We start from the raw sequence: 72089 nt of genomic DNA, 5'->3' as shown, positions 1-72089 counted from the left end.
CGAATTATTCGAAGAAAAAAACGAACTGAGGAAGGAAAGCATTTTTCCCCAGCCTGTAGAGTGGATCCTCTGCAAAAAGTCTGGAAGAGGTGGGACGGCAGGAGAAAAAACAACCATTTGACAGGGCAGGGATGGCTTCCTTCCTCTCCCCCTCGCCCTCTCCATCCCCCCCATCTTACCTCCTTCCCTTCCCCACAGCACCTGTATATATGTATATGTTTGTACATATTTATTACTCTATTTATTTATTTATTTATTTTACTTGTACATATCTATTCTATTTATTTTATTTTGTTAGTGTGTTTGGTTTTGTCTCCCCCTTTTAGACTGTGAGCCCACTGTTGGGTAGGGACTGTCTCTATATGTTGCCAATTTGTACTTCGCAAGCACTTAGTACAGTGCTCTGCACACAGTAATCGCTCAATAAACACGATTGATGATGATGATGATGATGGGCAGGGGCCCTAAGGCCTCTGAAGGCACGTTGCCGCAGAAAACAGGCTCACTGGAAAGGAACGGAGCGATGGGTGGATTGGCTTGGTTCTGCTTGACCGGAGCATCCCCAATGGGCTGTCACTCTCTTGGGCTCTTCTCCCAGTGTCCCAAAACCACCATTTTTTAGACTGTGAGCCACTGTTGGGTAGGGACTGTCTCTATATGTTGCCAACTTGTACTTCCCAAGCGCTTAATACAGTGCTCTGCACACAGTAAGTGCTCAATAAATACGATTGATTGATTGATTGATAGGGCCCAGGGTGCAATTTGATTCTCCAGGATCGTATCGATCATCCCCAGGGGGAGTGAGCCACTTGCTTCCCACCTGGCGCCTTCCCTCTTAATCATTCTGGCAGCCACAGAACTTCTTTTAGGTGGCCTTAGGAGAGCTTTTGGTGTGACTAGCTTGTCCCTGCCGTACGACCACCGTGGCCCCCCACTCCCTCCCTCTGCCCTACCCCCTTCCCCTCCCCACAGCACTTGTGTGTATTTGTACATATTTATTACTCTATTTTATTAATGATGTGTAAACGGCTATAATTCTATTTATCTATTGTGATATATTGACACCTGTTAGAGAAGTAGCGTGGCTAAGTGGAAGGAGCCCGAACTTGGGAGTCAGAGGTCATGGGATCTAATCCCAGCTCCACCTCTTGTCAGCTGTGTGACTTTGGGCAAGTCACTTAACTTCTCTGTGCTTGTTACCTATCTGTAAAATGGGGATTAAGAATTAAGACTGTGAGCCCAACGTGGGACAACCTGATCACCTTGTATCCCCCCAGCACTTAGAACAGTGCTTTGCCAACTTGTACTTCCCAAGCGCTTAGCACAATGCTCTGCACACAGTAAGCGCTTAATAAATACGATTGATTGATTGATTAACAAATACCGTCATTATTAATATTATTATTATTACTTGTTTTGTTGTCTGTCTCCCCCTTCTAGACTGTGAGCCCGTTGTTGAGTAAGGACCATCTCTATATGTTGCCGATTTGTAGTTCCCAAGCGCTTAGTACAGTGCTCTGCACACAGCAAGCGCTCAATAAATACGATTGAATGAATGAATGTGCATGCATCACTGTTCTGCTATAAAATGGTCCAGAGCAGTCAACTAATTCTCAGAGAGCTGGTGAGAAGCAACATGGCCAAGTGGAAAGAGCGTGGACTTAGGTGGCAGAGAACCTAGGTTCTAACCCCAACTCTGCTGCTGGCCTGCTGTGTGCCTCAGTTTCCTCATCTATAAAATGAGAATTAAATACCTGTTCTCCTTCCCCCTTCTTAAACCATAAACCCAATATGGGACACGGACTGCTTCTGGTATGATTGTACTGTATTAAGGACACATCTCCTCTCATGAGGTCTTCCCTGCTTAAACTGTCTTTTCCCCAGCTCCCTCTCCCTTCTGCATCTTCTATGCACTTGGATCTGTGTGGCCTTTGCTATTTGCCCTGCCCTCAGCCCTACAGCACTTTTGTACATAACTATGGATTAATTATATAGTGTCTGTCCCTCCCTCTAGACTGTAAGCTCATTGTGGATAGGAAAAGTGTCTACCAACTCAGCTGTACTCTCCCAAGTGCTTAGCAGAGTGCTCTGAACACAGTAAGTAGATAGAGCATGGACATGAGAGTCAGAGGGACTGGGTTCTAATCCCAACTCGGCCACTTGTCTGCTGTATGACCTTGGGTAAGTCACTTAACTTCTGTGTCTCATCTGTAAAAGGAGGATTGAGACTGTGAGGCCCAAGTGGGACAGGGGCTGTGTCCAACCCAATTTGCTTGTGTCCATCCCGGCGCTTAGTGCTGTGCCTCACCCATAGTAAGTGCTTAACAAATACCATTATTATTATTATTAATAATTTACTCAATAAATTCCATGGATTGATTTACCCCAGTGCTTAGCACACAGTAAGCACTAAATATTAATTGTACCGAGAGATGTTGAGAGGAAAAAAGTAGGGGCTAGGCAAGAGGAAATGGATTAGAGTAGAGAGGATTTGTGTGCATTTTACATAAGGTAACCATGCAAATCCACATTTTTTTTTTAAATCAGCAAGGTGTAGACTTACAGTGGACTCTAAATTCATTCATTCATTCCATTGTATTTATTGAGCGCTTACTGTGTGCAGAGCACTGTACTAAGCACTTGGGAAGTACACGTTGGCAACTTACAGAGACGGTCCCCACCCAACAACGGGCTTACAGTGTAGAAGGGGCTCACAGTCTAGAAGAGCATTTACTGTGGGCAGAGGACTGTACGAAATGCTTGGGAGAGTCGGTAGACACATTCCCTGCTCACAAGACGCTTACAGTCTAGAGGAGGAAACAGGCATTGATATAAAGAAATGAATTAGGGGTATGTACATGTGGGGTTGAGGTAAGGGTGAATAAAAGGTGTAAATATTTTGCTTAATCACCTGTTTGCTCAAGAGGTGAATTCAGTAGAGCTTTGGGTGGTGAGAGTGGTGGTCTGTCAGATGAGAATGGAGAGAGAGTTCCAGGCCCAAGGTAGGATGTGGGCAAGGGTTCAGTGGTGAGAAAGACTGGATCGAGGTTCATTGAGTAGAGTGGTGTTAGAGTAGAAAAGTGTACATTGACTCATTCATTCAATCTTATTTATTCAGCACTTACCGTGTTCAAAGTACTGTACTAAGCGCTTGCACTGCACAGGTGGCATTATAGCAGGAGATCAGCAAGGTTAGGTAGAATCAAGAAAGCTGGTTGAGAGCCCTAAAGCCAATGGTAAGGAGATGGGCAACCATTGGAGTTTTTTGAGGAATGGGGAGGTGTGGACTGAAAGTTTTTCAGGAAAATAATCATCATAATATTTATTATTAATAATAAAACGAATGATAGTTATGGTACTTGTTAAGCACTTATTATGTGCCTAGCCCCATTCTAAGCAATCAATCAATCAATCAATCGTATTTATTGAGCGCTTACTATGTGCAGAGCACTGTACTAAGCGCTAAATCCCCTGTCAGCACTCCTCTCCACCTTTACCAGCAAAGGGAGTTTGGGCTATTTAGAGCTGTCAGATATTCTTCAGAAGTGTATCCTACCAAAAGTTCGTTCAGCCGTATTTTTTGAGTGCTTACTGCATGCAGAGCACTGTACTCAAATGCTTGGGGGTGTACAATCCGACAATAATAATAATGGACACATTCCCCGCCCACAATGAGCTGACAGTGGGACTTGTTCACCAACATGAAAAAAAATTATCTGAAAATAATTTCCAGGGGCTTCTCTTCAAATCCACAGATCCTGGGCTTTATTTTAGTGTGTTGCATTTTTATATTGTATAGAATTTTTTTTCCTTACTTTAGTGTGCAGAGCAACAACTATATAGAGGTCACTAATCACTTTCTGATTGGGTGAAACTCATTAAGAGTGGCTATCGTCTACTGTATTCTCCCAAGATCTTAATATAATGCTCTGCATACAGTAAATGATCCAGAAATATTGACTGATGATTGAAGTGGCCTGTCATTTGCCCACCATGGTTTGCGCTGTGGTCACTTCGTATACTGCTTCTTCTGCAGGAATTTCCAAGTTGTTCTGGGTGTTGCTCCAGATCATAAAATTAAAATATGTTAAATTTGAAGAATGGTTTTATTTTTCCAAAGTACTTTCACATCAATGATCTCATTCCTCACAACATTCCTGTGAGGTAGGGAGAGGTTGGTATTCTAATCCCCATTTACAGATGATAACTGAGGCCCAGAGACATTCTGTAACTTGTCAAAAGTCACACAGCAGGCTATTGGCAGAGCCCAGGTCTCCTAATTCTCAGCCCCATGCTCTTTCCTCTAGATTACCCCAAAAAGTCTTTGACCAAGGGTATTTATTGGGCTCTAACTGTGTGCACAGCACTGTATTAAGCACTTGAGACAATATAGTTTAATAGTTGGTAGACATATTCCCTGACTACAGTGGGCTTGCAGTTTAGAGTAAATCCCTATTTACAGAAAAAGGAAAAGCAAACATTTGTTTCATTGTTCAGGGGTCTCTGGGGCCTTAATGTCTTTGTTCTTGGTAGTGTTATTTGCCTTAGTTTGTAAATTTAGATTGCTCATTCATTCAGTTGCATATTGAGTGCTTAAAGTGTGCAGAACACTGTACTAAGCACTTGGGAGAGAACAGTAAACAGACACATTCCCTGCCCACAATGAACATACAGTCTAGAGGGTGGGGGGACAGACATTAATGTTAAAAAAAATTACAGTTATGCGCACTAGTGCTGTGGGGCTGGGAACGGAACAGAGGGAACAAGTCAGGGTGAAGCAGAAGGGAGTAGGAGAAGACAGTCAGGGAAGACCCCCTGGAGGAGGTGTGCCTTCAATAAGGCTTTGAAGGTGGGGAGAGTAATTGTATGTTGGATTTGAGGAGGTAGGGCTTTCCAGGCCAGAGGCAGGACATGGGCGAGGGATCAGCGGCAGCGAGATGGAGGCACAGTGAGAGGTTAGTATTAGAGAAGCGAAATGTGCAGGCTGGGTTGTGGTAGGAGGGGGCAAGGTGGTAGACTGCTTTAAAGGCAATGGTGAGGAGTTTTTGTGTGATAATACAGAGGTAGATGGGCAGCCACTGGAGTTTTTTGAGGAGTGGGGGACCCGGCCTGAATGTTTTTGTAGAAAAATGAGCCACGCAGCAGAATGAAGTATATGGACTGGAGTGGGGAGACGCAGGAGGCTGGGAGGTCAAAAAGGAGGCTGGTGCAGTAATCCAGGCAGAATAGGATGAGTGATTGTATCAACGTGGTAGCAGTTTGGATGGAGAGGAAAGGGCGAATTTTAGCAGTGTTGTGAAGGTGGGACTGACAGGATTTAGTGATGGATTAACTATGTGGGTTGAATGAGAGAGAGGAGTCAAGGATAATAATAATAATAATCAATCAATCGTATTTATTGAGCGCTTACTATGTGCAGAGACATTTGTTAAGTGCTTACTATGTGCAAAGCACTGTACTAAGCTCTGGGGGGAATACAAGGTGATCAGTTTGTCCCACGTGGGGCTCACAGTCTTAATCCCCATTTTACAGATGAGGTAACTGAGGCTCAGAGAAGTTAAATGACTTGCCCAAGGTCACACAGCAGACATGTGGGGGAGCCGGGATTCGAACTCATGACCTCTGACTCCAAAGCCCGTGCTCTTTCCACTGAGCCACGCTGCAAGGATGACGCCAAGGTTACGGACTCGTGAGGCAGGAAGGATGGGGTGCTGTCTAAAGTGATGGGAAGTCAGGGGGACGACAGGGTTTGGGCAGGATGATAAGGAGTTCTGCTTTGGACATGTTAAGTTTGAGATGACGGGTGGATATCCAAGTAGAGATGACTTGAAGGCAAGAGGAAATGCGAGACTGCAGAGAGGGAGAGCAGATCAGGGCTCGAGATGTAGATTTGGGTATTATCCACCCAGAGGTGGTAGTTGAAGCCATAGGAGCAAATAATTTCTCCAAAGGAGTGGGTTTAGAGACAAGGATAGTGGCTCTTTAACCTACTTTATATTGTGTTGACTTTATGAAAGCTTTGCTTGGGAAACCCATTTTGTCTTCTGGAGAGACAGTAGAGGTGGATTAGGAAGGGACCTTATTTAGAAGGTGCAAAGTTAATTACAAGGATTTTTTTTCTCTGATTACACGTTGTGCTTTCACCATGTCAGACAATTTCCCTCTTTCCCCAAAAATAGCTTAGTTGTGGAAACAGTCTGAATAACTGAGATCTTAAAATAGACACGGCCTTCTCCAACCATCACTAGAGCAGAGATGGTTTAGCTTGTAAAAACCAGTCCAGAAAGGCAACAAGTATTTTATTTTAATCCTAGTAAACCACTATCTCCACTAGTAAAGAAAACATGCCCAATTGCCACTTCAAGGTTGTAGGATATTTAAAATTCATCATAATACTCAGACTGAGAAGAAGCCTCAAAGAGGTATAAATACCTAACCTCCAATATGAAGAAGGAACTGAAAGCAGAAACATAGTTTGAAATGACATGCTACCTCACTATTAGCATTTATTAATGCTCTCATTATGCGATGGAGACTGGCAGATGGGGAGAACAAATTGCTGTGATCTTGCAAGGTTGCTTGTTTTAATCTTAGCAAAGTTTCTTCTGTCTCAGTTTGTCTCATTCAGTCTCATTCACTTTCAAAACAATTACAGTTTAAAGAAACTCCCCCTACTTAGGTTGTGTCCAACCCAATTGATTTGTATTTACCCCAGTGCTTAGAAGGGTTTGACCCAGAGTAAGCACTTAACAAATATCTCTTTTTTTTTTCGGAAAATATTTAGCAAAAGAAGAAAAGAAAGTGAACCCTTTCATTTTCCTTCTGAGAACTAGACGTTGGTCCCAATAAAACTGGCCTTGAGTGGGCAAATGGAAATACGCCTCTTCCTTGCAGAGCAAGAAATACAGCAAAATTGCCCAACACCCCTTTGATCTTAACAGAGCACGGTGGCTGGTGATATAGCTTTTTTAATCCACAGTCTAACTGAACAGCAAGCCTTTCACTACTTATAAATAAACTGATGATATTTATACTGCTGTGACACAAAGTGGACATTTAACCCTAAGCCAAATATGATGCAATGCTTTTATAATGTCACTGCAACAAAAGAACAAGAGGGAAAAAAAAGAAAAATCTGTATTGGGATGTCAGTCAATTTACCAATAGATTTTACTGTGATATGAGGCATTAATCTTTTTTTTTCCCAAGGGGAGGAAGGTGAATTTCATTCTTATTTATATCGTATAGTGTTTCCCCTCTTTTTTCCCATCCTCTTCCTCCCCATCGTCCTCCTCTCTTTCCCCTTTTCCCTCTCCTACAGGCCACTTCTCTGATTTTCTCCCTTGTACAGACTGTTGTTGGCTTCCTGAATGCCATGTCCTTTCCACTCCCTAGTCAGTGCAGCAGGGTAAGTCCTTGTCTCATCATACATTCTCACTAGGACACCTCACACACACAAAAAATAGGTATTCTGGAGCACCTAATACAAATTTCAGGGGCAGCCTGGTGAATTTCACAAAAGTCACTCCAATTGGAAACCAAGAGGACAGAGAATAGAATATCCATTGAATCCTTCAGGAGAACAGATCTTTGAGGTTTGTTTCATGAGAAAGTGTGTCACTGCCAACTTCAGTGGACACATGAGGAGAAACAAAATCCAAATTAGCTTATTGCCTCGGTTTTGGAGCCCTAAGGAAATGACATCTGAATGAGTTTCTGGAATTTTAGTTTCTCATGTTAAAACGCTTCACGGGACACTAGAGTATTTTTTTTCTTCAGTGATTAATAAGGAGATAGGCTGGTGGGTATGAGGGCAATCCCACTTAGCACTAGGAGATGAATTAGATAACTTCTTGTGGTCCTTGATTCTCTGCTGGGTGTATATTTTGTATCTCTATAAACAATATGTATTCATATGTGCCTTACCTACAAATGCTGCACTCATATGATGGAGTACGTATACTAGAAATATTTAATCCTAACCACTGACTTGAACCTCTATTTAGAAACATCCAGCCCCCCCCCCCACCCACTTTTTATGTTCACACACCCAGCTGCAACAGCTTGTAATTAATGGAGTTTATCTTGAAGACAACTGATAATGATGTGCTCATGTTAATCATATATCCCCTGAGAAGAATGTACTGAGTGACAGGGAGAAGAGAACAGATACTTGTATCTAGCAAGAGGCTTCCCCCTGGATCTTCTGGGTTTTTTTTCTTTTGTCCTTAAAAAATACTTCATTGGCTCCATGATTTTTGCTGCTGATGTGTCTGAAAATATTAGCTTCAGCCCCTAGATTATTGTTATCAAGTGCTATCTAGTCATTTCCAATTCATAGCCACTCTATGGATATATTTTCTGCAGAATGTCTGGTCTTCTGCCATAATCCATAACCTTTCTAATGGTTCTTCTGTTATAATAATGATAATAATAATAATAATAATGGCATTTGTTAAGTGCTTACTATGTACAAAGCACTGTTCTAAGTGCTGGGGGGATGCAAGGTGATCAGGTTGTCCCACTTGGGGCTCACAGTCTTAATCCCCATTTTAAAGATGAGGTAACTGAGGCTCAGAGAAGTTAAGTGACTTGCCCAAGGTGTCACAGCAGACATGTGGCAGAGCTGGGGTTAGAGCCCATGACCTCTGGCTCCCCAGCCCGTGCTCTTTCCACTGAGTCACACTGCTTCTCTATCTATTTCTATCCATCTAGCTGCTGGTCTGCCTCTTCCATGTTTTCCCTGGACTTTTCGTAGCATTAGTGTCTTCTCCAGGGAATTAGTTCTCCTGATTATGTATCCAAAATTTGCTAACCTAAGTCAATTCATTTAGCCTTCCTAAAACAATTAATAGCACTTAAGTGATTCTGTGTGCAGAATACCATCCTGTTTCGGAAAACACAATATAATTAACTAATTCAATCGTATTTGAGTACTTACTGTATACAGAGCACTGTACTAAGTGCTTGGGAGAGTACAATAGTAAACAGACACATTCCCTGCCCACAATGGTCTTACAGTCTAGAGGGGGAGACAGACATTAAAATGAATTATGGATAGGTATGTAACTGCTGTGGGACTGAGGGTGGGGTGCATTTCAAGTGCTTGAAGGGTACAGATCCAAGGGCATAGGTGACACACAAAGGTTAGCGAGTAGGGAAAATAAGGGATTAGTCAGGGAAGACCTGAGGAAATGTGATTTTCGTGGGGATTTTGTGGGAAGAGTGGTGGTCTGATGGATATGAAGGTTGTCACGGGGTTGGGGGATAACCAAGCTCGGAGGAGGATATGGGCAAAGGGTCAGTTGTGAGATAGATGAGACTAAGGTACAGACAGTAGGTTGGTGTTAGAGGAGCAAAGTGTGCAGGCTGAGTTGTAGTAGTAAATTAGGGAGGTAAGGTAGGAGGAGGAGGCTAAGTGCCTTAAAACAATTAGTGCCTTTTCAACAATGTTTCTTTGCTAGGATTCCCATGACTGAAACTGTTTTTGTTCAAGTCTACAGGTGGGATCCTTTGACTGTCCCCTCAAATACTGGCTAATGATCTGGTGCCATTCCTATAGAGACCAATAAATTGTAAATCTCAGTAGGTATTTTGAGTAATCAAAACAGCTGCACACTGAACATCACACACCTCCTCTATCCCCCTCCCCCTTTTCCCCCAGTCGCTTCTCTCCTTCTGTTCCTCTCACTTTACAAAAATAGTGCTGCCCCTGGCCGAGATGAATGGTGAAGTTACGGGGTGAGAATATTTCCACATGGCAAACTTTGAAAGTGGAAGGGAGAGCTCAGAAGCTGGGCTGGGATGAACAGCGTCAAGGTCTTAGCTAGAAAGTCTGAGTGAGAAGATCTGTATCACTTCACAGGACTCCTACACCCACAAAAAGCCATAATCTGGTTTGGATGCATTTGGCCATTTAGGTCATGTTGCTCCCCCCACTTGGAGGCTGGAGGCCACATTCATGGACCCAGAAAGAGATGCCATGTCTCCATAGCAACCCTACTCCCACAAAGGATTAACAAAAGAGAACCCACGGGGGCTCACTCACCCCGAGTCCTTCCTTGTGTCAGGCTGGTGGCACTGAGAGCCTTCTCAACCCTGTAGAAAACCCCAAATTATCTCACGAGAAAAGCGGCTGAAAGATGTTGTGCGTCTCTCTGAAATTAGTGGGAACATTTTGCTTGGGGGAAGCAGTGTGGCTTAGTGGAAAAACCATGGGCCTGGAACTCAGAGGATCTGGGTTCTAATCTTGGCTCTGCCAATTGCTTGCTGTGTGAGCTTGGACAAATCACGTAATTTACTGTGTCTCTGTTTCCTCAACTGTAAAATGGGGATTAAATATCTGTTCTCTCTCCTACTTAAGCCTGTGAGTCCCATGTGGGACAGGGACCTAATTAACTTGTCTGACCTAATTAACTTGTACCTACCCCAGCGCTTAGAGCAGTGTTTGACAAATAGTAAGCACTTAACCAATACCATTTAAAAAAAGATGTTGGCTGGGCCCCTCAAATGTGATGACTAATGGGATCGATTCCTGGCTCTTGCTTCCATCTCCCTTGCCAAGGTCAGGGTCTACACTAGCAAATGTCTGATCAAGGAGAAACGAGCATCTGCTATTTGCCTGGTTCTAAAGGCCCGGCCCTTCTGACAAGTCTTCTCCTACTTACCCCATCCAGAATTTAGGAAATTCCCAATGGCTCATTCCCCAGATGAATTATTCTGGTCCTCATCTGGCTCTGAGCACCGGTTTACCAGCATTGTGGTTGAAGCAAACAAGGAGAGGCTCGGAACCAGTTAGGAGAGGACGGTGGCCAGAAGAGGAGGAGCTTCTGCTTCGCAAGCTCCCTGGTCTGGGATTTCACTGTAAAAATTTCTGAGTTAATCCAGTGTTGACCCCTCCCATTCTTTATCCTGCCAGCATAATCTGTGAAGTCCTCCCCTCCCAAAGTCTATTCATTCTTCTAATCACTGCCTTCACTTGCATATCTAATCTGATTAGTTTTTGGTTGGAGAAGCAGTGTGGCTTTGGAGTCAGAGGACCTGGCTTCTAATCCCAGCTCTGCAACTTGCCTGTTCTGTGACACTGGGCAAGAAATTTCACCACTCTGGGCCTCAGTTCCCTCAGCTGTAAAATGGGGATTCAATACCTCTTCTCCCTCCTAATTTGAGTGTGAGCCCCGTGTGGGACAGGGACTGTGTCCAACCTGATTACCTTGGACTAATCCCAGTGCTTAAAACAGTGCTTGAAACACAGTAAGTGCTGAACAAATACCAAAATTATCAAATAACGAAATAATAAATCACTTAAACCTCCTGTGCCTCACTTTCCTCATCTGTGAAGTGGGGATGAAATACCTGTTTTCTCTCCTACTTTGACTTTGAGTCCCATATCTTGTATCTACCTCAGGATTTAGGACAGTGCTTGGCACACAGTAAGTGCTCAACAAATACCACAGTTATTACTATTAGCTGTTGTCCCTCCTCAAGGACAGTAAGCTGCTTGAGGGCAAGCTTAGACCCTGAAAACCTCAATAAATACTGGATCACTTTTCCCAATCTGGCCTTTGTCTGTGGGGTGCTAAAAACCAACTCATCTTACTTGTCCACTAGCTGCTGGAAGTAAGAGCTGCACTGCCTGACATTCTGGTGGGAGTTGGAGAAATGGTTAGAGAGGGAATTGTGCCAAATTGAGTCTGTCCATTAAAGGGCTTGTTAGAGTTGGGATCCCAATTACAGATCTCTCCACCTTAGAGCTCTATCATGCTGCCTGTAACTCATTTGGCAGCTGTTTGCATAAGCAAATAACTTAAGGGCTTGGCCTTTGTCTTGGCAAATGGGTAGCACCCAGGAGAGTGGCTGGCACTGCCTCACTGGAGAGGCAGTGAAGGGGAAGCGGGGTAAGAAACGACTTTTCCAGTAATAAGGGCTATCAGGCTGGCAACCTAAGGCAGAGGCTCAGGGAGTAAAATTCAGTCCTAGGGGGCAGAACTCTGATAATCAGTGTAGACTTGGCTCCATCCTTAGCTTGGCTGAAGCCTTGTTAATCCATCTGGAGAAGAGAACTGTGATACTCTTTCTGTCTCCTACCTTACTGGAATTAACTTCCCCTTAGGTTGTAAGCCCCATGTCATCATCATCAATCGTATTTATTGAGCGCTTACTATGTGCAGAGCACTGTACTAAGCGCTTGGGAAGTACAAATTGGCAACATATAGAGACAGTCCCTACCCAACAGTGGGCTCACAGTCTAAAAGGGGGGACAGAGAACAAAACCAAACATACTAACAAAATAAAATAAATAGGATAGATATGTACAAGTAAAATAAATAAATAAATAAATAGAGTAATAAATATGTACAACCATATATACATATATACAGCCGCTGTGGGGAAGGGAAGGAGGTAAAATGGGGGGATGGAGAGGGGGATGAGGGGGAGAGGAAGGAAGGGGATTAGTCTGGGAAGGCCTCCTGGAGGAGGTAGACATGTGGGACAGGAACCATATCTGAACTGATCTGGCATCTGCCCCAGCTCTTAGTTCAGTGGTTGGCAAATAGTAAGTACTTAATGATTATTAAAAAGGCTGTTCTGAAACTGTATTTCATGAATAGCCAGATCCTGCTTTTTAGGATTAGTCAATCACTCAGTGCTTATTGATTACCTTCTTTGTGCAAAACACTGTACTACATACTCGGAAGAGCACAACAGAGGTCAAAGACATGACCCTATCCACAAGTATACATGTGCCCTGCTTAGATTTTAATAGACTTCCAAGACTTCATCCTAGAAACATAACAATGATGATCATAATAACTGTTGGTATTTGATAAGCGCTTACAATGTGCCAAGCAATGTCCTAAATGCTGGGATAGATACAAGATAATAAGGTCCCACATGGGGCTCACGGTCAAAGTAGGAGGGAGAACAGGTATTGAATCCCCATTTTGCCGATGAAGAAACTGAGGCACAGAGAAGTTGTGACTTTTCCAAGGTCACACAGCAGGTAAGTGGTGGATCCAGGATTAGAACCCAGGTCCTCTGACTCCCAGGACCTTGCTCTTTCCAGTAGGCTAGGCTAATTCCCCTCTGCTCTTTTCCTCTCCCTATTTTTCCAGTCAATCAGTTGATCGATGGTATTTATTGAGCATTAACTGTGTGCAGAGCACTGTATTTAGCACTTGGGAAAGTACAGTAGAGTTGGTAGACCTGATGACACTACGCTGATGACACCCAGATCTACATCTCTGCCCCTGCTCTCTCCCCCTCCCTCCAGGCTCGCATCTCCTCCTGCCTTCAGGACATCTCCATCTGGATGTCCGCCCGCCACCTAAAGCTCAACATGTCGAAGACTGAGCTCCTTGTCTTCCCTCCCAAACCTTGTCCTCTCCCTGACTTTCCCATCTCTGTTGACGGCACTACCATCCTTCCCGTCTCACAAGCCCGCAACCTTGGTGTCATCCTCGACTCCGCTCTCTCATTCACCCCTCACATCCAAGCCGTCACCAAAACCTGCCGGTCTCAGCTCCGCAACATTGCCAAGATCCGCTCTTTCCTCTCCATCCAAACCGCTACCCTGCTAATTCAAGCTCTCATCCTATCCCGTCTGGACTACTGCACTAGCCTTCTCTCTGATCTCCCATCCTCGTGTCTCTCTCCACTTCAATCCATACTTCATGCTGCTGCCCGGATTATCTTTGTCCAGAAACGCACTGGACATATCACTCCCCTCCTCAAAAACCTCCAATGGCTACCGATCAATCTGCGCATCAGGCAGAAACTCCTCACCCTGGGCTTCAAGGCTCTCCATCACCTCGCCCCCTCCTACCTCACCTCCCTTCTCTCCTTCTACTGCCCAGCCCGCACCCTCCGCTCCTCCACCACTAATCTCCTCACTGTACCTCGCTCTCGCCTGTCCCGCCATCGACCCCCGGCCCACGTCATCCCCCGGGCCTGGAATGCCCTCCCTCTGCCCATCCGCCAAGCTAGCTCTCTTCCTCCCTTCAAGGCCCTGCTGAGAGCTCACCTCCTCCAGGAGGCCTTCCCAGATTGAGCCCCTTCTTTCCTCTCCCCCTCGTCCCCCTCTCCATCCCCCCGCCTTACCGCCTTCCCCCTCCCCACAGCACCTGTATATATGTATATATGGTTGTACATATTTATTACTCTGTTTATTTATTTATTTATTTATTTATTTTACTTGTACATTTCTATCCTACTTATTTTATTTTGTTGGTATGTTTGGTTCTGTTCTCTGTCTCCCCCTTTTGGACTGTGAGCCCACTATCGGGTAGGGACTGTCTCTATGTGATGCCAATTTGTACTTCCCAAGCGCTTAGTACAGTGCTCTGCACATAGTAAGCGCTCAATAAATACGATTGATTGATTGATAGACCATTATCCTGCCTTTGAGGAGCTTGCAAAATAAATCAAAGTAAATCTTACTTGGTCAACCTTTCTTCTTGGGTCCTTACAGATAACTGCCCGCAGCTCCCCTTATTTTCTAGAGGGCCCAGGAAATCAACGGAGTACTGATTTCGGAGCAATTCAATGTATTATCGTTTCGGGTCATTGTGACCTTTAAAAACCAGGACCTTAACTCCGGCTGAGCTTGAATGGACTTTTCTGCATCAGAAGCCTTCGTCCCTGGTTCTGAGGAGGTAGCCTGGTAAATAATTTGAATTATGTTTCAGGGAAACCAGTGAAGCTGGCTAGGGCTTCCCCTCCCCAACCCTCCACAGGTCCTGGAAAGGTGGGGAGCCCAGGAGAGCTGGCTACATCCCAGTCACAAGCCACTCCAGAAATGGCTAATGTCCTTCAGGCCGTGGGCGTGGGAATACAGGAATGTGGCAAAGCCCATTCAGGCTATTCCTGTAGGAGAATCTGAGAGAACCCGTAAGAGAAGACGAAAGGTTTCAGAGGCCACAGAGAGGACTTAACTCTTGCTGAGTGGAGGGAATTATGGGCTGACCGTAAGGCTACCCTGCTTTGTAGATTTTCAAACTATTTAAATCATCAAAGACAAGATGTTTTGGTTCTAAGATCCCAGCAAAGTCATCACCCTGACATTCCCCTTTCTTCCCTAAGCTCTGTTGAGGTACTGATGGTCCCCCATCCCTGACTGTGGTGCACCCCAAAAGCAGCTCCAGGCTAATCTGCTGCAGAGAAGCAGTGGTGTGGCCTAATGGAAAGACCCCGGGCCTGGGAATCAGAGGACCTGCATTCTAATCCTGGATCCACCACTCGTCTGCTGTGTGACCTCAGGCAAGTCACTTAACTTCTCTGTGCCTCAGTTACTTCATCTGTAAAATGGGGATTAAGACTGTGAGCCACACGTGGGACAGGGAATGCCTTGTATCTACCCCAGTGCTTAGTACAAACAGTGCCTGGGACAAAGTAAGTGCTTAACAAGTGCCATAATTATTGTTGTTGTTATTATTATTATTATTATCTTTGTGCAAATAAAGATGTTTTCCTGTACAAACAGCTTTACCGATGTCCTACAGAGTATATGCTGTGGACAAAAGGTAACGATTCAAAAAATATTTGTAGAGAATTCCTCATTCATTTCATTCATTCAATCATATTTATTGAGCGCTTACACTGTGTGCAGAGCACTGTACTAAGCATTTGGGAAGTACAAGTTGGCAACATATAGAGATGGTCCCTACCCTACAGTGGGCTCACAGTCTAGAAATGAAGTGACTTGCCCAAAGTCACACAGCTGACAAGTGGCAGAGCCGGGATTTGAACCCATGACCTCTGACTCCAAAGCGCGTGCTCTCTCCACTGAGCCATGCTGCTTCTCATGTGACTGCTTATTGTTCTACTGAACTCGCCCAAGCATTCAGTACATTGCAGGAGGCCCTTGGGACGTACTCCCAGGTCAACTGGCATCAGCAGCCGGCTTGCCCGGGGAGGTGGGAGGGGGTTGGTGCCCCTGGGTCCCCCCGGCTTCCCCCCGCATCGCACGCCCGCACTCAGAGGTCAGTGATCTGGGAGAGCGGCCACAAAGGAGTTAAAAAAAACCCCAAACACCCCACCATGTTTCTAGAGGGAGCTGGCCTCTCAGTGGAAAAGGCCAAATCATTTTTTTTCCACATTCTTGGAAGCTGGCACCAGAGTCTACAGTGTAATCCATGTGGCTGGGTCAGCTCCGTATCCTTTCAGGCAAACAAAAGGCAACAGCCACTGAGGCAGCCCTTATATGTATCTGGGAGGTGAGGGGAGAGAAGGGGGCAGGGCACTGCCAATTTTAACTTGATGGGACATTGCCTTTGAATGTTATGAAGCATCATTTCTTCCATGGTCCCCCTCCCCTCCTACCTGCCCCTCAGGGCCTGGTATTCTCTTCTTTGTTCTGTCCCTGGGCAGTTGGCCAGCTGACAGGAGACATTGGCCAAAGTGGACAGGAAAAATCCAACTCGGTGCTCTGGCCTTCCAAGCACGCCATGTGTGGGAATCCTGTAAGACTCTGCCTGCTGCTGCCTCGGGAAGAGAGGAGCTTTGTGCTTGGAGGGAAACTGTAGGGGATGCCCTCCTCTATGGGGCTGAGGAAACTTTGTCACACAGTCCTGTCCTTGATTGCCGCAAAGAAGCTTTACTGAGCACTAAAACTGGTGCAATCTGGTCCTGCTGCAGGCTAAAGGGAGGCAGATCACCCCAGCATCCATCTCTTTGATGGCAGAGCTGGTGTTCATTCTGGGTCAATGCATAGATTATTTTTCTTGCTTTAAAACTTGTCCTCTGCTCTTTTAGACTGTGAGCCCACTGTTGGGTAGGGACTGTCTCTATATGTTGCCAACTTGTACTTCCCAAGCACTTAGTACAGTGCTCTGCACACAGTAAGCACTCAATAAATATGATTGATTGATTATATTTTGTTCTGGCTTCCCAGTTCCACCCACCATTCCTGTCCAGGACAGCTCTCTCATCTCTCTTACCTCACCCCTCTCTCACACTCACAAATCATTTGTGTATGAGGGTCGACATCAGTGCCAAATGGGGAGTTTCAGGAGTCCAGGTGTGGTGTTGACCTAGGGGAAAGAGTGTGGCCTGTCAGAAGACCTGGGTTCTAATCCTGGCTCTGCCAATTGCTTGCTGTTTGAGCTTGGGTAAGTCATTTAACTTCTCTGTGCCTCAGTTTCCTCAAGTGTAAAATGGGATTCAATACCTGTTCTCCCTCCTACTTAAACTGTGAGCTCCATGTGGGACAGGGACTGTGTCCAACCTGATTAACTTGTGTATGCCCCAGTGCTTAGAACAGTGCTTGACACACAGTCTGCACTTAATACAAAAATAACAATGATAATAAATTTAGGATTATAATCCTCTCTACTTCACCTTCTTTGCATTACCAAGATAAAGACAGCAAACAGACTTCCAGAGCCAGGTTATCGCTGCCCTGTTTGTGGAGTCTTCCCCAGCCATTCTCCATAGGTTTGGAATTTACCAGGCTGCCCTCTCCCATCCCACCCCCGTCCATTTCCTCCTCCACCCCTAAAGTGAACTCAGTTGGATGTTGTTATTTTCTCTGCGTACCTCATCACCCCGACCCTGACAAGCATGGAGAGTTTCCTAACAGGCTCAGAGGCCAAAATATCTGCAGAATAAACACCACCCCAGTATGGGAGCCGAGAGCAATGGTTCTTATCCCCGTCACACTGTCAGCTGCTGGAGTGGAGATTAGGTGGTTGCTGCTTATCAGCCTGACACTCTGCCACCAGCCCAGCATCCTTTCCCCTCTGCAGTCCTGGCAGCTGAAGAGGTCTGTGGCCTTAAAAGAAAAGAAAAAGACCAAATAATCAAATGAGTAATGCCCAATGGCCTTGTGTTTTCACTCAGGGGTGGAAAATGAGCACTGGCAGTCCCCCTCAGGGCTCAGTGTTAGAGGAATGCTGCTGCTGACTCCACCCGTAGTTCCCCCTGGAATATCCAGTGGCATCCAGGAATATCATCTGGAACCACGTGCTCCAGCCACCCGGAACAGCTGCGAGTCCCTTGCGCTCCCAAGCTTCATTTGGTCCGAGCCCTGCACGGTAAAGATAGAGAAGGGAAGTGGAGCTCAAGGTTTTGATTTGTTTGTTTGTTTTCCTCATGATCAGAATGAGGGACTGGTTGCAAATGGGAGGACCTGGATTTATTTGCCAATAAATGAACATTAAGTTCCCAGAGGCCTTTCACCCATGGATTGTAAATACAAAGGCCAGTAAACTTCTTCCTGAGGGTAAAACAGGCACTCTGGGAGGAGAGAGGGGTGTGGCCCTCCATCTGCAGACTGCCATTTGGGGTGGGTTTGCTGCAGAATGCAGCAGTGACATCAGAGACTGATGCTAATTGTCCATTCCCCCCAAGCCTCATTCATGACCCTGGAGTGACCTACTGATAGTGAAGGTCTAACTGGGTCTCTACTTTTGATTTCCCCCAAATCACCAATTCCAAGGATGAGCAACCTCGAGGCAGGGCAACCTCTCCAGAACCTATCCCATCCCAGGTCGTGTCTGGCTTGGATAGGGAACCCTGGAGTCTGGGCTTCTTGTCCTTCATCTCAAGGTTTAGCCCCCTTACAGTTGATTAAATTGTAAGCTCCTTGAGGACAGGGATTGTGTTGTAGGAACTCTATTGCATTGTATTTTTCTAACCATTTAGTCCAGTGCTCTGCATACAGTAAGCATTCAATATGTACCATTGATTTATTGATTTTTTTTGGGGGGGGCTCCTTCCCCATATGATGAGCTGAGGTAGGAATTGTTTCAGATTTTGAGCCTGGGGACTGAACATTGTTTGTCCCTGAGATGGGCTTCTCCAAACTGAGGGCTAAAGAATAAGTGTGATGTAAAGTTTCTCCTACCTAAGATTACTGAAGGAAAAGGCTCTCCCTAGGGATGGAGCACTTAGTTAAAATAGGAAAATTACATTTATGCAATAGGCATCTACGAACAACGAGCCAAACCTGTGGGTGTGACAGAGATGTGCAGACTGACACGGACAGACATAGAGAAAAATACAGACAGATAAAACCAGACACAACTTAGAGCCCCTCCTCACTCTAGATGAGTGGGGAGTGGGACATAAAGGAGCACATAAGGTTGTGGGGTGGAGAAGGAACGGAAAATGGAGAGGATATAAAAATAATAATAATTATGGTACTTGTTAAGTGCTTACTATGTGCGAAGCACTGGGGCAGATACAATGTAATAATAATAATAATGGCATTTATTAAGCACTTACTATGTGCAGAGCACTGTTCTAAGCGCTGGGGAATTTACAAGGTGATCAGGTTGTCCCATGTAGGGCTCACAGTCTTAATCCCCATTTTACAGATGAGGTAACTGAGGCCCAGAGAAGTTAAGTGACTTGCCCAAAGTCACACAGCTGACGAGTGGCGGAGCCGGGATTTGAACCCATGACCTCTGACTCCAAAGCCCGGGCTCTTTCCACTGAGCCACGCTGCTTCTCTTGTAATCAAGTGGGACATAGTCCCTGTCCCACATGGGGCTCACAATCTTAATTCCCATTTTACAGGTGAGGTAAATGAGGCATAGAGAAGTGAAGTGACTTGCCCAAGTTCACACAGCAGACAGGTGGCAGAGCTGGAATTAGAACCCATGGCCTTCTGACTCCCAGCCCCATACTCCCTCCTTTAGGCCCGAATATGTAAGGGAGGGGCAAGAGCATAGCGGGAGAGGTTGGCGGGGACTTGGAAGCGAGGAATCAGAGGACAGAGGGTTGAAGAGTAAGTACAGGCACAGAGCAGGAAGGGGAGGGGAGACATAGGGAGATGGAAATAGGCACAGGGAGGAAGGAGAAACCTATACCTGATCAATCAATCAATCAATCAATCAATCGTATTTATTGAGCGCTTACTATGTGCAGAGCACTGTACTATGCGCTTGGGAAGTACAAATTGGCAACACATAGAGACCTGATCAACTCCACTGCTCTCTCTGCTGCTTCCACCGTCTCCAAAATGGCTCTCATGGCCAAAAGCAGAAACCTCTTTAGGTGCTGCTATCAGGCTTAGTCATGAACTAGTCCCACTTTTGAGTATTTGTCCTTGTCTTTTATGCTGCTTTAAGTCTCTCACCAGTCCTTTCTTTCTCCTTAAATTCTTAGATTGCGATGGGCCATGTGTATTTCCCACCTCTGGATACTTTCCCAATCAGTCAATCGTATTTATTAAGCATTGATTGTGTTCTGAGCACCTTGCTAAGTGCCTGGAAGAGTACAGTACAACAGATTTGGTAGACAGGTTCAGTGCCCTCAAGGGACTTAGAATCACAGCGCTTCAGAGGTTAGTATAGTGCGCTTCACACAGTATGTGCTTAATAAATACTATTGCTGCAACTATTACTGAAGCAGTGTGGCTCAGTGGAAAGAGCACGGGCTTTGGAGTCAGCGGTCATGGGTTCAAATCCCAGCTCCGCCACTTGTCAGCTGTGTGACTTTGGGCAAATTACTTGACTTCTCTGTGCCTCAGTTCCCTCATCTGTAAAATGGGGATTAAGTCTGTGAGCCTCACGTGGGACAACCTAATCACTTTGTATCCTCTCCAGTGCTTAGAACAGTGCTTTGCACATAGTAAGCGCTTAATAAATGCCATCATTATTATTATTACTACTACTACTACTAAGCAAAGCTGCTTGGGGGGCGGGTTGGGGGGGGGGTGCTCCTCCAGAGCCACTTCCCCAAGCCCTCTGCACCTTTTCAGGCAGGACATGTAGGGATTTAGAAAACTCTTTATAATTTGGAGCTACCAGGCATGGACTTATGAGACCAGCTGCCGGAATTTATATTTTCTCCATTAGCTGCATTTTTCTACTGAACCTGATCTAGAAGTTCTTGCCACATGTGGTGGACTCCTTCAATCTTTATTGGTTCAGAAATGACTGCTGTGACTGTGAAATCCATAAGGACCACTTGAGGAAAGATGGAAACAGAAAAAGCAGGTTCCCAATGGGGCCTCACTTGAACACAGAGACAATGGGATCTTGTCACCAGTGGTTTCATCTTTGAAGACAAGGGACTGTTAGGGACCATGAGTTTAATGTATCAGTGCTGCAGCTCCAAGGCACTGTGATTTGCCTTATTTTCAGGGAATCAGAAAATGATAAATCAACCAAACTCTGAAAGTCATTCCCTGTATTTCACTGACTAAAACATAAATGCAAAAAGCGGTCTTAGTATACTTACAGTGCCATAGGTCTTCTTTTCCCCTGCCAGGAATTTATTAGAGTTGACTACAATAAAAACAGGTCAAAATCAATAGGAAAACACATTTCTAGTGTGAATCAGAATTTAGTTTCATGAATGGAAGGTGGTTTGGGGGCTCAAAATACATCGCCCGTTTTCCCCTAGTTCAGAGCTCGTGGAGGGAAAAAAGACTTCCAGCTCCCCTTTCTGATTCAGTTCAGGGTCTAGGAGCTCCCTTCCAATGCCATCTGAGGGTCAGAAAGGGAGATCATGAGTGTAAACTGCCTCCCCACTCTGAAGTATTTGATACCTGAAGATTTTTGAATACCATTAGGGTTTGCAGTGTGAATATGTGCCTATATCACTCTATAAATAAAAACACCCTGGCAACACCAAAATATTTCTGATTATATCACCTAACATATTCAGTTCTCCAATTACTTTTTTTTTCAGAACCAAATACAAAATTTGAGTGAAAAGTAGGAAACACTTTTTGTAAGGCCTGAGAATTGGGGGCAGATATTGGTTTAAAATGCGACTAAAAGGGTCCTAAATATCTATTCTGAAATGCATTTAATCCTTGTTAAACATCTCTCTGAGTGCCAATTTGTTGTTACCTTTGTCTTGAAAAGTGCATTTAGGATGCTACCTCTCAACATGGTGTCTAGGAGAATGGGTGGCGAGTCAGTGAGACCTATTGGAGCCTGAATGGAGGCTGTTCTTTTACATTTTCTGTTACTTTTTCAAAGAGATAGATCATGCTGTTTAAATCTGCCAGAGATGACTGGATTCTTGTATGCATCTGGGTCAATTTAACAGAGGCGGAAATAATATTTGTCAAGGGGCAGGACTACCCGCAAGACTTAAGGTCACCAGTACTTGGTATCATCAAGAAGTGAATGTTTCCTGCTATTTCAAGATAGAAGTGCATGAACTGATGCCATTATTACTGCAGTGTGAGGGCTGGAGTCCTGAGGTGAATGCAGGGTTAAGTACAATTTCTATGATTGAAGCCAGAGTCTGGGTGGAAATCAGGATTAAAAGGCAGTGTGGTGGGGGCAGGGGGAGGGGGCAAGATTCTTTAGGGAATCTGTATATGTCTCCTGCCTGGTTGTCTTTGGAAAGGTAGGCACTGTTCTGCTTCAGTGAGAATCAGGAACTCCAACTCCAATCCTTGCCCCGTAAAGAAAAGATGACAGTATATCTCTGGAGTTCTGAAGAGAGATCCAAGCTTGGGAGAGAGAGACACAGATGGAAAGGGGTGGAGAGAGCACAGACAGATCCACACATCCTAGCTGGTGAAAGAAATGCCAGTTGGCTCTAGGTTTCCTCAGACTCACATCCTCCTTTCACCTGGCAGCCGGCTGCACCTGCGTAGCCAAAGGGTGAGGAGGGCACTTACTGCCAGGAAGTCTCCTCTTTCAGCCAAAGGCATGATTCACGGTGAGAAACCCTCTAAACCATCTAATTTGATTTGCCATTCATTATCAAAGTGCAGTGGCATGGTCCAGTGGAGAGAGCCCTGTGGTGGGAGTAAGAAAAGATCTAAGTTCTGGTCCCAGCTCAGGCAGGCTGGGAGATTTTGGAAAAGTCACTTAACCACTCTCTGGTTTTCCCACCTGCAAAAGTGGTCTGCCTTTTAGGAATGTTACACTAACTCCTGTGGAAGCTTTTCTTAAAATGGTATATAAGGGCTTACTCTATGTCAAGCCCTGTTCTAAGAACTGGGGTAGATACAAGTTAATCAGGCTGGACAGAGTTTCTGTCCCATATGGGGCTCAGTAAAGAGGAAGAATCCCTATTTTGTAGGTGAGGAAACTGAGGCACGGAGAAGTTAAGTGACTTGCCCAAGGTCACACAGCAGGCAAGTGGCAGAGCAGAATTACTACCCAGTTCCTCTGGCTCACAGGCCCATGCTTTGTCCTCTAGGCTGCAATGCTTAAGTTCTTTGAATTTAAGTGCTCAAAAAATCCAAGAGGGCATTATCTAGAAATCTGAAAGTAGTGAGTTGGAAAGATAATAACCAGTCCCTGCTGTGACCTCTGGACTAATAACAGAAGTCCTCTGGGGGATGAAAGGGGGTGGGAAGAATGGAGAGAGAGAGTTAGACTGTGAGGGAGAGGGAAAAAAAGAAAGTGGGGGAGGAGAGGGAGAGAGATATTCACTCTTTCCCAACTGAACCAGTGATTGAACCAGGATTCCATCTTCCAGTGCTAGGCTATAATATTCCTACCTTAGATTTATGTAGCACTTTGGCTACAGAAAGCACACAGAATTTATTATGCAGCATTATCTCTTCAGCGAATACTGAAAAAGGAAAGATTGGGCAAGGATTTGAAATGTTTGAGCTCTAAATTCAGATATGGATTCTCTATTATAATCACTGGAAAAGGTTTTAAATGAACCCATCCCTCACAGTGTAGCATCGCAAATGACTCTGGAAAGATCCCTGAACCAAGTGTCCCATTCACCGCGTGAAAGGTATACTGCAGATCAGGAAAAGGGTTCTGGGATAGTGTACCCTCCCAAGCACTTAGTACAGGGTTCTTCATACAGTAAACGCTCAATAAATATGACCGACTGGTAACTTGGGCAAGTGCCTCTTTGTTCCCTTCACCTCCACCAAGTCTTTCTCTTTCTCCACCCCACCTCCCTCCTCTCCCTTACCCCACCACCACCTCCTCCTCTCGACCTCCACCTCTCCCTCTGCTTGAATCAGAAGCACTAGGTCCTAGCCCTCAGCTGTTCCTGAGAGGGATGGAGAGCAGTGGGGGGAGTTACCGTGTAAATTTAGCTTTTGGGACAGTATGTCCCATGCCCCTCAGTTAGACCAGGCTTTCTTGCCACCTGTACCCACCTCAGACACAGGACACTAATATCTTCAACCGCGGCACACAATCTGCACGGCTCTTGCCAAATGAGCCGCAGTTCTGCTTTAAATATAAGTATTTTAAAAAAAACCTCATTCTAAGAGTGCAATCTGTCAGGACTGGAAAGGCATTATGCGGACTCAAGCACTATTTATAAGTGTTTATGATTCAAGTCATAGAATGGAACTAATTTCAGTGGGGTAGTTTTCAATGGGGTATTTTTTTAATAAGCCTTCATGAATTTTCCATCAATCCTAGCAGGCCGGAGCAGATGCTGAGCAGCCATTTTGAGCGTTAGGGAGGGTGGTGGCGAGGGGGCCAGATAACAGCACTAGGACATTCTATCAACCCAAACAGAAGGTTTTCCAGGAACTATCTAGGGGAGCATATGACCCATTGACTATGTGCTGATACTGCCCAGCCATTCTCTGGCTTCTGAACATCAGAGTCAGTTGACTTTGTTATTCAAACTATTTTCAGGATGGGTTTTTTTTTTGAACAAATGAACCCCTGCATCGGCAGGAATCGTATGGCCACAAAGACAGGAGAGCTAGGGCCGGGGCAGCGGGGAGAGGAGAGGAAGAAGAGGTTGACACGAGCTTTGCTTGGCACTTCTCCCTTTCTCTGTTGTAGGGCCATAAAAGAAAACACAGGAGAGAAAATTTTGAGCAGTTTCGCTTGCGTTTCTCCAGCACATTTATCCCGGAGGACTTGGTGGGCTTTCTAAACCTACCTTGTTTAAGCCTCAAAACACCTAGGAGAGGGAAGGGCAGACACAGAGATAGATCAGGAAAGATTGCTAAGCAGTGAAGTGGGTCAGTGCAGGACACAAGGTCAGGAGGGGACGGAGGTAGGGGAAACTTGGATTTTTGTTTCCACCCTGGACCTCCATCTTCCTCCTCCGGCAGTATGGCCCTCCCAGCTGGGTATCTCTAAGGAGAGCCTCTGTCCAGAAAGTAGCACCAAGGGCTTGAGGGAAGGCGACAGAGGGCACCTGGTGAGGGAATAATCAGGCAGCTCACTCTGCTTACTTGATGCAGAGACTGGGGGCCTCAAGTCTCCTTCAAGGCACAGTTTCACCCACAGCCTTCCCAGATCTGCTTCTAACCAGGAGAGCTGGTCTGGGGGCTTCTCAGAGGACACAATTCAACATTAGACAGTAGCAGGGAACTTACTTTTATTCCTTGAGGAAATTCATCACCCTCATATCTCCTTTCTCTTCCTCCAATGAGAATGAAGCACTTATCTACTCCTGGCACCCTGCTAGACTCTGAACAAAGAAAACAAAACAGTCACAGCCCTGATCTTTCCTTCTAGGAGCTTGGACAGCATTCACGTGGACAGCTCTAGAAGCCCTTGAACAATGCTAGACAACACTGAGCATGAATTAAATACCAGAAAAAAGATCCTGTGGAATGGGATGTAGCTTGAGTGGTGTTTAAGAGCTTACTATAGTCCAAGCACTGTGCTCAGCGATGTGGTAGACACAATCAGATCAGATGCAGTCCCTGCCCCACATGGGACTTGCTTTCTAAGGGGAAGGGAAGGAGAACAGATACTGAATCCTTATTCTAGACTGTGAGCCCGTTGTTGGGTAGGGACCGTCTCTATATGTTGCCAACTTGTACCTCCCAAGCGCTTAGTACAGTGCTCTGCGCACAGTAAGCACTCAATCAATATGATTGAATGAATTAATTCTACAGATGAGGAAACTGAGTCCCAGATAAGTGTAGTGATTTGCTTCAGCTCACCCAGCAAGCCAAGCCAGTGGCGGAGCTGGAATTAGAACCCAGGACTGCTGGCTCTCAGCTGAATGCACTTTCAACTAGGCCACACTGCTTCGCCCCGAGCTTTCGAGCCCAATCAGCTGCAGCTAGAGAATGCTGGTGGCAAGCCAGACCGTTTTCCCCAACACAGCACTCCAAGGCACCTCTTCCATCAATTCCGGATCCCTTCCAACACGGGATCCTTGTTGTAGTCACTGGAGAAAGAGAGGGCAAGGAAATTAGCTTTTTAGTAGGAAGAATATCCGTAGTTTGCTCTTCCCACCCTAGCAACCCCCTGATCTTTAGCCTACTTCTTCCCCCGCCCCCGACCAGGTGGGGTGACGCAGGGCAGAGGGTGGCCCTGATTCCCCTCCGACCGCTGCGGTGAGAGGCAGTTTGAAGCAGCCAGAAAGGGTTGGGAAATGGGTGCATGGGAGAGGCATGGCAGTGTGCTTTGCGGAGCTCTTAAAACGGGCCAGATTCCTCTCCCCAGGAAACTGTTTCCATGGTGATGCAATCATTTTTTGGAACTGTTGGATGAAACACATTATGAAGGGCAGAGGCTCTCTCAACCTCTAGTTCACAGGCTTTCCTAAAGTCCTTCTATACTGCTCAACCTGTTGCTTCTCAGTTCGTCCAGGACTACTGGGTATTTCTGCCATACTCCGTAAATGCAGCCTGTGGATCTTGGAGCCAAATCATTTTTTTTCTCCTAGCTATTTGGCTTTGATCTGGAGTGGATGGGAAATATAGATGCTTCAATCGTCTCACTTGTAGGCACAGATATCGATCTGTCCAATGCTTGCCCCCTTCTCTGCCTTTTACTTTTGAATCTATACCAAATCTGATGATTTAGGGTAAATTTCATCATTTAGACTGGTAGAAGGTTCTCATTTTCCCCAGGGGGTGACCACAAATGAAATTGAAAACAATGAAGTTCTAGTTTCTCTTTTGTAAAGAAAGGTACTGGCTCTTTTCATTTTTTTTAATCAGAGAGGGGTAAATACGTTCACAGGACAATGTCTAAACTGCTATTCTTCCTCAAAACCGAAATGAGAGATGTGAGCCTTGTAAGCTGACTTTCTGTTTTATGTACTAAAACCACAGCGGGTGGAATTCTTTTCAAAAACTGCATGCCCACAAATCCTGCTGCTGTCTCTCTGGGGATTTTAAAGTGCCATTAAAGACCAGGAGGCCATTAATTCCCTTCAGCAGCCTCAGTGTTGCTAGGCTGATAACTACACACCCTGAGGTTTCCAACAGGAAATATTCAGTCCCCACAAGTGTCTTAACAAGATAACTCACATCGGAGTGTCTAGAGTGCTGGGGATTCTAAATCCACCCCCACCCAACCAGCTCTTTATCAGGAGCAGCTGGAAGAGTTGTTTACTAACCTTGTTGACTTCCGGCAGTGTTTCCAATTTAGACGTATGAGGAGAGGGAGACACCTCTCAGGGAAGAAAAGGCCCGGTGAGATTGAATCTTGATTTGAATTTAAGAAATCTACAACTGTCCTGTCCGAGATTGGGACATTCCCTTCACATACAAAAATGAAGGCGTCTGGCATTGAGAAAAAGATGAGCATCCCTGATGAACCTGTTTATAAATTGTTTCCCTCTAGATTGTACGATCCTTGTGGGGAGGAAATTCATCCATTCATTAAGTCGTATTTATTGAGCACTTACCGGGTGCAGAGCACTGTACCAAATGCTTGGGAAGTACAAATCGGCAACGTATAGAGACGGTCCCTACCCAACAACGGGCTCACAGTCTAGAAGGAAATGTGTCTTCTAACTCTATTATAGTGTCCTCTCTCAAGAGCTTAGTACAGTGCTCTGCACACACAAAGTGCTCAATAACTACAACTGATTGATTACAACAATAGTGTTAAGGAAAACTCATTCAGGTTTTGATCTGGACTGTTTCCTTGCCCTATCTGTCCCTGACCCCAGCAAATTCTGAAAACCCTGGAGTTAATGTGAAGCAACAGTTTATGTTCCGAATCTTACCCCAAATCTTAAGAGGCTTTTCAAATCTCTGAGTGAGCTATTCGAGGGCAGGGATCATGTCCAGCAACTGTATTATACTCTCCTAAATGCTTAGTACTGTGCTCTGCACAAAGTACTCAGTTAAAAACCGTTGAGGGATGATTGACCGAGCCCCTGCTCTTTGCTTCTCATGATCCTTCTGCTCTGGAGGAAAATTAGTCCAGGAGTGGGATGAGAAATAACTGGAAAGCAAGATCAAGTGGAACCACTTGGTTCACATGAGTTTGAATGAGCCCCTGAAGCCTGGCTTAGGGCAGAGACCAGTTGGGCCAGAGCAGCTGCTAGAGAAGACCACTGGGTCCTATGTGTGAGTTGAAGTTTTCAAATGACTTTGAGGCTGGAGGAATGGGCCAGACTGGGGCCACTAAAAATCCATCAAAGAGGCTTATATGCCTTGTATGGGAGAGACATTTTGTAATCCTGCCTTGGGGCCTCCCACGGCCCCTCTCCCTCCCACTGCTCATGTTAATGGTTGACTACTCTGCTGTGACAGTGGAGTCAGACCAGCTGGGATCATTTATCTTTGACACTGGCAACCAGACTGAGAGACCTTCAGCCTCTCTTCGCAAAGGTCACTGACACCAGATTGTGATGACAACCTGCTGCTGAGCCAAACTCTGTGGCATCTTCGTGATTTCCACGCTCTGCAGTTTCTCCTGCATGGACAGAGTTTACCTTAGTACACTACCTGGTCAGCTCATCTTGAGCAAGAGAGGTGTATTTGTTAAGCACTTGCTATCGGCTAAGCACTGAGGAAGATAATACTGTAAACAGATTTGATACATTCTCTGTTTCCCATGGGGCTCATAATCTGAGAGGAAGAACAGTATTTCATCCCCATTTTACAGGCAAGGGAACCGAGGCTCAGAGAGGTTAAGTGACTTACCTAAGATTGCACAGCAGGCCAAGTAACCAGATAACCCATTTTGATGGGAATAGTCCTGAGTTGGGGAGTTCAGACTTGCCATCCGCAAAACAGTTGGAGGGGCCCCCTCCCAGCAGGAATGATAGGAGAGACTGCAGCAGCCACTATGACAGTGGCCCTTTCCTCCTCCTTCAATGGCAGAAGCGGCCACTGCTGCCACCATTAAAATTAAAGTGGTCCTTCCTGGTTTTTCTGTGGGTTTTGCCTTGCAGAAAACCTCCAGGATGCAGCCTGTGGCACCACAGTGTAAGCAATAGTGGTGGGCCCATTGCCAATAATAATAATAATAATGGCATTTATTAAGTGCTTACTATGTGCAAAGCACAATGAAAGGAAAGCTAGTACATATGTATGTTCATATACCTGGATGAATGTTTCTGGATATGATTGTAGTGCTTCCTGGGGGGCCCACCTTGTCTAGGCCCTATCCCTAAGCATGTCCCATTCCCCCCCGCCCCCTGCAAAAATAGTCACTTTAATATTGAACAGCAAGAACAATGACAATTACAGGTCCCATTCCTGTTAAATCCATCTGTTCCCCTCCCCTTCAGTTCACCAAGTTTCCAACATGCTGCACCTTCACCCCTCCTTTAGGCAACAATCTGCTAGATAAAACTTTTCAAACCTCCAACTTTTAAGTCACCAAACCCTTGGTGCACACAGAACGAAACTGTGGACAGTCATTTGACACAGAAGTCAGATGCAATAAGTGAAATACAGTCCAGTAAAACTTTGAAAATGCAGGAACAATGGTCTCCATAGGACACCTTCCAGAATTTTCATTTTTGGATTAGAACTACCTTTGCCCAATAGTTATACTTAGTCATTTATTTCAAATACTTTACCACGAGAGGGGCTGTAGAATTCCTGGGAATATTAGTTGATCTGAAAATGATAGAAATGCTATTATATGGCCACCTAACATCATCAATCGTATTTATTGAGCGCTTACTGTGTGCAGAGCACTGTACTAAGCACTGTACTGTACTAAGCTAACATGCAATTAAAGGATCATTTAAAGAGCCTTTTGGAGACTACAGGAAAAATGCATACATTTATTTCATTCTGCTTAATGACTTTAGGGCAGGGCCCCAACTGGTCTGTGTGACTCATCATTGTGCCATGGAGGCCTTCCAAGTAGAACCTGAGACTGTTGCTCCATGTATGGAAGGGCATCTCACCACAAAAATCAAAGATGACTGTGTTCAGACCCAAGGGGGATTTGATGCCAGTCTAGAAGACACCCTCTTTGAGTTAACCGTCTATCCGTTTACATGTATCTGAGCTTTGGCGTGTGCCCATTACACGAGGGAGGAAATTAACGATGGAAGGCCCAGACCAGTTAGGCCCAAGCAAAAAGAAGTTGAAAGCACTTAAGGGTAGGGACCATGTTTACCTACTCTATTGTACTTTCCTAGGCACTTAGTACAGTGCTTTATACAGAGTAAGCACTCAGTAAATACCACCGATTGGCTGTTTCAGGGTGAAATCCAGCCTAAGGACTGTCCTGGAATTGATCAAAAGAAGCTGGAGGTTTCCCACATGTCACCACCTGTTTTGGCATGGGGTGAACACAGAGATGAGAGGTGGGTGAACATACTGTATCTGAGGAAGGATATAGAAGTGGGAGGTACAACAAAAAGAAGAAACTGGCTTAAATTTAATTTCATTTGGGTCACTTGGAAGTTCAACCTAATCTTCAGGATTACCAACTATCTTGGACTAGGCAGGTTTTCATTCTCAACTATGGTTTGTGAGAAGTTGTCTTGTTATACCCACTTTGCCTACAGAGCCTGGGTTGTGTTCCTGCAGAACCCCACATTAAGGAAAGCTTACGCTGTGGGTACTCACCAACTCCAATGTCGTGGGCATACACACAAGCCGTTTCTTCCAACGCCCTAGCGCTCCGTCTCCAAACAGGTTTGCGTTGTTAAACAAAGTTCCCTCAGTCCCTAATAGCCTCCGAACCAAAGTACACAGCAAACATCCCCTGAGTGTGGATTTATTTCTGCCATAAACATTTGTTCCCAAGTACCTGGCCTGGAGGGTTGACGATGGAGAGCCAATGGAATCAGTGGGAAGCAGCATGGTCTGATGGAAAAAACACGGACCTGGGTTCTAATCCTGACTCCGTCACTTGCCTGCTCTGTGCCTCAGCTTCCTCAACCACAAAATGGGGATTCGGTACCTGTTCTCCCTCCTATTTAGACTGTGAGCCCCACGTGGGACACAGTGTGTGTCCAATCTGATTAACTTGTATCTACTCCAGTGCTTAGTACAGTGCTTGACACAATAATCATTGTTATTATTAATGGAATCCTAGATTTGGGAGAGTCCCAGGGGTTCCTCCAATTAGTTTTGCACCAGACTAGGCCAGAAACATATTCATCCTCTTTTTGAATATAAAAATTTACCGACTTTCTGAATGATTTTTCTCTAAAATGAATTAAGCTCAAGCCATCAGTTATTTATCGAGATATTTTTGTGAAAGCACAATGCTGAGAAACAAGAGAATGGGCACATGATAAGGCTGCATTCCAATAAGAAGCCCAAGGCGGTGTATTTGATCTTCTTTTGCACTCAGTTACATTTGTTGAGCCCTTACTGCTTGCCTGTGCTAAGCACTTGGGACAGCACAATAGAACATAAGTGGTAGACACATTCCTGACCCACAATGAGCTCACGGTCTAGAAGCGGAGACAGATGTTAATATAAATAAATAAATTACAGATATGTACATAAGTGCTTTGGGACTGAGGGAGTAGTGAATAAAGGGTGCAAATCCAAATACAAGGGTGATGCAGAAAGGAGTGGGAGAAGAGGGAGTGAGGAATCAGGAAAGGCTCTCCTGGTGGTGTTTAGCAGAGGAGGAAAACTGAAAAGAATTATTGATAAATTACTCTATAGACAAGACAACAAAACAACCCTGTTGATGTTCCAGCATAAACTGCAATTCATCTCAGGCAAATAGCTATTTGCAAGCAAGTTGTCATTTCCTACTCCAAACTTAGAAAAACGGTGAAAGTTTTCTCGTAGTCTGTTTCCTCTTTTTTGGCAAATTCGGATTGGGTGGGGACTGATCAGAATTTTTAAGTGGTGTGGAATCCACTCTCACATGTCATTACATTTTGACTTGAATAGATTACTGATCTTCAGTCGATCACGAGCATTTACTGGCTACAACTTAAGTTCTAGTTGAGGAAAGAAGCAGGGTTAAGTGGTAGCTCCTTAACCATAAGAAGTCACATTGAGGCTGGCAACAGTGTAAGCATCACTGGATGTCAGTCAGGATAATGGGCTAATCTGCCCCAGCATATATGGCAAATCTTAGGTGTTTCATAAGATCTTAATTCTGTCCCAACCTTGATGCCCTACTCATCAAGTGAGTTCTTCATTTCATCTCTGACATAACGTTTATAATAAATTAGGTGTCAGCTTTCTTCACAAAAATCTACAACTCTCCTGGCAAGACTTAGAAGGCTGGAGAAATCTTGACCCATCAACAGATGGGAAGTTGCTGCCTCATAGTAGGAATATCATGGAAAGTGTTAACATGTTTAAATAAGTCCTCTATTTTATTTTCTTAAAACCGCTCAACTGAGTTTTCTCTCATTTTGTGAAAAAAAGCCAAATCCCAAACATACCGTGATTTCTAGGGGAAAATTAATTTTTAAAAATGGTATTTAGGTGTTTACAACATGTCAGGCATTGTACTAAGCACTGGGATAGGTACAAGCTAATCAGGTTGGACCCACTTGACCTCACAGTATTAATCCCCCTTTTACAGATGAAGTAACTGATGCACAGAGATGGTAAGTGACTTGCTCAAGGTCACACAGACAAGTGGTGGAGCTGGGATTAGAACCCAGATCCTTCTGAATCCCAGTCCTGTGCTCCATCTACTAGGCCACTTTGCTTCTCAAAATTGCTTCTCTATGTCACTCAAAGGGGACCCAGTCCCACCAGTTAGTGTACAAGCTTATTAGTATAAAAGAGGAGCAGCCTGGCCTTATGAAAGAGCAAGGGCTGGGAGTTAGAAATACCTGGATTCTAATCCCAGCTCTGTCACTTCTCTGCTCTGTGAGTGGAACTAAAATCATATAGTTGAAAATTGTGTTTATTTTAAAGAGTTGGCTAGGTCCTTAATAGGAATTTCCAAGACCAAGGAAATCTCCCCCTTCTATCAATCAATCAATTGTATTTATTGAGCGCTTACTGTGTGCAGAGCACTGTATTAAGCGCTTGGGAAGTACAAGTTGGCAACATATAGAGACAGTCCCTACCCAACAGTGGGCTCACAGTCTAAAAGGGGGAGACAGAGAACAAAACCAAACATACTGATAAAATAAATAGAATAGATATGTACAAGTAAAATAAATAGAGTAATAAATATGTACAAACATATATACATATATACAGGTGCTGTGGGGAAGGGAAGGAGGTAAGATGGGGGGAAGGAGAGGGGGACGAGGGGGAGAGGACTGTGAGCCCACTGTTGCGTAGGAACCGTCTCTATATGTTGCCAACTTGTACCTCCCAAGCGCTTAGTACAGTGCTCTGCACACAGTAAGCGCTCAATAAATACGATTGAATGAATGAATGAGCTTGTGCAAGTCACTTCACTTCTTTGTGCCTCAATTAACTCATCTGTAAAATGGGGATTAAGACTGTGAGCCCATGTGGGACAGGGACTGTGTCCAACCTCCTGATTATCTTGCATCTACTCTAGCACTTAGAACAGTACCTGGCACACAGTAAGTGCTTAATACCATAAACAAACAAACAAACAAAAAACCCCAACCTCTTCCCCCCACGCCACACAAAAAAAAACAGACCACAGGCCTGGGAGTTGGAGGTCTTGGGCTCTGATCTGAATGCTGTCGTGTGCCTGCTCTGTGACCATGGGCAAGTCACTAAACTTCTCTGTGCCTCAGTTACTTCATCTGTAAAATGGAAATTCAATACCTGTTCCCCATTCTACTTAGACTTTGAGCCTTGTATGGGACAGGCACTGTGTTTGAGCTGATTAACTTGTATCTTCCCAGGGTTTAGAAGGGTACTTGACTAAATAGAAAGTGCTTAAATACCAAAACTATTGTTAAGCTTCTCCCACCTGAGCAGTGTGGCATATTTTGAGAAACACCTGCACCTAGCATGCTATTCCGAGTCCTCAATTTAAAATTTTTTTAAAAAATTGTGAGAGCATCTTTTTTAGGTAATTATTCTTCTTGAGAGTATAAGTGCATTCCTCTTCCCAAGTAGATCTATCTCTGCTCTCCATAGCACCTAGTATGCTTCAAACTCTGTACCGATTTAGAAAAGCCTGAGGGCAAGTCACCCATTTTATGGTCAATGTTCTTTAGTTTTTCTGATTACGTTTTTTGTCTTTTGTTGGGAGGGGATGGAGAAGAGCCTAGAACGTACCATGTCACAATGAGTAACAATTTTAAACAGTTTATTGCCATCTTTGTAAAAATGTACTTATATAGTTTCTTTTTTTTTTATTCAGCTGTCGTACCACAGGTATAAAATGTCATTTTAACCTTTGTTCAATTCGTTAACACTTTTGTTCAGTTCCTGATCTTCTCCTTGGCTTTGCTGACTATAGCCTGCAAATCCTCTGTTTTACATAAATACTGTAATTTTCTCCATAAGTTGCAGCAATAACAAAAGATCTATCGAAGTATTCAATAAGTACTCTTGTGGGTGGGGTTTTTTTTTGTATTTTTAAAAATAAACTTAAATCTGAGAATTTTAACAGAGTAACAATTACAATAAGAAAAATGTTACAGTGCGTCGACTAAAGGAATATTCAGCTTTCCTTAAAAGACAATACTTCCTTTTACACATTGAAGTGATTCACCCATTATTTAGGAACTTACCTACATATAATAATTTAGTTAATGAGAATTAAACAAGGCAAATACTTACTACCAATCTTCCGTCTGCAATTCACAGCTCATGCGAATAAAGTCGCAATAAATATTCAAAAATAGTTTTGTTTTTTCAGTAAGGCATCTGAGTATTAAAAAGTTTTTGTACAACCAAAAAATAAGATTGTTTCTCATATTCTCTGAGTACCTTTTTGTATCTTGTAGTAAACAGCAGGTTTTCAGGTTGACGGAAAAGGAAGGGGGGAAGGAAGAAGACAGGCGATGGAAGCAGACCACTAAAGTGTGCAAGTACTCGTAGCTTTGTTTGTTTCTTTTCAGTCCATCTTCATCATGTTGTTTTTCCTTCTTTTCCCCCATGAACGTAGTCATTATTTTAAGGGTTCCACAACCCTTAATATTACATAAATACTTAGGTATTCATATGCACCTAACGAGTTTGTTGGGTTGGTTTTTTTTGTGGGTTTTTTTGCTTTTTTCTGGCTATTTTTGGCTTTTTTTTTTTTCTTTCTGTCATTGTTTGAGCATCCCGTTGCTCCCTCCTATTGTGGAGACTGTCTGGCCCAGCTGGCCTCTTACTGGATCCGGTCTGGCTGCAGTTGCTGGGGCTGATACTGGACAAACGCTGTCGTGGGGTTGCTGGCTGTTAGGGGCTGCTGGACGGCACCAGTGAAGCCGTAGCCCACGAATCCGGCAGCGGGAGATGCAGCGTAGGGATACTGGTCATAGGCAGCTGTGGTGTACTGAGCGTAGGCCTGGCTCGCGGTAGTGTAGTCGATGTACGGAGACGTGACGGGCGTCGGGATCACCACGCTGGGCTGGACGATGGCTTGTGGGTAAATATAGTGAGGAGTGAGCCTGTGGGACCAAACACACACACCAACGATCAACAAATGGCACAGACTGAGTTACTGCGTGCAGGGCACTGAACAATAGCCACAAGCAGCAGCGTGGCCTTGGGGATACAGCATGGGCCTGGAGTCAGAAGGACCTGGGTTCTAATCCCAGCTGCGCCACTTGTCAGCTCGGGCAAGTCACTTCACTGTGCCTCAGTTTCCTCATCTGTCAAATGGGGATTAAGACCGACACCCATGTGGGACGGGGACTGTGTCCAACCCCAGTGCCTAGCATGTAAGTGCTTAACAAATACCAGAATTATTATTATGACTATTATATGTGGATTTATTTTCATGTCTGTCTCCCCCAATGTGACTGAAACCTCTTTGAGGGCACCGATCTTATCTACCCACTGTGTTGTACTCTCCCAAGTCCTTAATACAGTGCTCAGCACACAGTAAGCGGTCAAATACCATTGACTGATTACAATACTGTTGGTACACATGATCCCTGTCCTCATGGATAGATCAGTGGTATTTACTGAGCACTTAATGTGTGCCTAGCCCTTGAACTAAGCACTTGGGAAGTACAACGGAGTTAGTGGATACAATCCCTGCCCACAAGGAGCTTACGGTCGAGGCCAGGTTGACAGACAAGAGGTAGGAGCAATCAGTAGCACTGGCTAGTAAAGCTAACCCTGTTGCCCCTGTCCTAGCTTAAAGGTAAGAGCAGATAGAAAGCCAAGAGGCAGATGGCAAAGGTTGAAGAGAATAATTTAGTTTAGAAACCGAGCCTGGCTTCTCTTCTTGGTCTGGGAAGCCAGTGAAAGAGAACTGAGCCCTTGATGATCTGCCACAATCTCTCTCTCACGGTGATTTGGAGCACCCTCTTTCAGGCCTGGTGGGAACCAGGAGAGGGCATGGAGGGAGGGGAGGGAAAAAAACAAGGCAAAAAAATATTGGGACCTTCCAGAGTCTCCTCCAAGCTCTGAGGATGAGGTTTTGGGCCAAGGTTCAAGTCTGATTTTAGCGACTTTAATATGTCCATCTCCAATCTACATTAGATTCCTGTTGCAAATAACTACTGTGTCACGTTGCAAAAAAAAAAAAAAAGTTAGAAAACTTATGTCCAACTATATAGTAAACGAGGAAGCCAATATGGTATTTAAATCCTGTTTCCACAATACTCCTTTCTGGCCATAGAAGTGGTGTTTGTTGTAAAACACAACATTAATTCTGTTTACTTTCCCCAGAGTCATGCCAGCGGTTTCCCTGGCAACCCACCCAAGTAACAGGCAGCGCTTGGCATCATGTTCAGCATGTTCAGCACCTTTCATGTTGTTTAATTGGCCAACGATCTATCTACCCTGAACTGAAGTACTAGCTAAGGGGGGAGCAGGATGAAGCCCATGTCTTAAAGGACCGAGAATACTTCCCCCTGAGGGAGTCAGTGTCGGCAGAAGGGTTCACTAACTAGGGGAGAAGAACTTAAGAGTTAATTTGTAACTTCTTTTCTAAATGTAAAATCCACAAGGATCAGAATTGGTTCTCAACTTCCTACAGCCTAGGAGGTATTAAAGCAGTAGTCAGTTCTCCTTTAACTCGGGGTTACTTTCCTGAAGAACCCCTTGTTGACAGACTCATGTTATCATAGAGGCACCTTGTCCAAAACCACGTGCACTCAAACTGCTTCTCCCAACACTGCATCATGTTTATCCTGGCACACACCTGTTTTCAGAAGTATGTCCCCCAATTCCCTCCCTGTGTTCGACCTGAAATATAAAGAGAATCCACTGTCCTGCTGCCTCACATCTCTTTCCAGACTGCCCCCCCCCCCCAACCAACTTTTCCACTCTGCCAGTTGAGGATCCCAGTTAACAAGCTCCTGTGGGCCAAGATCATATCTACCAACTCTACTGTACTGTATTCTCCCAAGCACTCAGTGCAGTGCTCTGCACACAGTAAGTGCTCAATAAATACCACTGACTGATTTCTTCATCTCTGGGAGGGGAAAAAAAATAATGAAATGACAGTGCTCCTAGGTGATGCCACCTGATTTATAGCCTGCTGCTATCCTGCTATCATTCAGCTTTGTAGCCAAAGACCCCCTGAAGTTCAAGTGGAGTCCTGGCAGGGGTGGGCAGGGAATTAGCTTGTTTGATGGCTACCACAGTTAAGCAACTTTCTATTCCACAAGTATTCCCATTCCAGTAGTGAAGGCGTGTCCAAAAGGACCAGCAGAGGTAAGGCCCTACACATACACATCTCAGTAGCTCCCCTCCTCATCGCCCCTACTCCCTCCTTCTGCTCTACCTCCTTCCCTTTCCCACAGCACTTGTGTATATTTGTACATATTATTCTATTTATTAATGATGTGTATATATCTATAATTCTGTTTATCTACTTTGATGCTACTGATGCCTGTCTACTTGTTTTGTTGTCTGTCTCCCCCCTTCTAGACTGTGAGCCCGTTGTTGGGTAGGGATTCTCTCTAGCTGGTGCCGAACTGTACTTTCCAAGCACTTAGTACAATACTCTGGACACAGTAAGCGCTCAATAAATATGACTGAATGGATTTGCCACCAAGAGCTTCCATCTCCTCAGTTGGACCTGGAGGAGCCTTTTAGATACCTTGCAACTAGCCTCTGCACCCCAGGTGCGTCTGTCTAGGATCCCAAGGAACCAGGAGCAGAAGCCGGGCTCGGGATTGTCTCTGGTGCCGAACTGTATTTTCCAAGCGCTTAGTACAGTACTCTGGACACAGTAAGCGCTCAATAAATATGACTGAATGAATGGATTTGCCACCGAGAGCTTCCATCTCCTCAGTTGGACCCGGAGGAGCCTTTTAGATACCTTGCAACTAGCCTCTGCACCCCAGGTGCTTCTGTCTAGGATCCCAAGGAGCCAGGAGCAGAGGCTGGGCTCGGGACAGGAGCAGTGTGATTAGGCAGGAGAATTAAAAGGTGAAAGCTTCTCATGGGACTTCTAGCCCAGTCAAGGCTCAAAACCTTGTGAGAATGAAAATCTGATGGGGGAGAAGGAAGCAGGGAGTTGACTGATTGAGAGAGAGAGAAGGGGAAAGCCACTGAAACAGACTCCCCAGAGAGACAAATGACTCAGGTTGAGTTATAAGCCTTGGGGTGGTGTGACCCTTGAGCTTTCTCTCTACCCTAATTGTATTTCACCCTCTTCGTCCCTTCTCTCTCTCTCTCTCAAGACCTGTCCACCATATTTGGTGGAAATCAAAGGCCCACGTGCCCCCATCCCACCATTCCGCACTGTGCACAAGTAAAAAACATCCTATGCTTCACCAAACTGTTTAGCCTGTCCAGAATCTGCCCCTTGCTCTCTCGCTCCTCCCAAAGCCTCCATTCACGGCAGCAGCGTCCACAAGCCAGGCTGGACCATCTTTGGCAAGAATCCCCCTTCAGACCACGGCCTGTTGGGGTTGTGCTTTGCTAGGTCTCTAAAATGTTTATTCTGCCCCAACATCTTGCCCTTGCTCCACTGCAGTTCACCCAACCTGCGCCGTGAACAGGGGCATCAGGGCGCAGAAGGGTGAACCAGTGTCAAGCAGGTCTCCTCCACTCTTTACCTGCCAGAGAGGAGGGAGAAGAAGGGAGAGGAAAGGAAACACTAGGACCTGGCAAATGTATGTCTGCAGATCGCAGCTTCTCCTGCTCTCTTTTGGGCTCTCTGAAGAAGGGAATTTTTGCCTTTAAAGTTTTTGATTCATCACATATTTACCTCATGGAAGAAGGAATTATTGAACTAATTCTGCTTCTGTTCTGGCAGCAGGGTGGCGAGATGCGGGTAGCCAAGGAGGTACCCCGGGCACCCGGCTAATCAGACGCCCTTCCTTCAGCTCTAGGAAGGAGAAGAGCCCTTATCTGTCCACGGCATTGGTGGTGGAGCTCGGGTGCGGTGGAGGGTGGGGTGAGCTGACTGAAACTATTAGCTCCGATCTAAGGGCTCAGCTTAATTTGTGCCCTTTCATAGCAAAGCTTGGCAGCCTCTCAGGATCAGAGAGTACAATTTTCCCAGTTGTATGGGTTCTTAGGGCCCTAAAGGTTTCTTGCTCTTGGCTAGAGGAAACAACAGTGTATATGAAGCCCTCCTTCCCAAAGCCAGATGGGGGCATATTGGCCAAACTTTTACCCCCCTATGTGTGCCTCCCCGCTAACACTTTCAAACTTGGGTTCTAAATGAAACTCTCTCTTCCCTCCCTATCAGACGGGCAACTTTCCTTAATCTAGTCCACTGCAGATGAATTCCCTCAGGTCCTATGCTTGTGGGCTCCCTTCAGCTCTGGGCAAGAATCTAGAAGCAGCAGATGCCATGGAAAGCGAGGCAAAAGAACTGCTGGAAGAGGGAGAGTGGTTGAAGCTGAGACAGAGTACTGGCAAGGAGAGAAACAGTATGGCCAACCTGCAGCCCTGGTTTAGGCCGGACCTCTAAGAGAATTAGCAGGCATTCCCTGTCCGTAGCTTACAGTCTAGAAGAGGGAGACAAACATATGGATAAAATCCCCATTTTAAATATAAGCAAAGAGGCACAGAGATGATAAGTGACTTGTCCAAGGTCAAACAGCAGGCAAGTGGTGAAACTAGAACCCAGACATTCCGACTCCAAGACCCGTGCTCTTTCTACTAGGGCATGCTGCTACTCTCTAGAAGAGTCTTTTTCATATAGCTTTGTTCATATAGAAGAGCCCTGAGTTCTCTCCTTTGACCAAGAAGTGCGAATCAGGGAGGGAGAGAGAGAGAACCAGGGTTCACTTGGGCTGTAGGACAGACCAGAGCTTCCTGTTTCTTGACCCCATCACCTAGCCAAAAAAACCGAAACAAAAAACTCCCCTTTAATTTGGGAGGAAGGAATATATGATTTAGAAAGAGTTACAGATCATCTTCACCTGGCCTAGGGTTGCCCCCCACCACGCACCCCAACGCCAGTTTTACCCACTGCTCCAAGCCTGCATGACCAACTCCAGAGTCTCTCAAGCGTAACTGATATTTTCTGTGGTTGCTATAACATTGGTAATTGCACCCGGAAATCTCACAGGAACACTGACCGCAACTGGAAGGGCAAATGGCAGCTCTCTACCCAAAATAAAGGCCTAAACTGGGAGGGCGGTCCCTTTCAATTACTACTCAAGGGAAACGAATGCAGAGAATAAGGTTGTTGGCTCGTTGGGCTGAGGGTTCCCAGATCATCTCATTAACCTGGAGACAACAGTCAGTGCAAGGAGGAGGCTTCTGTTCTCTTAATGGGGGATCCTCAGCACTGAGAAAAACCAAGTCACGTGTGTCAAGGAATTTCTTTAGCAGGTTAGCAACAGTCCTATTGGAAAAGCAACTCTTCCTTAGATAGGAGTTCCCTGAATTTATCAAATAGAAACTGTGTTTTAAGTGGTCCTGTCTTTAGAAACCTATCCTTAGGCCTAAATTGATCATTAACTTCAATCTGGGGGAGTTGGGGAACTGTGGATTAAAGCCAGGGTGGGAGGCAGTTTTGCTGTCAGGGAGTTGGAATAATTAAAAACGGCCAAATCAGAGGGTACAGAGTGATGCGAGTTCTTACGAACCAGAAAACAACTTCAACAGGGAAACAGAAAGGTGGTTACAGAATGTCAGTCAGTGTTCTCATATCAAGAGTCTCACTGAGTGACAGAAAAGACATGCTTTATGGATTCATGATTAACCACCACCAACAGCCCACAAGCACAGTGAACCACACAGGCAAACCTACAGTGAGCAGGCCGAGCGCCTGCTGGAGCCAAAGCTGGAAGGCTGAGCTCAGGCCTCGGTTGAGACGGCATGCAAGCATCTAACCCGACCCTCCCAACCTTGGCTCGGACTCCAGAATCATAACCTCGCACCTGCCCTGCAGAACCAAGATTAAAACGCCGAGTGGTACGTCGCTCTCGCCCGAGTTAATGCATACGCCACACCTCGCTTTTCAAGCCTTTCAAATGCTGACTGCACTTTTCAGTACATTTTCTAACCAATACGGACCCCTTAAGAATCAGAGTTCTATTTATTCCAGTCTAGACTCTAAGGAAGGCAATACCAGACCCACTCCAGATGGTTATCTAAAAGTCAGCAAGCTTTTTCCACCGCCTTAGAGTTTAGGGTAGAATTGCACTAGGTGCTGCAGACACCCTTCCCTTGCTTTTTCCCCCCACACTTTTTCTTTTTTACAAAAGGGCTTTCCTCTAGTGGTCGAATACAAGAGTTATGGCCAGGAAATTCTCCACTTTTACCCCTCGTTGACAGGGTGTAGTTGGTTAAAACTCTGTCCCTAGAAACAGAGCAAAGAGACTGAGGGGAAACAGCAAGGGGATAGGAGAAAACCCGTCCACTTAATAATAATAATAATAATGGCATTTATTAAGCACTTACTATGTGCAAAGCACTGTTCTAAGCGCTGGGGGGATACACGGTAATGAGGTTGTCCCACGTGGGGCTCACAGTCTTCATCCCCATTTTACAGATGAGGGAACTGAGGCCCAGAGAAGTTAAGTGACTTGCCCAAAGTCACACAGCTGACAAGTGGCGGAGCCGGGATATGAACCCATGACCTCCGACTCCAAAGTCCGTGCTCTTTCCACCGAGCCACGCTGCTTCTCCGAAGCACTTGACCATGTGCGAAGCATTGTGGCCTAGTGGAAAGAGCGTGGGCCTAGGAGTCAGAGGATCTGGGTTCTAATCCTGGCTCCACCACTTGTCTGCTGTGTAACACCGGGCAAGTCACAACTTTTCTGTGCTTCAGTTACCTCCTCTGTAAAATGGGGAGCTTAAGGCTGTGTCCAAATTGATTTTCTTGTATCTACCCCAGTATTTGGTATAGTGCCTGGCACATAGTAAATGCTTCACGAATTCATTTTAATACATTTTAAAAAGACAAACAACGAAAAAGACATGTCAACTAGAAACTACATTTCTCATAAGTATCTAGGAAGCTCCCCTCTAGACTATAAATTCTTTGTGAGAAGGAATTGTGTCTACCGACTCTATTGTACTGTACTCTCCCAAATGCTTAGTACAGTGCTCTCCACACAGTAAATGCTTAATAAATCAGGGGTATTTGAGTGCTTACTATGTGCAGAACACTGTACTAAGTATTTTAAAATGATGGCATTTATTAAGCGCTTACTATGCGCAAAGCATTGTTCTAAGCGCTGGGGAGGTTACAAGGTGATCAGGTTGTCCCACGGGGGGCTCACAGTCAATCCCCATTTTACAGATGAGGTAACTGGCACAGAGAAGTTAAGTGACTTGCCCAAAGTCACACAGCTGACAATTGGTGGAACCGGGATTTGAACGCATGACCTCTGACTCCAAAGCCCGTGCTCTTTCCACTGAGCCACGCCGCTTCTGAGAGAGTACACTACAAAAGAATTAGCAGGCACGTTCCTTGCCCATAATGAATTTACAGTCTAGAGGGAGAGACAGACATTAATGTGAATAAATAATTTGTAATATATGATTTAGAGAAATGTACATAAGTGCTGTGCGGTTGGGCACATCTCTAAGTGCATACACGTCACAGAAGAGGGAGTGAACTTGGGAAAAGATGGCTTTATCGGGGAAGGCTTCTTGGAGGAGAGGTGAGAGTGGTGGTCTGGTGTATATGGGGGGAGGACGTTGGAAAGGGGTCAGTGGTGAGGCAGATGGGATCAGGACACAGTGAATAAGCTGGCATTAGAGGAGCAGAGCGTAAAGGCTGGGTTGTAGTAGATCAGTGAGGTGAGGTAGGATGGGGTGAGCTGACTGTTTTAAAGCAAATGGCAAAGAGTTTCTGTTTGATGTGGAAGAGGATGGGCAGCCATTAGAGATTTTTGAGGAGTGGGGAGACATGGACTGAACATTTGTGTTGAAAAATGATCTGTGAAGCAGAGTGAATTATGGACTGGAGTAGGGAGAGACAGAGGCAGGGAGGCAGATGCAGTAGTCAAAATGGGATAGGATAAGTGCCTGGATCAACATGGTGGCATGGTGGATGGAGAAGAAAGGGCAGATTTTAGCAATGTTGTGAAAGTAGAACTGACAGGATCTGGTGACAGACTGAATATGTGGGTGGAATGAGAGAGATGAATCGAGGACAAGGCCAAGGTTATGGGCTTGGGAGATAGGGAGGACAGTGGTGTTGTCTACAGTGGTGGGGAAGACAGAGAAGGACAAGGTTGGAGTAGGGAGATAAGGAGTTCAGTTTAGGACATGTTCAGTTTGAGTTGTCAGCAGGACATCCAGGAAGAGATGTCCTGAGGCAACAGGAAATGTGAGATTGGGGGAGAGAGGTCAGATGTAGATTTAGGAATCATCTGCATAGAGATGGTAATTGAAGCCATGGGAGTGAATGAATTCTTCAAGGGAGTGGGTATAGACGGAGATTAGAGGACCCAGAACTGGGTCTTGACTGTTAGAGGGTGGGAGGAGGGAGCCAGCAAAAGGGACTGAGAAGGAGGGGTCAGAGGAGAACCTAGAGAAGACAGTGTCAATGAATCCAAGGTAGGATAAAGTTTCAAGAAGGGAGTGAGTGGTCTACAGTGTCAAAGGCAGCTGAAGGGTCTAGGAGGATCAGAATAGAGTAGAAGCCATCAGATTTGGTAAGAAGAAGGTCACTGGTTACCTTAGGGCTGTTTCTGTGGAGTAAAGGGGGTGGAAACCCGATTGGAGAGGATCTAGGAGAGAATTGGAGGAAACGAAGTGGAGATAGCACGTGTAAACAACTTTCTGGAGAAGTTTGGAGAGAAATGGTAGGAGGGAGTTGGGGTAATAACTGCCATGGGGTTAAGGGAAGGAGTTTTACTAGGATAGGGGATACATAAGCCTGTTTGAAAGCAATGGCGAAGAAGCCATTGGAAAGTTAACAGTTGTAGATGGCAGTATAGGAGGGAAGAAGGGAGGAGGCAAGTGTTTTAGAAAGGTATGAAGGATGAGTTCAGAAGCACAGTGGAGGGGGCAGATTTAGAGAGGAGGTGAGAGATTTCAGGTAATATAGGGAGAATCTAAGAGGGTGGGGGGGAATATAGGAGAGGAGCAGGGGAGATTTTAGGGAGATCATGCCTGAATTATACCATTGACTGATTGACCTGATTACCTTGCATCTACCCCAGTGCTTAGTACAGTGCTTGGCACACAGTATGCACTTAACAAATGCCACAATTATTCTTATTACCCCTTGGCATATCATCTCTATTGCTGCAGGCTTCCCCTCCCTACAGCACCTGTATATATTTGTACAGATTTATTACTCTATTTATTTTACTTGTACGTATTTACTACTCCATTTTGTTAATGATGTGCATATAGCTATAATTCTATTTATTTTGACAGTTTTGACACCTGCCTCTGTGTTTTGCTTTGTTGTCTGTCTCCCCCTTCTAGACTGTGAGCCTGTTGTTGGGTAGGGACCGTCTCTATATGTTGCCGACTTGTACTCCCCAAGCCCTTAGTACAGTGCTCTGCACACAGTTAGAGCTCAGTAAATACGATTGAATGAATGAATGAATGCAGTCAAAGGGCCAGTAATTGCACTCTAAGACATATTAAAGGTTGGGTTTGGAATCCAATACTCCTAAAGGTATTTGGAGGGAAATCCAGTTTTCCCAGAGAGGAGGAGTGGTAGAGAATCTCATGGAATTGTGGGAAGCTGAGAGAGGAATTTGTTCAGCCTTCTGTTGTCTTCACTAAAATAATGCCTTGGATTATTTTACTAAATAGACAGCCCCCTGTTCTCTTTCTATCCTTATCCTTTTGATCCCAGCTCCCAAGTGGCTACAGAATTGTAACTCCACGTCTTTTGAGAAGCAGCATGGCCTAGTGGAAAGAGTAGGGCCCTGGGAGTCACAGGGCTTGGGTTCTAATCTCAGCTCTGCCAACTGCCTGCTGTGTGACTTGGGGCGAGTCACTTAACTTCTCTGTGCCTCAGTTTCCTTATCTGTTCACCGTCCTACTTAGACTGTGAGCCCCATGTGGAACAGGGACTGTGTCCAACTTCATTAACTTGTACCTACACTCCATCACTTAGAACAATGCTTGACACATAGTAAGCTTTAATAAATACCATTATTACTATAATTATTATTATTATTATGTGCCCCATGGGCCTGGGTTGGAGCGGGGGTGTGGACTACAACATGGCAGCACCAATAAGGCTCACTTACTGGGATCACCTTGTTCTTGGGCAGTTCTGCCACGCTGATCCAGGGAGAGATGGGCTATGAGCTATGGGGAGGAGTGGTAGCATTTAGTTGGGAAAATGCAACGGACCGATGAGCATTTCAAATGGGTCGAAAGAGGAAAAGATAGCTCTGGTTTGAGGCTTCTTCATTTGGCTACTGTTTCTGTAAATTTAAAAAAATGGCCTGGGGTCAAGGGAATGATTGACACCCAAGTAAAAGCATCTGGAGAATGGAGAGCATGTGATAAGGTCCGTTTCTATGCATCCCGCCTACTCTTGAAACTTAGTGCAGAAATGTCAATTTTCCTATCTTTCACAAAACTCCACAAATGCCACCACCCTGGCAGGGATCCTTCATTTGGAAAACAGAGAAACAAAGTCCTTTATGTTTGTTGGCTGACTCACGCCCAGCCAGGGCGTTTGACTGTGGAATTCTGTTTCCCAAAAGTGTCGTTCAAAATTGTCCGTTTTAATACATGCAATTCCAAATACCCAGCGTTCTCCCCACTTCGGCACAAGAAATATGTTAGTTGTTTAGCATATTTCACCCTCAGTGATGCCTGGTGTGCTGCAAGGTGTCCCAGTGCTAGGTGAATAATGTATGCCGACGTGAATAATGCATCACAAACAGCAATTCTCCATTCTTCCTACCCAACTGGGATTAAGCTTTCAAGAGTTGCCTCCTTTTCCTGAAGGAACAAGTCCAGGTAAATGGAAAGTCCCAGCTCCACCCCACAAAGCTCTCTGGAAACTACCTGCTACCTCAGCCCTAATGCCGGTTTGGTGTGCTGGGATGGGACCCCAGCAGAAGAGGAAAGCAAGAGTGGCCCTGAAAAAAAACACCTGCGACCCAGATGACCAGTACCAAATGGAATTTTAGAACAAATTGGAAGACGTGTTGTCAAGTCTCCTTGGTACACGGTTCCAGGTCGCTACCTCGGCCTCTCCTAACTGGTCAAGGCAAGGAAAAATCACCACAAGGACACCATTTGTTTTAAAGTTTTCACAAACTGCTAACTCTAAAATTCTCTACTATGGCTATTTCCTTCTACTCTCTCTCTATCTCCCCCCCACCAAAAAATACATCCTTTATTTCTCTCCTCCCAAGTCCAGTAAGTTTATAAAATGTGCTGGGTTGGGACGAACTAGAGATATGGGACAAATGTCATCTTTTCCCTTTGGGGCCTGCAAGAGGGAACTGGGGAAAGAGGAGGGGACTGACTCCCAGGACAGAAAACTAGAAGAGACTAAAGGCAAGGCCCAATGGACACACTGCAATCCCTATACCTGCAAATCAGGAGTTTGGGGTGGGGAGGGAGGAAAAACAACAACAAGAGAAACCAAAGCAAAACAAAAACAAAAAACCCAATTCATATGGGAATGAGGGGAAGGGCCAAGGGACTTAAATGAGCCATGCTTGCTTACAGCTGAAAGGCCAGGTGCATCAGGAGCACAGGCTGTCCCTGTCCCCTCCCTAGGGCAACTCCCCGCTCCCACCTGGAGCCATGCCAGCTCCTTGTGAGAAATGACATGGCTGCTGGTTGCCGACTGGCAGGCTGACACACATGCCGGAAAGGTCAGCCCAGCCTCCAAGCCAGGCGACTCGGTCCTGAAGAACAACCACGACAAAAGCATTCACGAGGAAAGAACTGAAGCCTAATGAACCATCCGGCACCCCATTCTGGACCGTCCGCCTCACGCTCACCTCCGCCTGCAATCCTGAGGATAATCAGATCTAGAATGGGATTCAGGATAGAGTCCACATAAAGAGAGAGACAGATAAAATAGGATGCTGGGGAAGCCAATTTCCCAACCTCGGGAAAGGATTTCACTTTTCCTGAGGAAGTTCTTTGGACCAGTGTGTGTGTCTCTCTCTCTCTCTTTCTCAACCCCTCGCCCCCGCAAAAAAAAATTTCCACCAACTCTGTGCTGAGACACCATCTAATAAGTGGGGCTGAGCCATTTAACTCAAACAAAGCTGAGCATAATCCATCCACAATACTTCTCAGGGCAACCAGAAGACTTTTACAAGGCCAGTCACCCAGGATACCATGGAAAATACAGAAAGGAAAAGAGGCTGAGGGTCCAAACCCTTGCTTCTCTGACCAGAATGGGCATAGCTGGGGCTGGCATGGGAAACTGAAGTGCTGAATATAGAGGGGGAGGGCTGTGCTCCTTGGGTACAAAGAGATATGTCAGTTTTGCCTAATGACATCCCCTTACCCACTCAAGTCAAACAAAGCCCAGAAATAAACACTCTGCATCCGACCAAAATAACACCAACCTCTGTGTGCTCCTACAAAGGAGAGTGACATGGGCCTCACAGAGAAAACTGCAGAGTCAGATGGACTGAGTAGATTTAAGATGGTCTAGAGGAAAGCAATAACTACACCGCACTGAAAACACAAAACAAAAGACTGCAAAATTAACCTGGTTCTAGCTGGGGTGTTATTTTTAAAATGCAAAGCAGTCTCTTCAAATACGAATAGCTACATTTCTTCATTTCTGCCTTTTGGGGGTCCTAATGCCAACACCTAAGGGGCAAGAACTGGCCTCATCTGGAAGAGGCAGAAGGTGCCTGAATATCTGAATATCAATTCAGTGGCTTCTCCACCCCACCAGTGGCCAGTTCAATGGTCTTATGGTCCAAGCTGCTCCTACTGGGTAGAGGGGCCTCCTATCCTTCATACTGCATTGTCTTTTTTAGAAATTACTTTTTTAAGAGCACAGCTGAATGTCCAACTCCTCCAGGAATCACAGCCTCAATCATATCCCACTGACCGGGGTGGGGGGACGACATACAGCTAGGTCAGGAAATCAGGGTGTGAGTTAGCAGTGGGGTAGAAGTCAAGAAAATGGGGAATCGGAGGCTAGGGTGAGAAAAGGCCAGAATCATCAACACGTACTGACCTTCTGCTGTGAGCAGTAACGTAATAGGCATTGGGGGCACATACAAAAAGTAGTAAGATGGGATCCCAGTAATCAAGGTGCTTACAGGGTAAAGGGGGAGCCAGACTGTAAGTTCCTTGTGGACAAGGATCATGTCTGCCAATAGTATTGTACTGTCCTTTCCCAAGCACTTAGAACAGTGCTCTGCACATAGTAAATGTTCAGTAAATACCACAGATTCATTGATTCAGGGAAACATGGCCACCGATGCACAACCACTGGGTGGACCTGCCCAAAGCCCACATACAAGGACATATGGTAACAAGCAAGAGAGGAACTAAGGGACTAGAAGGCCAAATTAAAAGGAGCCCCCAGGAGAGGGGACACAGAGTGGACCACAGGGAAAAGAAGACATTTGGGAAAGAAAAGAAACTGTGCAGTTATGATGGGGAGAGAGAAGATTGCAAAAATACTCTGCAGATGTTACATAAGTTTAAGTTAATCTGTACTTATTGACAGGAACGAGATATTTACCTATACTGCCTCTTTGGGAGTAGGGGCTGTGGCTTTGCTTCAACAAGCATGTAATGAAGAATGTGGGTAGTCAATAAAGACTCCACTCCAGACCCAAGGTCCTGCTTCCAACAAAACCCTTCTGAGGACCACAAAGAAGCCCGAGGACAACACTTACCCAAATTCTCTATGAAGAAAACCCATGGGTAATACTGAGAGAGCAGCCCCCAAAAGGCTTTGCTGGCATCAAGCCCAAAGAGCTATCTATGGGAGAGGTGGCGTGGGCAAGGAAAATGAAGCAGGAGGAGGGGTGCCGGCTGAGGTACCTGTCCCCACCCTGAAATCCCCATATCCGTGTCTCCGTCAACACTCCACTTCCACAATGTAATCTGACTGTAAAGAATTGGGAAGCGCTCTGTCTCCCACTTTGGGCCCCCTTAAAAAAAGTGGTTCAAATTCCACCAGTGGCACTGCTTGCCTTTTGTGCAAAATGGGTTTCTAGTGCAGCGTGTGCCCATAAAATAACCTCTGCAAAAGAGGAGGGCTGGTGGGTGGCAGTCTATTTTGTGGGTGTGTCAGTGCACTGCAGAGAATTTTCAAGTTCCATATTTGGGGTTGGGGGGGGTAAAAGTTTCTATTAATTTGGGGTACCAGCTCTTCCAGAGGCCTGATTGAGATGCTGTGTTCCTCAAGTTTCAAGCCAGAGCCACGCTTGGCCTCATCTTGTACATCTTGTAGAACCTCCTACCCATACTCCCTCTCTACCCATCCCCTTCCTCTTGGCCTCCCCAAGAGTTTCAACGGAAGCGGTAGTGACTTAGGATAGCCGAATGCAGCCAAAAAGTTGCACTTCCGGCCTTTCACTGTATGCAGAAGGGTTGGGGGTGCTTTGGTACTGCCTACCTACTGGTGGCAAGAGTCACAGTCGCCATTCCCTCAACACGGCTGTCCTATAAACCCAGACGGGCACCACACCCAGAGCTAAAGAAAGCACTTTTGCAAACTGTGAGATTGTGGTCTGGATGGTGGGGGCAGGGCTCAGGGATTAGAAGCAGAGCCACTTGGAAAACAGATCTGTGTGTATGTGTGCGTGTGCGCCTCTCTTTGAATATGACTCAAAAAAGGATTTGTGTTTTTGGCCTGGGGAAACAACAGGTGCAATGCAGGCTTCCCCAAGAGAGACTTAGGAGTGAAGGGGAGGGCTGTGTGCTTGTCTCATGTCTCTATTTTTGATGAGCCGTAAAACAGGAAGCCAAAGTGTGGGGCCCACTGCTTGTCAAAAGCTTGAAGGAAAAAGAAAGAAAAAAAAAGTAAAAACAGCCCATGTGACTTTTTTAAAAAACCCTAACCACAGAAGAGATGAAAGCTCATTTCCGCCTTTTTATTTTCACTCCCACTGAGCAACTCTTAAGGAACATGGCAGTAAAGGCCAGCCTTCAGCTTCTTAAGGATTATCCCAAACCCACTTCCTTCATCCCTCCCATGAAGACATTAAACACAGGTGCAGCCCACACTAGGGGCCAGGGGGAATGGCGGATCGCCTCTATAGCACAGGCTGATAATTCTGAAACTGCCTACAATGACTCTAACTGTTTCACGGCCAAAAGCAAACTGCTTGTTCTGGAGTTCCTTTTCATCAGGTTTCTGACACACCCCACAGTCCCTGGAAGGGGCATCGTCCAGATACATGCTGAGCCCTAACACAATTCTTTGCCTGTGCAAATCCACCTTCCCCTTCCCCAAGGATCCTGTGTCTTTGAGGTTTATTTTCTTTCAGCCTTCTGCTGGGCTGGCACAGGGAAGTTAGCCTAACCAGTTTATCTCCCCAGTTATCAAGGACTACTAGGATCCCGTTATGTCACATTTACATCTCAGACCCCCGCACCCTGGAAATATGTGGGCAGCCTGAAGATCTTTTGCTCCCTGTGTCCTAGAAGATGTCTTAAAAAAAAAGAGAGAGAGAGGGAGAAGGAGGAGAAGGAGAACTTGGCCAGTCCAGGCCTCCAAAAATTTTACTTCTAATTTGCCAGATCCCATAGGATTAAGTTGAATGTGATGGGTGTATGAAGGCCATCCATGAATGCATAAAGGCCTTTCAAAATAAGTGCCACCATTCCACAGAAATGGATAGCAATGTGTTCCACTTTGTCAAGCCTGGTTATGATACACCAGGTACTAGGCAGTAGTGAAATGATTGTTTTTCTGTTTTAGCCATAGGCAAATCCAACATAGGCATAGCCAAAAGTGAGAATATCCCTTCCATTGCTACAAAATATTATGCATTTAAGTTCTGCACATTGCCCTCAAAGTAGACTTGAAGTGGAGCTGAGTCAGACTGCTCTCCCTTGGCCGATTATTTGGAAAAGACAAAAGGGGAGCTGACAGCCAAACTTTGCTATGTGAACAAACACCTGTCCACTTTCCTAAGAAATCATGCGTGAGGCTGGGCTGTTCACAGTCCAGGGTGGGTGACACATTCGATTTTAACCACATTTTCAGTGACCAGTAACCAAACTAAAGAGCCAGATGGCACTAAAATTATCCCGTTTATCGATGCTTGTAAATGAGGAGGAATGCAGTCCATCCCCTGCTCCGGGCTCGTTGTTCTTGTTTCATGGCAAGACTAGAACATTCATTGGGATGTCCAATAAGGGAAATCCCTACCCTAGGATTTAAGAGCAAAATACCAATGCTTAATGGAACTAGAAGTATCTCATGATTTAACCTTAAGATTGTACGGGGGACTAAATCCTAATTTTTCCACTCTCTTGCACAAGTCTATGTAGAAGGGTGTTTGCATAAATAGAGTCCTGCAAGAAAATCTCTCTGGTGTGAATTATACAGTTGTTTTCCTACTACAGCCCTCTGCGGAGGTCACAATTGGGTTCTTCGTTTGGGGGACATCAAGGAGGCGAGAAGAGGGATTTTTGCCACAAATTACATATTCTGTCGAAACTATTACCACATCTTTCACTGGACAGCCCAGTCTAGCTTATCACTTTTTCCTTTCTGTATCGAGAGATGAGGTAGGCAGTCAGGTGGAAGATGGTCACAATTAACCACAAAACCTTCTTTGCACTGTGGGGGGTGGGGAAGAGAACAGGACAGAAAAGGGGATAGGGCCCTTCCAGGATTGCCTCAACTGTTTATACAAACTAGCGTCTGACTATACACTAAAGCACCCAACGTGAATATTTTGGCAACGTATCTTTCATATATGTAAACTGTTTAGAAGAACACCACCGAGCCCGTAGAAAGCACCTCGCCACAAGTCTGGGGGGAGAGAGCATAATGAGCCCTAGCGTCAAGGAGACCCATTTGAGCTGAACAGAGTACTAAATGAAACACTGTCTCAGTCCCCCAAGAGAGAATACGAAAAGTTTGAAGAAACTTCATGTTTTTCTTTGAAAAAATAAAAAAGCCCTATCAATATTCCCTTTCTGCAATGTACAAAGAGACCTGCATCAATCATTAAGCAGTTAAATGAAGGCAGTATGACAGTATCTATTGTTCTCTTGAAGCACACTTGTCTTTTCCACAGCAGCTGCCAGATCCTATTAGATATACAAAAAGAGGACTTTTCTGACTGAGTAGGGATGGTATAAGCTATTGAAAGAGGCAGACAATAGCCCTCTTCTGCAGACTATTCAGGCGCTGAATAACATCTGGCCAAAATCAATTTTTGACCTAATGTTCCTTTCATTAAGTATCAGACTTGGCTGCATTTTGTTGTCGCCCCTAAAAACGTAGCCAGAGTGTTAGCCCACAAAAGTACAGCAGATCCTTAATTCAAACTTGATTTTCTTTTGATGAGAACATTTCATAAGCTGAACTTTTACTGCCAGGCTTCTTCTCCAAACCATCAAATTTCTTCAGACCTGAGAAAAATGGGTCACCCTGTTGAACAGACTACAGGTACAATCAGTTCGGTAGCACCAGCATGGGTTTTGAAAGTTAGATTAAAAGCCAGAATATAAAAAGAAGGCGGTTCTACATTTCATTTCAGTTGTTAGATTACAGCCAGAATTTAAAAAGATAGAGAGTTCTACATTTCATTTGAGTTGCTGGCATGAACGACTTCTTTCTGACTAAGGGATTTCCACACTTTTGGAAAAACCAGGAAGCCGACTGTTCTTACTCTAAAAGGATCGTCCAGAAACCGCAAAGAGATGTCCACTTACCCGTAAGGCCTCTGAATAAAGGCTGGGTGTAGCTGCTGCACACCAATTGTGAAACCTAAAATTGAAGGAGTCGAAAGCTTAGCAGAAAATATTAAACCAAGGTGTAATGCCAAGGTCTCACACTCACATACAGTGCCTCCATCTCTAAACTGTATAACATGCATACTGAATCAAGGAATAATCCAGATTTCCACTTCCAGATGCAGAGGTATCCTAATATTGGTCCCGTTCCTTTGTTACAAGTTATAAGACAAGTTTGTTCGATACTTTATCTTATTTGATTTCTTCTGGAAAGTTTGTTCTATACTTTATCTTATTTGCTGTCTAGAAGAAATTCTTAAGAACAATCTCTTCTCTTAGATGGAACTACATGGGCCCAGGTTACAAGTTGGTTTGTTTTTAATCCCTCTGCACCTAATTTGGAGGGGAAGAAAGGAGGAAATCCAAAGCACACAGCAGCAGAGTCTGATCTGAGCCCACATGCCAAACTGATGACCAGGGGCACGGGGCCGTGTTCCTCCCTTTAATGAACACATGATAATTGACGGTAGCTTATTCCACAACTGGATAGACACTGTAGTTTAAACACACATTTTCCATCTGGTTGCCTTTACACACGCCCAATTTAAAGACACACACACACACACACACACACACAAAATATGTCCGTGCTCCTCACCAGTCTGAATACTCCTTGGCTTTGCTCCCAAATAGGCCAGGTTAACATTTGCTTTTCGGCCATCTATGATGGGGTTGGGATCTTTACAAGCTCTTTCCGCTGCAGCTCTGTCTGCCATTGTCACCTAGAATCAAGCATAAGCTAGTTTTAATTCTTCACTCCCACTCCGAATTCCAGAAGTGGCTTTGTTTCTCTGAGGAATTAAGCTCCCAGATTTAATACTCATATTTTACCGAGAGGCGGGGGGAGGATGATAATAGAACCAAGGTGAGCAGCAGTCTCTTGCCCACCATTTCTTTGTTTTGGGGTACCTCAGTCTACCCTCTCCTAATATCCTATGGGAAGCGGGGGCATATCTCCAGAATGGCACCGAGCGACAGCCGAATGGCCAAACTTCGCTTCTGCAAATTGGTTGAATGGAAGACGGGTAAAAACTTTGGTTGGAGAGAACACGCTCAGCTGCATCTGCCTTTTAAGAAGCGCGTCAGGAATTAAAGGGAGCGAGCAATACACCAGTAAATTTCAGTTGTCTCTCCTCGGTGAGGTTCGTTCTCCTTCCCATCGGGCCAGAAGCTTCCCAGCCCCCAGCCCCTCCCCACTTTCACCATCTGAACAGCCTTGGTGGCATGAAACCTCGTGATGAACTTTTTGTAGGCGAGGGCTAAGCAGCGCTTGCTTTTTGCTTTCGGTTCTCCCGCAGACACGTCTATCTAATAGGGCAGAATGGGGCTGGGGGTGACGGCGGGAAGGCAAGCGGGCTGGGGGAAGGAAGGAAGCTAAAGGGCTGGCCGAAGAATGAACTTTCCTCTTTCTTCCGCTACATCGTAAGCCCCTTACAAGCGGAGATCCGGTCCCCTGACTCTGTTGTAGTCTCCCAGGCGTCCAGTACGGGGTTCCACACAGAAGTAGGGGCTCAATAAATACTACTCATAGGCTGGTTTTATTCGGGGAGGCTCTTCTGGGTCAGGGCCAGGGGCAAAGATGCCTGCAGGTGCAAGTCAGGGACCAAAAAAGGGCCAGAGGAGTGGGGTTCTTTGGACTCCCTCCCCCCGATAAGAGGAGCTCTCCGCCTCCGAGGGGTCGGGGGAAGGGTGGGCACACAAAGTTGGGGCACCTCTAATGCAGCCCACCCTTAGAGAAGCAGCGTAGCTCGGTGGAAAGAGCACGGGCTTGGGAGTCAGAGGTCGTGAGTTCTCATCCCGGCTCCGCCGCTTATCGGCTGTGTGACTTTGGGCAAGTCACTTAACTTCTCTGTGCCTCCGTTCCCTCATCTGTAAAATGGAGATGAAGACTTTGAGCCCCACGTGGGACAACCCGATCACCCTGTATCCCCCCCCCCCCCAGCGCTTAGAACAGTGCTTTGCAATGATAATAATAATTATTATTATTATTAGGGACGTTTCTGGGGGATGGTTCGGGTCCGGCGGGGGCGGGGGGAGGCCCTAAAAGAGACCCGCTCCCGGTCACCGGCCTGGGACGGGGATGGAGGAAAACCACCCCGGTTTATCCCACCAGGAAAGCTGAGTCCCGGGCCTGGTGGGGGGGCGGGAAGGAGGTGAAGGGGTAATTATAATAATAATGACATTTGTTAAGCGCTTACTATGTGCGAAGCACTGTTCTAAGCGCTGGGGGGATACAAGGTGATCAGGTTGTCCCTCGTGGGGCTCACAGTCTTAATCCCCATTTTACAGATGAGGTAACTGAGGCACAGAGAAAAGGGGTGGGACCGGACCCAAACTGGCGCTCCAAAGAAGGGACCTCCATGGGGGATGGAGAGGGGAGGGAAGGGGAAGGGAGGACACTTGGGTAGGGACCGCCTCTCCACGTTGCCGATTTGTACTTCCCAAGCGCTCAGTCCAGTGCTCTGCACACAGTAAGCGCTCAATAAATACAGAGAAGCAGCGTGGTTCAGTGGAAAGAACCCGGGCTTGGGAGTCAGAGGTCATGGGTTCAAATCCCGGCTCCACCCACTGTTGTTCACTCATTCAATCATATTTATTGAGCGCTTACGGTGTGCAGAGCACTGTACTAAGCGTTTGAGAAGTACAAGTTGGCAACATATAGCAGCAACAGCGGGCTCACAGTCTAGAAGGGGGAGACAGACAACAAAACATATTCTCAAAATAAAATAAATAGAATAAATATGTACAAATAGAGTACAGCTGTGTGACTTTGGGCAAGTCACTTAGCTTCTCTGTGCCTCAGTTCCCTCATCTGTAAAATGGGGATGAAGACTGTGAGCCCCATGTGGAACAACCTGATCACCTTGTATCCTCCCTGGTGCTTCGAACAGTGTTTTGCACATAGTAAGCACTTAATAAATGCCATTTAAAAAGTCACTTAGCTTCTCTGTGTGTTTAGAACAGTGCTTTGCACATAGTAAGCGCTTAATAAATGCCATTAAAAAAAGTCACTTAGCTTCTCTGTGCCTCAGTTACCTCATCTGCAAAATGGGGATGAAGACTGCGAGCCCCACGTGGAACAACCTGATCACCTTGCATCCTCCCCTGCGCTTCGAACAGTGTTTTGCACATAGTAAGTGCTTAAATGCCATTAAAAAAAGTCACTAAGCTTCTCTGTGCCTCAGTTACCAAGCCCACTGTTGCGTAGGGACTGTCTCTATATGTTGCCAACTTGTACTTCCCAAGCGCTTAGTACAGTGCTCTGCACACAGTAAGCGCTCAATAAATACGATTGATTGATTGATTGACTGATCTGTAAAATGGGGATGAAGACTGCGAGCCCCACGTGGAACAGCCTGATCACCTCACATTCTCCCCTGCGCTTTGCGCGTAGGAAGTGCTTAACAAATGCCATTATAATTATTAATCAATCAATCAATCGTATTTATTGAGCGCTTACTGTGTGCAGAGCACTGTACTAACCGCTCGGGAAGTACAAGTCGGCAACACATAGAGACAGTCCCTACCCAACAGCGGGCTCACAATCTAGAAGGGGGAGACAGGGAACAAAACCAAACATACTAACAAAATAAAATAAATAGAATAGATATGTACAAGTAAAATAAATAGAGTAATAAATATGTACAAACATATATACAGGTGCTGTCTGTGGGGAAGGGAAGGAGGTAAGATGGGGGGGATGGAGAGGGGGACGAGGGGGAGAGGAAGGAAGGGGCTCAGTCTGGGAAGGCCTCCTGGAGGAGGTGAGCTCTCAGTAGGGCCTTGAAGGGAGGAAAAGAGCTAGCTTGGCGGATGGGCAGAGGGATTGGGGGCATTCCAGACTGTGAGCCCACTGTTGGGTAGGGACTGTCTCTCTATGTTGCCAACTTGTACTTCCCAAGCGCTTAGTCCAGTGCTCTGCACACAGTAAGCGCTCAATAACTACGACTGATTAAGAAATGTCGTTAAAAATGAAGGCTGCGAGCCCCACGTGGAACAGCCTGATCACCTCGCATCCTCCCCTGCGCTTCGAACCGCGCTTTCGTAGGGAGCGCTTAATCAATCAATCAATTGTATTTATTGAGTGCTTACTGTGTGCAGAGCACTGTACTAAGCGCTTCGGAAGTACAAGCTGGCAACATCTAAGAGACAGTCCCTACCCAACAGCGGGCTCACAGTCTAGAAGATAATAATCGCTTACTATGTGCCAAGCACTGTTCTAAGCACTGGGGGGGGGGGGTACAAGGTGATCAGGTTGTCCCACGTGGGGGCTTCCAGTCATGATCCCCGTTTTACAGATGAGGGAACTGAGGCTCATCATCATCATCATCAATCGTATTTATTGAGCGCTTACTATGTGCAGAGCACTGTACTAAGCGCTTGGGAAGTACAAGCTGGCAACATATACAGACAGTCCCTACCCAACAGTGGGCTCCCAGTCTAAAAGGGGGAGACAGAGAACAAAACCAAACACACTAACAGAATAAAATAAATAGAATAGATAGGTACAAGTAAAATAAATAGAGTAATAAATATGTGCAAACTTATCATCATCATCAGTCGTATTTATTGAGCACTTACTGTGTGCAGAGCACTGTCCTAAGCGCTTGGGAAGTACAAGCTGGCAACACATAGAGACAGTCCCTACCCAACAGTGGGCTCACAGTCTAGAAGGGGGAAACAGAGAACAAAACCAAACATACTAACAAATACTGAGCGCTTACTATGTGCAGAGCACTGTGCTAAGTGCTTGGGAAGTACAAATTGGCAACATCTAGAGACAGCCCCTACCCAACAGTGGGCTCCCAGTCTAGAAGGGGGAGACAGAGAACAAAACCAAACATACTAACAAATATTGAGCGCTTACTATGTGCAGAGCACTGTACTAAGCACTTGGGAAGTACAAATTGGCTACATCTAGAGACAGTCCCTACCCAACAGTGGGCTCCCAGTCTAGAAGGGGAAGACAGAGAACAAAACCAAACATACTAACAAATATTGAGCGCTTACTATGTGCAGAGCACTGTACTAAGTGCTTGGGAAGTACAAATTGGCAACATCTAGAGACAGTCCCTACCCAACAGTGGGCTCCCAGTCTAGAAGGGGGAGACAGAGAACAAAACCAAACATACTAACAAATATTGAGCGCTTACTATGTGCAGGGCACTGTACTAAGCGCTTGGGAAGTACAAATTGGCTACATCTAGAGACAGTCCCTACCCAACAGTGGGCTAAAAGGGGGAGACAGAGAACAAAACCAAACACACTAACAAAATAAATAGAATAGCTAGGTACAAGTAAAATAAATAAAGGCTCAGAGAAGTTGAGTGACTCGCCCAAGGTCACACAGCACAAATTGGGAACATCTAGAGACGGTCCCTACCCAACAGTGGGCTCCCAGTCTAAAAGGGGGAGTCAGAGAACAAAACCAAACACACTAACAGAATAAATAGAATAGCTAGGTACAAGTAAAATAAATAAAGGCTCAGAGAAGTTGAGTGACTCGCCCAAGGTCACACAGCACAAACTGGCAACATCTAGAGACAGTCCCTACCCAACAGGGGGCTCCCAGTCTAAACGGGGGAGTCAGAGAACAAAACCAGACACACTAACAGAATAAATAGAATCGCTAGGTACAAGTAAAATAAATAAAGGCTCAGAGAAGTTGAGTGACTCGCCCAAGGTCACACAGCACAAACTGGCAACATCTAGAGACAGTCCCTACCCAACAGGGGGCTCCCAGTCTAAAAGGGGGAGTCAGAGAACAAAAGCAGACACACCAACAGAATAAAGTAACTACAGGCTCAGAGAAGTTGAGTGACTCGCCCAAGGTCACACGGCAGGCAGGATGCCGTTCGGATTCCGACCGGCTGGGCCCGGGGGGAGGGAAAGGCTGAACTCACGAAGCCGTAGCCTCGGGATTTCCCGGTCTGCCGGTCCGTGATGACCACGGCCTCCTCGATGTCCCCGAACGCCTCGAAGTAGGTCCTCAGGGAGGAGTCGGTGGTGTGGTAGGGCAGGCCGCCCACGAACATCTTGGTGAACGTGGTGTCCTTCTGCAGCGTGTGCATGCTGCTGGCCGGAGGCCTCCCCCCCACCACCACCACCACCACCACCACCGCCACCACCGCCCTGCTGCAGCAGCATCCGAGTCCAATCCGGGCGAGGAGCCCTGCACCACCAGAAGCCTTAAAAAAGGGCTGCGGAGCCTCTCGGCTCCCCCCAAAAACGACGGCAAAGAGGCGGTGCAACCACCATTGAGGCTGCGAGGGAGCTGCTTGCTGCAGGCCCATGCAGCAGGCCAGGCGATCCCCTCCGCTCCTCCTGTGTGGGTGAGTAGCGGGCCGCAGCTATGTAGTCAACCCCACCCCCTTCCCCCGCCCCCTTTTCCCCTTCTCCCCTCCGTCGCCGCCGCCCGGCCCGCTGGGACTTGTAGTTGATGCCACCTGGCATCATTCGTTCATTCAGTCAATAATCATCATCATCATCATAATGATGATGGCATTTGTGAAGCGCTTACTATGTGCAAAGCACTCTCTTCCTCCCTTCAAGGCCCCGCTGAGAGCTCACCTCCTCCAGGAGGCCTTCCCAGCCTTCCTCTCCCCCTCGTCCCCCTCTCCATCCCCCCCCTTTCTTACCTCCTTCCCTTCCCCACAGCACCTGTATATATGTATATATGTTTGTACATATTTTTTACCCTATTTTATTTGTACGTATCTATTCTATTTATTTTATTAGTATGTTTGGTTTTGTTCTCTGTCTCCCCCTTTTAGACTGTGAGCCCGCTGTTGGGTAGGGACTGTCTCTATATGTTGCCAATTTGTACTTCCCAAGCGCTTAGTACAGTGCTCTGCACATAGTAAGCGCTCAATAAATACGATTGATGATGATGATGATGTTCTAAGCACTGGGGAGGTTACAAGGTGATGTTTGGTTTTGTCTCCCCCTTTCAGGCTGTGAGCCCACTGTTGGGTAGGGACTGTCTCTATATGTTGCCAATTTGTACTTCCCAAGCGCTTAGTACAGTGCTCTGCACACAGTAAGCGCTCAATAAATACGATTGATGATGATGATGATGATCGGGTTGTCCCACGGCGGGGGCTCACAGTCTTAATCCTCATTTTACAGATGAGGTCGCTGAGGCCCAGAGAAGTGAAGTGACTTGCCCAAAGTCACACAGCTGACAATTGGTGGAGCCGGGATTTGAACCCATGACCTCTGACTCCAAAGCCCGGGCTCTTTCCACTGAGCCAAGCTGCTTCATCATCATCAATCAATCAATCATATTTATTGAGCACTTACTGTGTGTAGAGCACCGGACTGAGCGCTTGGGAAGTACAAGTTGGCAACATACAATCAATCAATCGTATTTATTGAGCGCTTACTAGGTGCAGAGCACTGTACTAAGCGCTTGGGAAGTACAAATTGGCAACATATAAAGACAGTCCCTACCCAACAGTGGGCTCACAGTCTGAAAGGGGGAGACAGAGAACAAAACCAAACATACTAACAAAATAAAATAAATAGAATAGATAGGTACAAGTCAAATAAATAAATAAATAAATAAATAGAGTAATAAATATGTACAAACATATAGACATCTATACAGGTGCTGTGGGGAAGGGAAGGAGGTAAGATGGGGGGGATGGAGAGGGGGACGAGGGGGAGAGGAAGGAAGGGGCTCAGTCTGGGAAATTGATGGCTTCATTCGTTCATTCAATCACTAATAATCATCATAATCAATCAGTCGTACTTATCGAGCGCTTGCTGTGTGCAGAGCACCGTGCTAAGCACTTGGGAAGGACAATCGTACTTGTCGAGCACTTACTGTGTGCGGAGCACCGGATGAAGCGCTTGGGAAGTCCAAGTTGGCAACATACAGAGACGGTCCCTACCCAGCAGTGGGCTCACAGTCAAGAAATAATAATAATAATAATAATAATAATAATAATAATAATAATAATAGCATTTATCAATCAATCAATCAATCGTATTTATTGAGCGCTTACTGTGTGCAGAGCACCGGACTGAGCGCTTGGGAAATCCAAGTTGGCAACATACAGAGACGGTCCCTACCCAACAGTGAGCTCACAGTCTGAAAGGGGGAGACAGAACAAAACCAAACATACTAATAAAATAAATAGAATAGATATGTACAAGTAAAATAAATAAATAGAGTAATAAATATGTACAAACATATAACCAGTATTGAGCGCTTACTGTGTGCAGAGCACCATACTGAGCGCTTGGGAAGTCCAAGTTGGCAACATACAGAGACGGTCCCTACCCAACAGTGGGCTCACAGTCTAGAAATAACAATAATAATAACAATAATGATAATAATGGCATTTATCAATCAATCAATCGTATTTATTGAGCACTTCCTGTGGGCAGAGCACCATACTAAGCGCTTGGGAAGTACAAGTTGGCAACATACAGAGACAGTCCCTACCCAGCAGTGGGCTCACAGTCTAAAAGGGGGAGACAGAGAACAAAACCAAACATACTAACAAAATAAAATAAATAGAATAATCAATCAATCGTATTTATTGAGCGCTTCCTGTGTGCAGAGCACCGTACTAAGCGCTTGGGAAGTCCAAGTTGGCAACATATAGAGACAGTCCCTACCCAACAGTGGGCTCACAGTCTAAAAGGGGGAGACAGAGAACAAAACCAAACATACTAACAAAATAAAATAAATAGAATACTCAATCAATCAATTGTATTTAGTGAGCGCTTCCTGTATGCAGAGCACCGTACTAAGCGCTTGGGAAGTCCAAGTTGGCAACATACAGAGACGGTCCCTACCCAACAGTGGGCTCACAGTCTGAAAGGGGGAGACAGAGAACAAAACCAAACATACTAACAAAATAAAATGAATAGAATAGATATGTACAAGTAAAATAAATAGAGTAATAAGTATGTACAAACATATATACAGTATTGAGCGCTTACTGTGTACTGTGTTCATGCATTCATTCATTCATTCATTCATTCAATTGCATTTATTGAGCACTTACTGTGTGCAGAGCACTGTACTAAGCACTTGGGAGGTACAAGTTGGCGACATAAAGAGACGGTCCCTACCCAACAACGGGCTCACAGTCTAGAAGGGGGGAGACAGACAACAAAACAAAACATGTGGACAGGTGTCAAGTCATCAGAATAAATAGAAGTAAAGCTAGATGCACATCATTAACAAAATAAATTGTATAGTAAATATGTAGCGCTTACTGTGTGCAGAGCACTGTACTAAGCTCTTGGGACGTACAAATCGGCAACATAGAGACGGTCCCTACCCAACAACGGGCTCACAGTCTAGAAGGGGGAGACAACAAAACATTCATTCAATCGTATTTATAATAATACGAGAAGCAGCGTGGATCAGTGGAAAGAGCCCGGGCTTGGGAGCCAGAGGTCATGGGTTCTAATCCCCGGTCCACCACTTGTCAGCTGTGCAAATTTGGGCAAGTCACTTCACTTCTCTGGGCCCCAGTTCCCCCATCTGTAAAATGGGGATTAAGACTGTGAGCCCCCTGTGGGACAACCTGATCACCTTGTAACCTCCCCAGAACTTAGAACAGTGCTTTGCACATAGTAAGCACTTAATAAATGCCATCATTATTATTATTATTTATTAGGCGCTTCCTATGTGCAAGGCACTGTTCTAAGCACTGGGGTGGTTACGAGGTGATCAGGTTGTCCCATGGGGGGGCTCACGGTCTTAATCCTCATTTTACAGATGAAGGAACTGAGGCACAGAGAAGTGGAGTGACTTGCCCAAAGTCGCACAGCTGATGATTTGGGGAGCCGGGATTTGAACCCATGACCTCTGACTCTGTGTGTGGAGCACTGTACTAAGTGCTTGGGAAGTACAAATCGGCAACAGATAGTGAGGGTCCCTACCCAACAACGGGCTCACATTCATTCATTCATTCAATCGTATTTCGTGAGCGCTTACTGTGTGCAGAGCACTGTACTAAGTGCTTGGGAAGTACAAGTCGGCAATATATAGAGATGGTCCCTACCCAACAACAGGCCCACAGTCTAGAAGGGGGAGACAGACAACAAAACAAGTAGACAGGTGATAATAATTGTGGTATTTTAAGCACTTACTGTGTCCCAGGCAGTGTACTAAGCGCTGGGGGTGAATACAGGCAAATTGGGTTGGACACAACCCCTGTCCTGCGAGGGGCTCACAGTCTCAATCTCCATTTCACGGATGAGCTGAGGCACAGAGAAGTGTAGTGACTTGCCCAAGACCATACAGCAGACCAGTGGCAGAGATGAGATTCAAACCCACGACCCTCTGACTTTCAGGCCCTTGCTCTATCCACTATGCTAAACTATTATTATCAATAATCAAACATTTATTGAGCGCTTACTGTGTGCAGAGCACTGTACTAAGTGCTTGGGAAGTACAAGATGGCAACATATAGAGACAGTCCCTACCCAACAGCGGGCTCACAGTCTAAAAGGGGGAGACAGAGAACAAAACCAAACATACTAACAAAATAAAATAAAGAGAATAGATATGTACAAGTAAAATAAATAAATAAATAGAGTAATAAATATGTACAGACATATATACATATATACAGGTAATAATAATAATGAGGGACTTTGTTATGCACTTACTATGCACCAAACACTGGTCTAAGCGCTGGGGTAGATACAAGGTAATCGGGTTGTCCCACGTGGGGCTCATAGTCTTTATCCCCATTTTACAGATGAGGGAACTGAGGCGCAGAGAAGTTAAGAGACCGGCCCGAAGTCACACAGCAGACAGGAGGCGGAATTAGAACCCATGACCTCTGACTCCCAAGCCCGGGCTCTCTCCACTAAGCCATGCTGCTTGCCCCTTCCTTCCTCTCCCCCTCGTCCCCCTCTCCATCCCCCTCACCTTACCTCCTTCCCTTCCCCACAGCACCTGTATACATGTATATATGTTTGTACATATTTATTACTCTATTTATTTATTTATTTTACTTGTACATATTTATTCTATTTATTTTATTAGTATGTTTGGTTTTGTTCTGTGTCCCCCTTTTAGACTGTGAGCCCGCTGTTGGGTAGGGACTGTCTCTATATGTTGCCACCTTGTACTTCCCAACCGCTTAGTACAGTGCTCTGCACACAGTAAGCGCTCAATAAATACGATTGATTGATTGATTGATTTATGGCCCACGGCGGGGTGGGGGGGGGGGATTTGCCTTGGCCATTTACAGATCTGAGCATACAGACACTGAGTGAAGGCCGGGCCTGGGGGCGTGAACAAGTGCTTCAAATCGCCCAAACTGGGCGAATGCCCAACGCTGTTTGAGAGAATAACAGAAGTGGCATGTAGAGGAAGAAAGAGTACCTAAAGTTTTCATCGCTGTCCTCCAGTGGATCTCCCAACAGCGACAGATTCAGACGGACATACCGGGTTTCAAAGAGCCACAGTGGTGGGGGCACACCAGATCTACAAGGATCAATCAATCAGGGGTATTTATTGAGCGCTTACAGGGTGCAGAGAAGATGGACTTTGTGTGTGTGCGATGTGGGTGGGACTGTGAGTCCTGCATCACCAGCCTTCTCAACCACACATGGAATCATAGGTGAATTTCACCATCGGTGGTGGCTTCTTCCATTCATTCATTCATTCATATTTATTGAGCGCTTACTGTGTGCAAAGCACTGTAGTAAGTGTTTGGAAAGTACACTTTAGCAACAAATAGAGACAATCCCTGCCCACAACGGGCTCACAGTCTAGAATAGGACTGAGTGAAGGGACACAAACACATACAAAGTTAGGGGAAAGTGACACACAGATCGCTAAGTATAACTGTGTAAGAGAAACCAAACCATCGTTGCCATTATATTGCAGGTGCTTGGAGGACTCTCTTGGATTCCCCGGCCCCTCATGCCTTCTCAGTATTTGAACTGCTTGGAAAGCTTAGAACTGAAGGAGGAAAGTAGCCTGTGGTCTTTTGCAACCCAGACCTGTCTAGACCCAGATGGATAGTAATGTTGCTCAGAGCTGGGAGCATCATTTATGAAAACTTTGCATCATGCAAAAAGAGAAGAACCCTTTTTTAGCTTGTGTGTGTGTGTGTATACGTATGCATGTCCATGCAAATGTCATGGGAAATCTGTCACACTACCTTCCAATTTCACCTCTGACCCTATAAAATGTGGGAAGACAAACAATTAGTCTCTGAGATTTGGGGCTGAAGCATGTGCTCCCTTATCCTTGTCCCTCTCCCTGCCTTCCTCCCATTCCATGTCCCTGTCTGAGGAGCTCAATCTCACCCAGCTCCTCTTTCATATAAAAGAGGCAGTAGAGAAGCTGAGGGGATGCTATGCAATAAATCCAGTTTGTTATTAAAGTGATGTTGGGGAGCTGAGAGGGGTAAAACATGATCCCCCCCCTTTTGTGAATTTTGATTTCAGGATTTCCCGTTGCTCTGGAACACAAGGTACAGTTTCTTTGACACTTCTGCCTTTTGGGAAATTAGCCACTGGGCTCAGGAGATTTAGCATAGGAGCTCATTTACTTTAGAAGCATCTCTTCCTCCAGTTTCTTAGCCACCAGTCTATCGTCATCTTGCTAATATTTTCCCAGGAAAACAATGGGACAGCCAATAGGCCTCCTTAGATATAATAACGATGGTATTTGTTAAGCGCTTACTATGTGCCAAGCACTGTTCTAAGCAATATGAGAGCTTGCAGCCAATCTTTTCCACAAAGTCCATCTTAGAATTACAGACTCATTGGTGGAGGATTTCTCACTGGATCATCTGGCCCTGATCAGCTCCCACACCTCTAGTTACAAGGTATACCAACTGCCTCATTCTCGTCACCCACACCCTCCCTCTTGTCCCTAACTTCCTCCCCTTTCTTATCAATCGATCAATCGATTGGGTGCTTACTGTGTGCAGAACACTGTCATAAGCGCTTGGGAGAGTACAACATAACAGAATTAGTAGACACATTCCAGCAGAGCACTGCTCTCTCCATCTTCAAAGCCCTTCTGAAATCACATCTCCTTCAGGAGGTTTTCTCCGATTAATCTCTCCTCTTCCCACCCTAATTCCCTATCTACTGCCTTTCCACTTCAGCATTTCCGCATCACCCAAGCTCTTGGGTAAGCATCTACTAACTCTATTGTTTCTCTTCTAAGTGTTTAGTACACTTGCTTTGCATGAAGTACTCAATAAATGTGAATGATTAGCTGATTAAACTCTCTTTTCCCCACTCGATCTCCCTTCTGCATCATCCATGCACTTTAATCTGTGACCTTTGGACACCTGATATTTGCCCCACCCTCAGCCCCACAGCACATATAAATCTTTAAATTATACATTATAAATGACATTTATTCATATTAAAGTCTGTCTCCCCCTCAAGACTGTAAGCTTCTTATGGGCCGGGAATCTGCCGGCTAATTCTGTTGCACTCCCCCAAATGCTTCGGACAGTACTTTGTACATTTATTAAGTGCTCAATGGTTATGATTGATTGACTGCTAGGCACTCGCTTGACTCAGGGAAGAGGATTGTAACCTTCAGAAATGGGGACTTCACAATCCTCCCTAGTCACTGTTCCAGTTTTTTGGGGTTTTTTTTAATCATTCTGTTGAGAAGTTCTTCTTTGTCCAATAAACTGTCTCCTCTTGCTCTACCCCCTGTGGATATGAAGGCTAACTGGTCAGCATCTTCCTCATAAAAGTCCTTTGTAAAAATGAAGACATTTATTAAGTCATTCCTTCTTTTCTCTAGACTAAACAACCCTGGTTTATCACCATCATCAAGTACCCCCGGTGTGTTGAGATAAATCCAGGTACAATTAATAGACTTCTAATCATCCTACTCATCTAATCAATTTAATAGGGGAGACAAGTGAACATAAAATGAAAGCAAGTGACATTAACTCATCGTGATGATAGAGGAGTCTCCTGTTTAGAATGACAGATTTTTCGGGATTTCTTTAGGGCCTGTTTCTCTTTGTGGAATGCCTAAAGGGTTCTTTGGTTCCTAAACTAGGAGACATGACTTCTTTTGGAGCCAGTACTAGAACCCAAGTCTCCTTATTCCCCCTGAGCCCACAGTATATAGCAGTACATACATGTGCGGGGAGTTTTGTCCTAAAGACATTTACCACCCTCGTGGATGCAGTCTCTCAGTGGCAGGATCACCTTCTAATAACCAAGCCCCATGGCACTTATGTGCATATCTATAATGAATTCATTTACTTATATTAAAGTCTGTCTCCCCCCGTAGACTGTGAGTTCTTTATAGGTAGGGAAAGTGTCTACCAACTCTGTTATATTGTACTCTCCCAAGTGCTTAGTACAGTGCTCTTCACACAGAAAGCACTCATGGACTTCATGGCTGGATTGGAGAGTGGGTTAGGTTAACCAGGGGAGCTTTTTCCCCAAAGCCGGGTTTGTAATTTGGTCAGAACGCCTTAGGCACGGTCAGAATGAGGGTCAGATCTTCAGCCATCCAGCCACCTATTCTTTACCCAGAGGTCCTAGCAGATCAAGACCACTGATCCACATTCCTTTCCAAAGTTAGGATTTCAAAAAAAGAAACAAAACCCAAAAAACCCACCTGCACTGCTCCACCAGCGGAGGTTGGCAGAAGCAGAGGAGAACCCAACCAAGCAGCTAGAAAAAATAAATAGTTGGTGCCTGGGAGCTGCAGGGTGGGACAGGAAGTGGTTTGCACTGGGGATGCCTGTGATGGTGTTACATCATTATCTTCCTCCCCTGTTAGATTGCCTCATTGCGAGTGTAATTTGTGAAACCCTCTCCAGAGGCAAAATAGTTTTCTGATTATATACACCACTGCTCCAAAGAGCCATTTTCTAATCATTTTTAAGGCTCCTCTTGGAACCATCTTTAATTTCTAGTTTTACAGTGCAGTTGCCAAAACTGAACACTATCCTCTAGTACACGTAGACTGTAGTTTGCCCTAGTATTACCAGTGAAGAGTTTGAAGAAAAGAGTACTTCTGAGCAGATCATATTCCTGTTAAAGTGTCAAGTTGATCTTCTGAAGAGTAGCGCTGCATTGCTAGTGCATACTGAACCTGGGTTTTTTTTTCCTGTGCTTGTGTCTAGGCAGTTTCTCCCCATCCTGTCGTTGGGTTGGTGATTTTTGGTCCCTAGGTGCATTGCCCTTACTGAACTTCATCTTGTTTGTTTCTGATTTCCCAAGCTCACTTGAAATTTTTTTTCCGATTTTCCAATGAGGTAGCATCTCTGCCTGATTTAGTGCCATCAGAAAATCTGCTAAATATGTTCTCCCTCCTTTTATCTAGTAACTGGCAAAGATAATAGTCAGTCAGTCAGTCATCATCATCATCAATCGTATTTATTGAGCACTTACTATGTGCAGAGCAATGTACTAAGTGCTTGGGAAGTACAAATTGGCAACATATAGAGACAGTCCCTACCCAACAGTGGGCTCACAGTCTAGAAGGGGGAGACAGAGAACAAAACCAAACATACTAACAAAATAAAATAAATAGAATTACTGAGCGCTTACTGCATGAAAAGTGTTGTAGTAAGCACTTGGGTAGTACAATAGAACAATAAATGGACACATTCCCTGCCCACAAGAGGTTAAAGTCTAGAGGGTGAGACAGACATTAATATATATATATATATATATATATATATATATATATATATATATAAATAAATTACAGATTTGGACATAAGTGCTGTGGGGCTGGAAGGGGTGATGAATAAAGGGAGCTAGTCAGGGCAATGCAGAAGGGAGTAGGAGAAGAGGAAAGGAGGGCTTAGTCAGGGAAGGCCTCAGAGGAGATGTGCCTTCATTAAGACTTGAAGGGAGGGGAGAGTAATTGTCTGTCAGATATGAAGAGGGAGAACGTTCCAGGCCAGGGGCAGGATGTGGGCAATAAGTTGGTGGTAAGATAGATGAGAACGAGGTACAGTGAGAAGGTTAGCATTTGAGGAGTGAAGTGTGCAGGCTGGGTTGTAATAGAGGAGTAGTGTGGTGAGGTAATAATAATAATTATGGTACATATTAAGCACTTACTATGTGCCAAGCACTGTTGTAAACACCGGAATAGATACAAGTTAATCAGGTTGGACACAGTCCCTGTCCCGAATGGGGCTCCCACTCTTATTCCCTATTTTACAGATGAGGTAACTGAGGCCTAGAAAAGTTAAGTGACTTGCCCAAGGTCACACAGCAGACATGTGGCGGGGGCCAAGGTGATCGAGTGCTTTAAAGAACTGAATAATTCCTGAATAATAATTGAATAGTATTCACCCCAGATTGATCTCTGCGAGACATCTCACAAAGCATTTTGCGCTGGGGATGCTTATGCCAGTATTACCTCATCATTTCTCTCCCTTGTTCGGTTGCTTCTCTGTGGGTATAGTTGTCCTTTGTATATGAAGATGAAGCCACCAATGTTGTTTTACCTTTGGGTGTGAGTGTGGCTGAAAAGGTCAATCCATGTCTGACAGTCCTAACTATGCCAGGTCTACACAAAGATGATCCCTTAGGCTGATGTGGTTTCTGTCTGCAGCACCAAATGTTTTATTTATTTTGACTTCTTCATCTCAAAATCAACTTAAAGCTGCTAATGAAAAAGAGTCATTCCTCCCTTGACTGCAATGGGCTGAACTGATCTGTCTGCTGTAGAAAAATTTTTGTTAAGCCCTTATTTGTGGTTTTTGTTAAGCACTTACTTCACGCTAAGCACTGTGTTAAGCATTGGGGAAGATATCATGCAACCAGCTCAGATACAGTCTCTGCCCCAAATGGGACTCGCAGTCCAAGTGGAAGGGAGAACAGGTATTGAATGCATTTGGATTTGCCCCTTTTATTCACCCCACCCTCAGTCCCACAGGACGTATGAACGTAACAGTTATTTATGTATGTATTCTCTTATGGATTTATTTGTTTATTTATTTATTTGTATTGTCTGTCTCCCTATTTAAGCAGTAAACTCCTTGTGGGCAAGGAAACGTATCTACCAACTCTGTTATGATTTTATTCTCCCACTCAGTAAGTGCTCAGTAAATAATAATAATAATAATGGCATTTATTAAGCGCTTACTATGTGCAAGGCACTGTTCTAAGCGCTGGGAGAGATACAAGGTAATCGGATTGTCCCACGGGGGGCTCACAGTCTTCATCCCCATTTTACAGATGAGGGAACTGAGGCCCAGAGAAGTTAAGTGACTTGCCCAAAGTCACACAGCTGACAATCCATGACCTCTGACTCCAAAGCCCGGGCTCTTTCCATTAAGCCACGCTGCTTCTCAGTAAACACAGTCGCTTGATTGATTGATCCCCATTTTACAGATGGGGACTCTGAGGCACAGAGAAGTTAAGTGACTTGCCCCAGGTCACACAGCAGGCCTTTCACCTTTCAGCAGTGATGTCACGTTATTGGAGAAATAAGGGAATCAACCAAGTGTAAGGATATGTTTCAGGTAGGTGTGCTGTTGGGGGAGTGGGGAGAGAGGGGTGCTTAACTGCTTAGGAGTAGAACTAAGTCCATAGGTGAGACAGAACCATCTCCTGTGGGAATGCAAATACAGTGATACATCATTCCATCTCCATGTCTTAATATGACACCTGATCATCTATGGTGTCCCTTTAGAGGTGATTCTAGAGCCTAATGGATACCCATTTACCAGTTGTGTCACCCCAATAGACCCATTCTGCACTCATGGTATTTACAGCCAGTCATAGCTCTAGGGTACATATCTATTTATGACATAGCAGAGAGGCAGTGTGGTCTGGTGGCAAGAGTCCAGGCCTGGGAACCAGAAGACCTGGGTTCTAATCCCAACTGTGCCACTTGCCTATTGTGGAAACTTGGGCAAATCCCTTAACTTCTCTGGGCCTCATCTTTCGCATCTGAAAATGGATTTTAAATTTCTGTTTTCCCTCCTAATTAGATTGTGAGCTTCATGCGGGTTAGGGGCCGTATCCAACCTGATACCAAAGGATCAATCCCAGTGCTTGGCACATAGTAAGTGCTTAAAAATGTCACAATTATTATTACCACCACAACTAATACCTCTACCTCCACAACTAATTCCCAGCTCCGTTTATCCCAGATTTCCAAAAAGACCCGAAATTTTCCAGTCAGGGCTGAAAAGACCCTAAATAGTGTTGTCTTGCTCTATTAGCTTTGTTGAGTATGGAGAAGCAGTGTGGCTCAGTGGAAAGAGCACGGGCTTTGGAGTCAGAGGTCAGGGGTTCAAATCCCGGCTCCACCACTTTTCAGCTGTGTGACTTTGGGCAAGTCACTTAACTTCTCTGGGCCTCAGTTAGCTCATCTGTAAAATGGGGATAAAGACTGTGAGCCCTCCCCCCACCCATGGGACAACCTGATCACCTTGTAACCTCCCCAGTGCTTAGAACAGTGCTTTGCACATAGTAAGCACTTAATAAATGCTATCATCATCATTATTATTATTATTATTACTGATTGAAAAGCCCCTTACTAAGCATGTGGGAGAGCACAATACAATAAACTGTGAGCCCTAACCCAGTGCTTAGGATGAAGTTTGACAGATTATAAACACTTAAAAAATACTTAAAAAAAAATCACTGATAGACATGATCCCTTACAAAAAGCTTACAACCCAGCCCTCATTACCCTTAAAGTTTCTGCTCCTTTCCACCCCTGCACCCAAAATGAAAATTTGGGGCATCTCAGTTTGCTTGCCTCCAC

General features: G+C 45.3%; 1 protein-coding gene across 1 annotated transcript; it reads right to left on the bottom strand.

The window, feature by feature from the left end:
* Positions 1-34233: 34233 nt before the first annotated feature.
* Positions 34234-59689, bottom strand: RBM38 (RNA binding motif protein 38). Its single transcript, XM_038750546.1, has 4 exons — positions 59275-59689; positions 53970-54093; positions 53291-53345; positions 34234-35544 (listed from the first exon to the last, which is right to left on the bottom strand). The coding sequence occupies exons 1-4, from the start codon at positions 59662-59664 to the stop codon at positions 35262-35264; spliced, it is 852 nt and encodes a 283-aa protein (XP_038606474.1). The 5' UTR covers positions 59665-59689; the 3' UTR covers positions 34234-35261.
* Between the last annotated feature and the right edge of the window lie 12400 nt (positions 59690-72089).

The sequence above is a fragment of the Tachyglossus aculeatus genome, chromosome 8 (assembly GCF_015852505.1).
Source record: "Tachyglossus aculeatus isolate mTacAcu1 chromosome 8, mTacAcu1.pri, whole genome shotgun sequence".
NCBI lineage: Eukaryota > Metazoa > Chordata > Mammalia > Monotremata > Tachyglossidae > Tachyglossus > Tachyglossus aculeatus.
Note: the sequence above shows the minus strand (reverse complement) of the source record. Positions and strands in the feature narration are given on the sequence as shown.

What these genes read in the sequence shown, in the direction of transcription:
- RBM38 (XM_038750546.1), bottom strand. Translation starts at nt 59,664, where the DNA reads ATGGGCCTGCAGCAAGCAGCTCCCTCGCAGCCTCAATGGTGGTTGCAC. An exon ending in AATCCCGAGGCTACGGCTTC is followed by an intron (nt 54,094 to 59,274) that starts GTGAGTTCAGCC and finishes GCTTGATTCTAG; the next exon opens with GTGACAATGGCAGACAGAGC. An exon ending in GCCAAGGAGTATTCAGACTG is followed by an intron (nt 53,346 to 53,969) that starts GTGAGGAGCACG and finishes CTTCAATTTTAG; the next exon opens with GTTTCACAATTGGTGTGCAG.